Source organism: Seriola dumerili, unplaced genomic scaffold, assembly GCF_002260705.1.
Source record: "Seriola dumerili isolate Sdu_G_001 unplaced genomic scaffold, Sdu_1.0 BDQW01000043.1, whole genome shotgun sequence".
NCBI classification, from domain to species: domain Eukaryota; kingdom Metazoa; phylum Chordata; class Actinopteri; order Carangiformes; family Carangidae; genus Seriola; species Seriola dumerili.
In genome coordinates, this window is record NW_019174298.1 from 647,777 (window position 1) to 719,865 (window position 72,089).

The 72,089-nt window shown below is 39.8% G+C and overlaps 3 protein-coding genes across 3 annotated transcripts; 1 reads left to right on the forward strand and 2 right to left on the reverse strand.

The window, feature by feature from the left end:
* Positions 1 to 21,534: 21,534 nt before the first annotated feature.
* On the reverse strand, positions 21,535 to 37,650 carry col9a3 (collagen type IX alpha 3 chain). Its single transcript, XM_022739271.1, has 32 exons — positions 37,507 to 37,650; positions 36,495 to 36,563; positions 35,000 to 35,035; positions 34,220 to 34,291; positions 33,976 to 34,029; positions 31,404 to 31,439; positions 31,007 to 31,030; positions 30,735 to 30,788; positions 29,839 to 29,892; positions 29,611 to 29,652; positions 29,447 to 29,503; positions 29,225 to 29,278; positions 28,997 to 29,050; positions 28,760 to 28,813; positions 28,587 to 28,640; positions 28,410 to 28,463; positions 28,270 to 28,323; positions 28,132 to 28,185; positions 27,972 to 28,025; positions 27,632 to 27,676; positions 27,492 to 27,545; positions 27,299 to 27,352; positions 26,489 to 26,542; positions 26,311 to 26,382; positions 25,495 to 25,530; positions 25,178 to 25,222; positions 24,613 to 24,645; positions 23,590 to 23,736; positions 23,411 to 23,465; positions 23,133 to 23,315; positions 22,493 to 22,570; positions 21,535 to 22,080 (listed from the first exon to the last, which is right to left on the reverse strand). Exons 1-32 carry the CDS (start codon positions 37,570 to 37,572, stop codon positions 21,896 to 21,898), a joined length of 2,037 nt encoding a protein of 678 aa, XP_022594992.1. The 5' UTR covers positions 37,573 to 37,650; the 3' UTR covers positions 21,535 to 21,895.
* A 2,078-nt stretch (positions 37,651 to 39,728) lies between these two features.
* Positions 39,729 to 45,959, reverse strand: LOC111217413 (opioid growth factor receptor-like protein 1). The gene is made up of 7 exons (XM_022739272.1): positions 45,659 to 45,959; positions 45,051 to 45,116; positions 44,883 to 44,964; positions 44,716 to 44,794; positions 44,316 to 44,382; positions 42,316 to 42,464; positions 39,729 to 42,226 (listed from the first exon to the last, which is right to left on the reverse strand). Exons 1-7 carry the CDS (start codon positions 45,782 to 45,784, stop codon positions 41,125 to 41,127), a joined length of 1,671 nt encoding a protein of 556 aa, XP_022594993.1. The 5' UTR covers positions 45,785 to 45,959; the 3' UTR covers positions 39,729 to 41,124.
* A 9,701-nt stretch (positions 45,960 to 55,660) lies between these two features.
* On the forward strand, positions 55,661 to 57,253 carry LOC111217414 (potassium channel subfamily K member 15-like). The gene is made up of 2 exons (XM_022739273.1): positions 55,661 to 56,017; positions 56,231 to 57,253. The coding sequence occupies exons 1-2, from the start codon at positions 55,720 to 55,722 to the stop codon at positions 57,238 to 57,240; spliced, it is 1,308 nt and encodes a 435-aa protein (XP_022594994.1). The 5' UTR covers positions 55,661 to 55,719; the 3' UTR covers positions 57,241 to 57,253.
* Positions 57,254 to 72,089: the final 14,836 nt, after the last annotated feature.

Below are 72,089 nucleotides of genomic sequence, written 5' to 3' on the forward strand. Positions count from 1 at the left end.
GATCAAAGACCCTAACAAAGAAGAAAATAAAAAATAATAAATAATAAGATAATAATAAAAATGCCTGTAGATATACAAATTACATGGGAAGACATGCAGATCATAATTATACTGCTAATGCAAAACAGTAAAATACGCAGGAGAGAGCATTAGCTATTCACAGGGGCACTGGGAGGATGCTAGTGCACAGAGCAATGTCCACTGTGTATCAGGTCTGCTGTGCAATTAGGGAGGTAATTAGTGAGACTCAGCTCAAGCACTCTATTGGCAAAATTGTAAAGCTTTCTCCATACCACTGGTTAACAGGAGGTCTGGGCTTTATCCTTTGAAACAGAATGCATTTTCTTGCTAATAGAAGAAGCTTGTTCAAAAGTTTCTGCTGGACACTTGTCAGAGAAAGCCCTTCTCCTAAAAGATACATCAGAAACAAACCAGGATCCGTTTGTATTTCCTTATCAAAACTAGACTTAAGTACTTCTGAGACTTTCTCTCAGAAATTAAACATCAGAGGGCAGCGCCAGATGTGTGTATGTAAGACCCTACCTTCTTCTTAAACTTGACACAGAGGGGAGAAATCCCAGGATAGAAAATACTAAGGGAATGGGGTGTGCCCTGCAATCTGTGAAGGATCCTGTTGTCTCTGTTAGCCCGTTTCACAGAGGGATTTTCCCTATCGACTCCACTGCATCAGACCATGCCACCCCACCCATACTCAGTCCACAGCTCCCTCCCCCATGCGCCTTTAATTCTGTCAGTGTTGAATGTGTTAAGGGACTGTAATTTTCCATAAAAGTGGGCGTTTTTCAGATGATATCTATTTCTCAGCCTGAAAAAAATCACCAATAATCCTGACCCCATGGTCATACCAGCACTGAAATATGCTCTTACACATTCCAGGGGGAAAGGTTTTGTTTTGTGTAATTTGCTGCAGTGCTGATAAGAGAGCCTTCCTTCCAGCAAACTTATTAATATATTTCCAGATTTTGATCGTGTTAATCATAATTGGACTGGACACAATTAAGTTTTGGGCTGGACACAAAACTTAATGTTATGATTTAAGATCTGAAGCAGATTGAGAATTTTAGAAAACATTAAATTTGTCTAGTGTAAATCGTGTGTGAATGCAACGTTCAGTCTTAGATTCAAGTAATCCAGGCATTTTGTGAAATATAGCATTTTATATATTATAGAGAGGTAGTCATTGAATAACTCAAAGAAAGACACACAGCTATTAATGAATGTTCATAAAGTTGTGTTGTAGTAAAATTAAATTAAAATTGGCAAGAAAAAGGACAGTTATGTTTCCACTGGTTATTGTAGAGGAGTCATTTGACAACATTGAATAAAATCTAATTATTTCATTTATATACCAATTATCTACGTAAACTTTATGAGCACATCTGTGTGACTGCATGTTTGTTGTCCCACCTAATAATTAGTCATCCAGTTTATGCCTATTGCACCATGTAGTAATTTTACAGCATTAAAGGCATGATTCCTATTTTTCTGACCATATTAATTACAGGTTTATTCACATGCATGTTCACAGAGTTTGATTTATAGATTAGATATCTGCATTTTGTTAATATCTCAAATGAGAAATTCCCAATACAAATATTAAGAAATATTTCTGATATAAACAACAGCAATAAGCATCCATAACTTATATTTAATTGTCATCCAGTGTTGGTCCTACGTCTTTTTAGATGGAAAAAACAGATTTGTTTATATTTATGAATAGCAGATTAGATCAATAAGAAACTTTAATTACTTATTTGGTTTCTAACTCTACTGATTTACATATCCTGTGGCATGTTGTCACAGTTCACAGATAGTTATATTACTTCCTATTCACAAAATGCCTTGCTGTTCTTTTTTTCTAACAGCTCAAAGGGACAGTAAACAGGTAGAGGCTGACTGTGAGGATGTAACTCCTTCAACACATACTCCAGAGGAAGACTCTACAGATGCTGTTCCCCCTTCCCAGCCCATCACTGAGCCAGACACACCACAAATAGACTCTTCAGAAAAGGCAAAGGAGCCATTAAACAGTGGTGTATCTAAGCAACAATCTGCAGAATCGGATCCCTCAATACCACCCACCCTGGCAAAATCTAGTCCACCTCCAGCCACACAATCCTCAACCACCTCAGCACCCAGACATCATGAAACAGGGGCCCTTATTGTCACTAAGACTGCATACGTCATACCAAAGAAGCAGTCCGGACCTCAGCCTCCGTCTGTGTCAGCCTCAGCATCATGCAAGAAATCTTCTTCTGCCCCCACACTGCTGAATGAAACCCGTAACCTGCCGGTGCCTCCTGCGCCCAGTGCTCCCTCCTCCAGACCCTCTCAACCCAACAACCAGGTCAGACAGAGCATCCAGCGCTCCCTCACCAGCATCCTCTTCAAAAGGTGAGAACTATGTTACAGGTTTGTCTGAGAACCTTACTCTGGAATTCTTTGATAATATAAAAAAGCATAAGTATAATCTGAAGTATAGTGATGGCTCTAGGAGCCAAACCTACAACCTACAGCATCTAAGGGGCGCAGATACACCATAAAATGATCCACCATTCTTTTCAGTACCAGGTTTTTATTGTTATATTTTGTATTTACTCACCAGATTACATACCTGTCAGTCATCTACATTTCAGTAGCAAGTATGCACAGTTTGTAAATAATATGACTCACATATCATTGTTTGACAAAAACAGATTATTTTCATCACATTGCATACTCCAGGAACATATCATTTGAGGCTTTTACGATTTTGCAACAATTATTGTGTAAAAATTGCTTCTCAATCTGTTACAATGCACAACAAATTTGATGACTAACAGCTTTTTTGGTTGTTAAGGGTATCTGATTGTGAGGACTTGGAAATGTCTGAGAGCGACGCTGCAAAGCTTGTCGCAAATATCGAAATGGAGATGTTCGACATATTCCGCAACACAGACAGCAAATACATGAACAAGTACAGAACTATAATGTTCAACATAAAAGACCCAAGAAACAAGGTTTGTTCTGAGCTGATAGCCCATTTCTGTTTTGTGATCTTTGTTTTACATTCGAATAGAACCCTAATATTGCAGAAGTCTCTATAGTGAGGTTTTTATAGTGATTTTTTTAGCAAACTGATAATCCAGTTATGGGTTCCCTCTAGGGCTTGTTGTATCGGGTTGTACGTGGAGAAATCAGTCCCTTCAGACTGGCCAGGATGAGCCAGAAGGATATGCAGGCCACCAAGGCACCGGAACCAAGTCCGAAAGAAACACCAGAGGTAAAATGTAGTGCACAAAAACTAAAACAAAATCAGATATTACACTTGCACTTGTTCAGAAAGGTCAAACTGTGTTTTTTGTCAGAAGTGATTATGTTCTTCCATTGCTTGTGTCAATCTAGGTTAAAGATGCAGCTGCTAAAGCAACAAGTTTGCTGCAGAAACCTGAAGCAGTAAAGGTTGATTTGCCCAGTTTGAATCCTGCTAGACCTGATAGAAGATCCAACAAAAGACCTGATAGCACAGTGTGTATCTACTCATTTTTTATGCGTTCATTATACTGTGCCTCCTGCTCCATATAAACATTTCTCATGAAAGGCCAAGCATGTCTTTTTGGATTAAGTCTCATTGTTTGTGTGTTTGTGTCGGTATAGGTTGCTTCCCTTGAACAGAAGAGAAGTCTTCCTGCTCCTGCTCTCAAGACCAGAGCACTCTCAAGCCAGAGCAGTGCTACACCAGATATTTTAACGTGTATGCTTAAGGACACAACATCAGAGCACAAAGCTCACCTCTTTGACCTGAAATGCAAGATATGCACAGGTGAATTAAAAAGATGTTTGACAATAGCTATGCCATACCTAGTAGATATTAAATGACTACCTGTTGTTCCTTTTACTATACAAGATTTTTATTCCTTCCAAAAGGCCAGATACTACCTGTGGAAGAAGAGGAACCCGCCAAGAAAAAATCCAAGGTTTCTGAAACAAGAGATAAGCATGAACCCTTCTGGAGAAAGTCTGCAGGAGATGACTCCCCTCTGCGCGTACCACCTGACTCACCTGACATGGATTCTCCAACATCTCCCTTAATGGATCCCTCATCCCGCCTTATCATCGACTCTCCAGCACTGACAATAGTAGAATCCCCTGCTTCCCCCATAATGGATTCTCCAGCCTCCCCTACTTTAGAATCTCCTGCTTCCCCGGTCACAGAGTCACCTGCTTCCCCAACTCCAGACACCCCTAAAGCTACTATACCAAAGAGAGCATATACACCAGTTGTGATCCCAGCAGTCTCCACCGTAAGCATCACAAGACGAGATCCCCGCACTGCAGCAAGCAGGTTCTCTGCCTCATCCAGTAGCACCTCAGGTCCCAGTAACACAACCCATAACCAATCAGCCCCTTATGCCCCTCTTAAAGAGACTAGCTCTGCCTCGCCCTCTGCACCAGCATCCTCACTGCCACCAACAAAAACTTTACCTAAATCTATCTTAATGAAGCCGTCTTCCTCAGCAGATCCCAGACTCTATGGCACATCCTCAAGGTATGTAAAGAACTGTGCAAATACAAACCTAATTAAGTGTTTCCTATTTTATTCAGTTATAGGTAGTATTAATTGGACCAAAATCAGCATAATATGTGGATATAATTGTTATTGTGCTGCTGTGGCTTGTATTTTAGGACCGTGATCTCTGAATCCCCATCTGATGGTGAGACGGCTCAGTTCCTGGCTAAGCAAGAGATACTGTGGAAAGGCTTCCTAAACATGCTCACAGTAGCCAAGTTTGTCACCAAGGGATATCTGGTTTCAGGATCTGCTGAAAACCTTAAAGCGGTATAGTGCTGCACAATGATAACTTTTAATCACAGATATTTATCAAACAAATCTGTCATTGTCACCAGAACTTACTGTATGTTTTTTTTTTCATGTGTGTAGGATCTACCTGATACCATACAAATCGGAGGACGAATCATGCCTCAAACAGTGTGGGACTATGTTGCAAAACTAAAGACATCTGTTACTAAGGTAAGCTGTATATATAGTATTTTTTTCTGTGCTGTATATAATAGTGAAAATATATCAGTATCTATATTACTTATTTTTTTTGCTTATTAGGAGTTATGTGTGATCCGGTTTCAACCTGCAACAGAGGAGGAAGAGGTAGCCTATGTCTCCCTGTTTTCATACTTCAGCAGCAGAGGTCGTTTTGGTGTTGTAGCCAATGGCAGTCGTTCCATCAAGGATGTATACCTTGTCCCACTCAGTGCAAAGGAATCAATACCATCAATACTACAACCTTTTGAAGGACCAGGTGAGATAATTCCTTGACTACAGCTTGTTTAATGAACATTTGCATTATTTGGCTTGGACAAGCACCCACATATATTGACAATATCAACAGTAACACCTTGTATTCAGCTACAGTATCTCACCAAATTAATCATCTGCTGTTGTTTTTCCATTTTAATTACATTGTTTATGGGGTCAAATTGAGAGGATGACAGGTCTTGTTGTTCCATCTACTGAATGAATTGACAAAATGTTATCCAGTGAAACACTATCTCTCACTTCTCTCACATCTCTTATGATTAAGTAACCAACTTACTTCTAAGGGATGTAATGTCAAAATTTGACTATGACTATGCAAATATTTTATTTGTGTTTTTTTTATCATATAGGCCTGAGCTGCCCAGAATGGCCACATTCATTGAATAGGCCAAATCGGTTTGAGTGCAGAAGTCTAAACCACCACAGGGCCATGAGAACTTGATATATAATATTGCCATTCCTGTCTTGCAGTGATCTTGACTTATGAATCTGTCTTTGTGACCTGTAAAGCAATGAAATCTGAATATTTAATGTGCACTTAATACTTTCAAACAAATTTCTGCTGTATATTAAAATTAAGATTGTTTGGTCATATTTTTTATTTACAAACTGCATTATTTGAGCATAATGATAAAATGTTTTTTACTTGAGGGAACTTTCTTGAGAATACAAACAACAGCTGTCAGAGGTGTTTACCAGGAAACTATCATTTTGTAAATCACTTTTAAGTCACTTTTAAGGTTCTATTGTGATTTTGATTTCATCTTGCAATTTTTGGTGTCAGCCCAGGATGTAGAATGTATGTTATTTTTATCATTGGTATTGTTATTATTATCATTGTTTTATTGATAAATCAGTTACTGGTCATAGCCCTAATGAGACCTACATTGACACCCATTTATGTCTGTTTTGTAAATCTGAATAATTATTTAACCTTTCTGACCAACATTTGTTCTAATGATGAATTTTTTGGTTTTCTTTATTTGACAGGGCTTGAAAAAAAACGGCCCAATCTTCTTCTGGGTCTGGCAATCATCCAGAAGACAAAACGTCCAGGAAGCTTGCCTCAGGAAATTGAAGAGAAGAGACCCAAAGTTCATATGTCCAAAGATCCTATGTGGATCCCAAAACCTCCGGTCCTCTATGGGTCTGACAAATTGGAAATATTCCAACCCTATGATCCAGAGACTCCTACTAGTACCACCCCTCCTGGTTCACCATCTTGCCCTGGCTCACCATCAGATTCTTCGTCTTCTGGCTCAGTTACTGTGCCATCTCTTTTGACTTCCATGAGAGCGAATCCTACTGTTTCTACCTCAGCTGTTGCTGCTGTCACTCAGTCCACCTCCAGTAGCATCTCTGACAAGAATCCCACTACAGCATCCAGTAATAAGACACCATTACAGACTATCTTGAAAACTTTGTTTGGCAATAAGAAAGACTCTCCTGATGAAGGTTCTGCAACAACAACAACAACAGTAAGTGCTAAGAAGAATCCAGTGTTTTCTCAGGTGTCCGCAGCAATGGTGGATCCAATTGTCCAACAATACGGGCAGAAATCAAAAGTAAAAGAGATAGAAGAGGAAAATGACTTTGACAGACCATATGACCCAGAGGACGAGTATGATCCAGCCATGGGATTTGGAATGGTTGCTTCACAGAACATAGAAAAAATTGAGAGAGATGACCCTGCATTATCAGGCTTTGTAGATGATGATGTAGCCTATGATCCAGAGGATGAGACTATCTTTGAAGATATGCAGAGTGATACTGTTATAACAAAGGCCCCTGTTCCAACACAAACATCAGATTCTTCAACATGCCCAACGCCGCTTTCCACCCAAGTTGTAACACCAGCTGCCACTGCTACTGCAGTGCAAACTTCTACCCCAGCTGCAGTAATGACAAACCTTCCTACAGGCACTGTGGTTGTTTCAGCTGCAACACTGACTGAACAACAGCGTATGCTTGAGGAGCTTAATAAGCAGATTGAAGAGCAAAAACGGCAGTTGAAAGAGCAGGAAGAGGCACTACGTCAACAGAGAGAGGCTGTGGGTATGTTCATGGCTCACTTTTCTGTTTCTGATTCCCTGATGTCTCCACCAACAAAATCTTTGCCCCTCAGTCAACTGTCATCTCTGCAGAGTGGCATAATGCAAACAGAGTCAAGGCCTTCAGAAACAACAGATAAGACCAGCAACCCTACAGAGACTCTGAACAAATCAGATGTGGATTCACAGTCTGTTAAGCAAGAAAACAACACTGCTATCCCTACTTTAAAAAATAAAGACACAGATACTGTTGCAGAGCAAGATGAAACACAGGAAAATGGTGAGGATAGTGACAAGTATTCCTCTGCTGGAGAGATTGAAGATTCTGATGTAGCTTATGACCCCGAGGATGAATCACTTTTTAATGAAATTCAAGACGATGTATTTCAAGGAAGTAGTGTAAAGACTCGTGATTCATCAGGGCATAGTTCCAGCCGCAAGGGTGCGCCTTCAAATTCATACCACAGCAGAAAGCGAAGGCTGTCACCAAAGAAACGAAGTCATCGTGAAAGGGACCATAGAAGTCCTTCAAGAAGATCACAGCGGCGTTCTCCCTCACATTCCCGGAGACGTAGAGAAAGGGATAGACACAGAAGAAGTGAAAGGGACAGGTCAAAGCATAGAGCTAGAAGCCAGACTGAACGCCAGGGTCGCCATCATAAGGAGCATTCTACACGCCGACATTCTCGTGGCCGTAAAAGATCCCCATCATCTCCCAGAAAAAAAGATTCTGTGTCCCTTTCACCAAAACAGCACAGGGGACCTTCCCCTCAAGTCCTTGAGAAATCTAAACATGCAAGAGTTCCATGTAATGCTCCAGAGTCTGTTGTTGGACAATTTGTAGAGAGTTACACAACATCATCTATCCCGGTTACTATTAAAAATGACCCTGGTGGACATCAGTTAAAATGTAATCTTGCTGAGAGCCCTGACTCCTCTCCCCATTCACATGAACTTCTTCACAATGTGAAGCTTGAGAATTCAGAACCACCAGAATCCCATGATCTTCAAAATAATTCAGTCAGTGGTTCTTCTACACAGGTGGAGAAACCCTCTCAAGATGAAACCTTGCTTAAAAACAAACTTGAAAGCCCAGTTCCTCTTAGAGAAATTGACCCACCCATTCGAGATTCTCCTCAGAGCCCAGATCCGGAACCACAGTTCTTGAAACCTAGCAGCATAGAAGAGAAAGACTCTGTTAAGACTGAGGAAATCAGAGATCCTGAGATACATACCAGTGCCTCAATGCCATTTGTTAAAGTTGAAAATAATTTTCTGTCTATTGGTGGTCAAGCAACAGTTTCCAATATACAGGGGACAATATCAAATGTTAGAAATTCAAATTATGGTCCTCTACATCTACAGGGCCCAGGTGTCAGAAATCAATGTATGATAGGGGTAGACAAACAGTTACGGGAAAGTCCAGGCTTAAAGCATCCAGAAATTATGGTTCAAGGCTCGGGACCTGAATTAGACTCTACAACAAATCATCCAAGGAATCCAGGACTAGATATGAAAGAACCTGGACATAGTGGACAACAGATAGGGCCTGATATGAGACGTCTAGACATGCAAGGCCTGAGCCCCAACATTTGGGGTTCTGGATCACAGATAAAGGACCCAAGGGCAGGGATGCAGAGTTCAGAGCCAAATATAAGAGAACCAAGTATTCAGCATCTCAGTACTGATAGAATTGGTCCAGGTCCAGTCATGAGCGGTAGGAATGCGGGAGGAATGAGGAGTACAATGCAAGATAATTCAAATATGGGAGAGTCAGGGCTACACAGTGAGAGGAGAGATCCAATCATGAAGGGCCCTTCACCAGATATATGTGGGCTTGACATAAGTGGCTCAAGGGACCCTTCTTCAGCTATGTATCATCCAAGGGGTCCACAGATAGAAGTTAGGGCTCCAGATATTATAGGAAGAGGTAGAACCCAAAAAGACGGAGGTGAAAGTCCACACACTGGGGGTGTGAAATCTGCTATGATGAGAGATCTGAGTCCAGATATTAGAAGTCCAGGTTCATCTTTCAGGGACTCAAGAAGAGTTCAAAGGCAATCAAGACATGATGGCAGTCCAGTTTTAGAAGAAAGAGGCCACCAGAAAGGGAGTTTTCAGCCACAGGGAAGAAATACAGACTTTAGTAGGGTGGGTCAAGAAAGGAGTTTTGATTCAAATGCATCTACAGGTTCACAGGGTAGAGTTCAAAGAACAGATATACTATCCCCATCAATGACAGTTGGGAGGCAGGTCCCACATATAGGGCAAGATGTACTCATAAGAGGACCAAGGTCAAACATAAATTATGAAAGTGGTGGGTCTAACATTTCCTGCATTGGACAAGACAGTAGTGGGCCTGGAGGACATTTCAAGGAGCCAAAGACAGATATTAGGACTGAAAGGAGTGTGCATGGCCTGGACATGAGAGAATCAGACACTATACATGAACCAAGAAAGCAAGATATGACAGGAGGAATTTATATGGGGCCTGGTCAGGATATGGACAGTATGGTTGGCTCAGATACAAGGGGTGATAGACGTGAGTCACATGCAAGGAGTTTAAGCAGAGACATTGGAGAAACAGGTCCAAATAGGAGGGATGCAGACATGCAAGGAAGAAATCCAGTTCCAGGGCTAGAGAGGAGAAATGATCAAATGGGTCAAGAAGACAGACGTCCCATGCCAAACATTACAAATCCAGATTTGAGAGGTCCAGGACCAAGTGGTGTTGGCCCTGATATCAGGGGTCCTAGGTCTCAAAATAAAAGCCTGGGTCCATATGCAAAGGATTCAGATTGGAGTGGCCCAGGATCAGATATAAGAGATGATTGGAGAGGCCCAGAGAGGAGAGGTTCAGTTAAAGGAAGGCCATTCATTCAAGATGAATGGGGAGTCCATCCGTCTGATAGGAGAGGCCCAAACATGGAGAGTCAGGAGCCTGACAGAGGACCAGTGGGTTTGGATTTCATGCCACCAGCATCTGAAAGGAGAGGACCTTGTATGGATGTCCCACTGCAAGACAGGAGAGGACCAGGAGGTCCAGATTTCAGGAAACCAGAGTCTGAAAGGAGAGGTCCAACTATGGACAATCTAGGACCTGGCATGAGGGGACCAGGGGTTGACAGGAGAGGTCTAGCTTTGGACGGTCCTGGAACTGAAAGGAGGGGACCTGGAGGTCCACAGTTTAGGGGGCTAGGACCTGAGATGAAAGGCCCACCTATGGAAGGTCAGGGACCTGAAATGAGAGGACCAGCAGGTACAGACTTCAGGGGCACATGGTCTGAAAGGAGAGGTCCTGATATGGTTGGTCCAGGGCCTGACAGGAGAGGACCAGGAGATCAGGATGTCTGGGGACCAGGCCCTCAAAGGAGAGGTCCTGATATGGTTGGTCCAGGGCCTAACAGGAGAGAACCAGGAGATCAAGATGTCTGGGGACCAGGGCCTGAAAGGAGAGGTGCAGCTATGGAGGGTCCTGGAAATGACAGGAGAGGACCTGTAGGTCCAGATTTCAGGGGACCAGGGCCTGAAAACAGAAACATATCCATGGCAGGTCCTAGACCTGGCAGAGCAGGGCCTGGAGGTCCAGATTTCCGAGGGCCAGGGCCTGAGAGGAGAAGTTTATCTATGGAGAGTCCTGGGCCTGACAGTAGAGGACCTGGAGGTCCAGATTTCCGAGGGCCAGGACCTGAAAGGAGAGGTCCAGCTATAGAGACTATAGGACCTAACAGAAGAGGATCAGGAGGTCCAGATTTCAGTAGACCAGGGCCTGACAGGAGAAGTCCTGCTATGGTTGGTCACGGGCCTGACAGGAGAGAATTAGGAGTTACCAATTTTACTGGGCAAGGACATGAAAGAAGAGGTCCCTTTATGGACAGTCAAGAGCCTGACAAGAGAGGATCAGGAGGTCCAGATTTCCGGGGACAAGGCTCTGAATCAAGAGGACCAGGAGGTTCAAACTTAAGAGGGCCAGGATGTGAAAGAAGAGGTCCCTTTATGGAGGGTCAAGGGCCTGACAGGAGAGGACCAGGAGATCAAAATGCTGGTGGTCCTGATAAGAGGGGACCTCATATGCGGGGTCCTGGACCTGACTTCATAGGACTGGGGTCTGAAAGAACTGGTTCATATATGGAAGGTCCAGGGCCTCACAGTCAAGCACTGGGAGAAGCATACTTCAGGGGTCATGGGCCTGAAAGGAGTCATCCAAATATGGAGGGCCCAGGGCCTGACAGGAGAGGACCAGGAGGTCAAAACATGAGGCGACCAGGGCTTCATCTTTCATGTCCAAACATAGAGGACACAGAACCTAACAATAGACATACAGAAGGTCCAATTTTCAGGGGACCTGGGCCAGAAAGAAGACCTCCAGATATGGAGGGAACAGAAAACAGCAGGAACTTTCAAGGAGGCCCACAGTTCAGGGGGGGTCCTGAGCCAGAAAAAAGACCTTCCGATATGAAGGGCCCAGAGTTTGACAAGGGAGGTCCACACTTTAGAAGAGGGGGGCCTGAAAGAGCTGTTATGGAGGGTCAAGGGAAAGGTCCAAGAGGTCCAGATTTTAGAGCACCGGGTTGTGAATTTAGAGGTCCAGATGCAGAGAGCCCACGGCCAGACAGGAGAGAATTGGGGGGCTCAGGCTTCGGAGAACCTGGGCCTGAGTGGAGAGGTCCAAATATGGAGGGCCCAGGACCTGAGTGGAGAAGATCAGGTGGTCCAAACTTAAGAGGCACAGGAATCAGGCAGAGAGGTCCAAATACAGATGGTTTAAGACATGACAGAAGAGATGACTGGGGAGGGGCTGACTTTGGAGGGTCAGATCCGATCCAAGAAAGCCGAGATATAGAGGGCCCAGGACCTGATAGAACAGAACAAAACTTGAGGGGTCCAAGGCCTATGAGGAGAAACTTTAGAGGACCAGGGCCAGAGATGAACAGTCTAAATCGGGGTGACAGATGGAAAGGGACAGACACAGAACCATGGTTAGATGAAAGAGGGACCAATATGGAGGCTGTCGTAAATGAAAGAGAATTTTCAGGAGATCATTGGGAAAGACACGGCAACAGTGGTCCACCACCTATCCACGAGGGTCCAGATGAACAGTGCCAAGAACATAGTATGCAAGGTCCTCATAGTGAATGGAGATGCCCTGGAGGTAGGGGGCCAACATCTATGCAGGAAAGACCAAATATCCTACTTCCAGGACCCATGAGGGGTGCAGGAGATGATTGGAGTGGTCCTGGTTGTAGGGGCCCAGGGCCTACACCAGATGATCCAGATATGATCTGCCTAGGGCCAGGGCCAAGGGGAGGACCTGGAAATGAATGGAGAGTGCCTGGTAGAGGGGGTGCTGGGCCAAACAGAAGGGGAGGGGGGGCATTTTTCAGAGGAGAAAGGGGTCCACATATTAGAGGACTAGGCCATGATAGAAGAGGTCAAGGCATTAGAGGACCAGGATCTGAGGGGGGTCCAGATATTAGAAATGACTGGAGGCAGCCAGACTTCAGGGGGAATATAAGAGGGCCAAACATGGAAGGACCTGATGCCCATAGGGGAGGCCCAGACTTGATGAATTCATGCCCAAACAGGAAAGGACTTGAGATGGAAGGTCTTAATAGAATAGACCCAGGAGGTCATGATTTAAGACGCCCAGGAAACAGAAGTTCAAACATTGAGGGTCCAGGGACTGATGGGAGGTTTTCAGATTGTGGGGGGCAAGGATCTGAAAGACGAGGTGCAGACATGGAAAACCATGGACCAGGTAGACAAGGATTTGAGCATGATTTTAGAAGGGAAAGGAGAGGTCCAGGCATGAGAAGGCCAGGACCTGATAAAAGTTCAGATGTGAGACATGGGCCTGGGAGGTGGGATACAAACACTGAGGTTCCTGGCTCTGACAGAAGAGGTCCAGACATGATAGGCGTAGGTTTAGAATCAAGGGGATCTGAGCCAGCCATGAAGAATGATATGCAAGCTATGAGGTATTCAGATAAAACTGCATTACTTAATTTCAATAGTCCTCATCAGGTTACCAGATTCCAGGGTCCTAATGATCCACATTCTGCAGGTCCAGCTCCAAACAGTGGAGGAAAATTATGCCCAGATTTTGACAGCCCACAAAATCAGCAATCAGTTAAACCCCAGAGACACAGAGCTGCCTTACTTCCCACTCCGACAGAAGGTCTCATACGCTTCCCAAATCATAAGATCAACAATCCTGATTTCTTCAGCCCAAAACAATCACAAGTGGGTTTCTCTACAGATAGGGAGTGGGGTAGAGGTAGACAACTGAGTCAAAAAAAAGTGTTAGTCCATGGGCATAGAGAGGAGCAGGAGAAAAGTCCTGCTGGTAAAATAAGCACATCTGTAGATGCAAACACAGGTGTTGGAATGGGCAATGTAACTGATAAACAGGGGAATTTGGATGCATCTGTAGAAACTAAAACTAATCAAAGTGGTAATAGTGATGGAAATAAAAGCAATGTCGAGCCAAGTTAGAGGCAGGCAAGAAACCATGGGCCCCTCAGGACAGTAAGGCTGCTGAACTAGATCTGCAAAAATAGTACCATCACATTGGATAGAAATACTACACTATAACACACACTGAATGTATTTTTCTCAAGGACAGTGGTTGTCCATGTCTCATGTACAGTCAAAGCCATGCAAGATCAGATATTGTAGCATATGGAAATGCTTCATTATGTTCTAGTTCTGTCTTGTTGTGTTCAAAGTAAATGCATTTATTTTTGTTATGTGATTAGGACTCAATTCCTCTTGAACTTAATTGATAACCTGTGCATTCAACTCAATGTGTATTTCTATTTGGAAATAATCAGAAATGTTTTGTACAGAAAATGTACAGTTTTTGTTTCTTTGTTTTTTTTTAACATAGCCATAGCGTCAGTGCAGTAACCTTGATCTGGCTTTTATGTTCCTCTACTGATAAAAGATAACTTGTTTCAAGTCAATAAAAGTACATACACCTTTTTAAATTTGTATTTAGTCTGATTTTATCATTGATATTTGGATTGATTGATTGCTATGCCATCAGTACCCAAACCTGTTACTTTAAAAACAGATTTTATAAAAGCACAATACCAATACTATTCTGTTTGTGGGAATAAATCAAACTTATATTTTTATAATTTTTTAGAGGTACAATTTAAGTGTCTTTTACAGAAGTCAGGGATACATTTAGTTCTATTTTGCTAGAGACTGGTGTCTCCTCAGAAGTAATATCCACAAAAGGCCTAACAGTACAGCTTGATGTTATGTCATCTTGATGCAAGGCAAGAACCTCCAAGATGAATATAGACATAAAGTCTGGTTTAAACAAAATATAAACACTGAAGAACTTCAATATAGTATTTGAATAAATGTATTTTTTTTACATTCCATCACTGAATTCATCCATTTCAATGGGAAGTCTTTTAAGACACAGAACACACACATGTATTGTTATAGGAGACCCTCCATACTCCCAATGCATCAGAGAAATATTGACCATTGACACAATTTATTGGGTTTTACCTGCCATGGTTCAAAGCAGCACCAGACAGACTTAAACTGTTTTGACACACATCATGACATGATCTCTATTCCAGGGAAATGGTTTTGGCATGTTGTTTATTCTTGTGTATCATGTAGATTGCTGGGAAATACAATTTTGAATCATAAAAGGGCAATGTGCAGGTTTGTCTTGAATTGGAATCAAATTGGAATTGGATCTATGCTGATAAGAGGACTGAGTCAGCTTGTAGCCATATCGTCCATAATCCTCCACCTGCAGAGCTCATGTTTTACCAAAGGGGGGCGACAGCATTCAGTTATATCTCAAGTCTTCGATCAATTGAAATTGATCTAGCTTTGGTAATTGCAATAGTGAAATGTTACTGAATATGTGTACTCCAACTCCAGTTATTAAGTACAAGCTTGATGTACTAGTACTTAACTTGAGTATTTCCACATTATGTTACTTTTTATGTGTTTACTCCTCTACTTTTCGGAGGGGAATATTGTACTTTTGACTACACTGCATTTATCTGACAGCTGTAGCTCCTGGTTACTTTATAGATAACGATTTTACATTAAATAACACAAACTAAAAAAAATAATGAGCTTAAGAAATTAAACACACTGTTAAAGTTTTTGTTTTTTAATTTCTAAAAAAAAAAAAAAAAAGTAATTTAGTTGTGGGCTCGGTTGCCACTTGATTACAACCCCTCACATTTATCTTGTGACCCTTTGGAGGGGCTTGGCCCTTAGGAACAACTGCACTAAACTGCCTAACAGTATATGAAGTAGTTCAAACTAGTTCCACCTTGACTATGCAGTAGCTACAACAGTAAAATGATACTTACACTTACTTACACACCAATGCAGGTTCATTTGCTCCAGTAAACTGACATAATAAACACAATAATTCCATTTTATACTAAAATACTACTGTACCTCAATTTCAGATATAATCATTGTACTTTATACACCACTACATTTAATTAAAGCTTTAATTACTATTTACTTGATTTAAATTATTTATACTAAATACAGTCAATAGATAGCCTCGCTTGTGATGTATTATCAAAGATTAAAGTAGCTAGGATAATTAAAATTAGCCCCATCTTGACTACTTTACTTGATTTTGAAAGCCTACTGATACTTTTGCTGAGTACTTCCCATGAACTGTAAAACAATGCAAACAAGCCTCTTACTTATGCTAAGGTTAAAACACTTCAGTAAATGTACTTAGTTCCATCACTTTCTATTAAAAATAAAGTTGTTTACAGTATTTCAGATATTGTAACACTCTGTACAAAATATAATAGATTTCTATAATCAGCCAAAGTCTAACGACGACCGGGAGTTGGACACCAACGTCTGTCACCACCGCGGCCGTAAAGTAAGTAGCTGGCAGTAAAGTAAGTAGAAGACCCAACTGAAAGGGTAATAATGAAAACGTAATAATAACTGTTGCTTGGTTGATATTCAGCTTGTATAAAATGGACGACTTAATAACCGACTATTTAAAATGTTAAGGGGTTTATCATAATATTAAGGTGGAGAGCTGGTTAGCAAACCTATCCCAACGTCTACTCAAGTGTACTAGCTTAACGTTCCTCATTAGCTAACATAAATTCACGAGCTAGCTTTTGTAATTTTATAATTCTTTGTTAGTTATCTCGGAGTTACCTATATTTTCAGTATTATAAGTATTAGTTTGTTTAAGCTTAATTTTAATACGTACATAGATAGTATTTTAATGACACTATGGCTGAGTCATAGTAGTTAGTTGAAGTCTGGGTGAATTTTATTTAATGGGTTGTTCTGGTGGAAATGTAAAACAAGTAAAAATGTACTTGATCTCTGTCCCATCTTTAGAGTCAAAGATGTCAGCCTTTTCCTCGGCTTGTAAAACTATCCCTGTTTCACCTTCATCCAGAGAACACACCTGTGACTCTGTTGGGCTGATCTTGAGCCAAGGTGGTTGTTTGTCACATGATCAGGGGCAGATGTTGGGAACTGAGCTCAGTTTGATGGAGATGACAGAGGTTGAATACACACACCTTCAGCACCTTATCCAGGCACAGGTGGAGGCACAAGCCGGGTCTCCAGATGGGCCAGATGCCAGAGGTCACCCTGCTACAGTGACGGTTAAAGACGCCACTGGATCCACAGTGATTTCTCCCTTTACAACCACTCAAGCTATTGACCTGTCAACTTCGACAGATGAACATTGTCTGGTGATGCCAGGAGAAAAGACACCAGCTTCTTATGCAGAGGTCCCAGGTTTTGTGATGGCCAGAATCAGAGGTGAAAACAGTCCAAGTGAACCACCTGCCAGCAGCAGGACATCTTCACTGAAGCGATCCAGATCAGCTGCTAGAGTTTGCTTGGAGAAAAGGTTCAACACAGTGTCTGCTGACACCCCAAGAAATGATATTCAGTCAGCAGTTCTCACCAAGTAGGCTTGACTATTATACTTTATTGCTATTTATTAGTAAATATAATGCTGATATACTCATTTTTTTATGGAATTTGCCAAATCCCTGTTGTGTTTCAGTTTTTTGACAATACTTCAGCAGTCTGCAGAGGCTCATGAGGCAGTCATACATCCACAAATGCAGAAGTGGATGAAAACTGACAGACCAAATCCTTTTGAGGTTACAAATGTAGGGGGTGTATTTAACCCTGTCACCAACATGTGTGGTCAGGTGTGGTGAAAGAAAATATACACAGGATTTTTTATCATTAAAGCTTTATAGCAGGATTCATTGTTTAATCATTTGTGTCTGTTTTTATTTCAGGTATTTGGCCATATTCCTCATATGGTTGAATCTAGCAAGCACCAGGGTTTAATCATCCCCAAGAGTTTTTCATTTAATGTTTGCCCAGAGAGGGTTGTTACCAAAGCTCACCATACCAGCAGTAGCAACCCAACAGAAGAGAAGAAGTTAGTGAACATAAAAAGTAATAGTAAGTACTTTCACCCTAACTTTTTTCAAAAACTGTAGTTATTTTGTTGTTGTCTACCATACTACACCGCAAATACACGCAAAAGTTTGTATCTAACTGAGTCTCACACACTCATATTTTTTCATAGATGATGACGTGACACCTACTGCTTCCAGGAAAAGTGGTAGTGCCCGCAGCTCTCAACCCATCAAGGCTGCAAAGGCTGCCTCAGAGTCAGCTGGAGAGACAGGGAGCAGCACAAGGAAAAGAGCTCAGTTTTGTATGTCACATAGCCAGCGCAGGGAGAGACACAACAGTAAGGAGAGGGAGCGCAGGTGAGCAGTCATTACAACAGCTAAAAGTTTCACTACAACCTCCACAATTTTTGACATGGTCTGATGAAATACCCATTACATTTCAATACTCTACTACAATACTGAAATACATTTCTTTTCTTTTTAGTCACAAATTTGGCCTCTTTCAGGACTTACATATTACTTTGGGAGTGTAACATTGTTAAATTTTAAGTGCAGTACAGGCTGTGTCCAGAATTATTCTCTTCTTTTCTCACTACACACTATTCCCTACATAAAAAACACACAGTAGTTTTGTCCAGGAGTATCCAAAGTTGCTGATGCAACACCCTTGGGTGCCTTGAGTATGAGCCAAGAGTGCTGCAACATTTAGTTCCATTTTTTACTGTTCATATTTAAGAGCTTTTCCTCACGTGAAAAACAGAGGCAACATTTACAGTCATGGGTACAGCCAAATTACTGTATTTAAAACCCTTAAATATACAGGTATGTGGCAGCTACTGTAAGACTGTTGATCTCTCAGTTTCTGGCTGTCAGTAGTATTGCAACAAATTTTTCAGGTCCACAGCTGTCAGAAATAAGGAAAGATGGAAAGATTTGTTTTTGTAAACAGGGAAAATGGAAAAAATACTATAAAAGGGTTCTGTAGTTCCATCTGTACTTCTTGAAACAGAATTTATCATCTTTTGGTTTGTGACCTAATGTGTAGTTGCTTTTTTTGTTAGATATAAGTTAATATATTTTTAATTAACCTATTTAACATATTTCCAATGTGAGAATTCCCCACTTTTCTTGATGATATTGTAGTGAACTGAATATTTTTAGTATAGACTCTTGGTCAGACAAAATAAGACAGTATTTGACGTCTACTTCGGCTCTCAGATTCTTTTGACATGCATTTGGCACTGTTTTCTGATGTTTTATATGACAGTGAAAATAATTGTTAATTGCAGCCATAGATAGATCCCATTATGTCTTACATAAGCTGATGAGACAAGGTCAAGTCAAGTCAATTCAAGTCAATTTTTATTTGAATAGCGCCAATTCACAACATACGTTATCTCAAGGTACTTTCCAAATAGAGCAGGTCTAGATAATAATATTATTTACAGAGACCCAACAATTCCCACCAAGAGCAAGCACTAGGCGACAGTGGCAAGGAAAAACTTCCTTTTAAGAGGCAGAAACCCGGAGCAGAACCAGACTCAGGGTGGGCGGCCATCTGCCTCGACCGGTTGGTTTGAGAGAGAGAGAGCGAGAGAGAGAGCAAGAGAGAGCACAGAGGAAAAGAACAAGGTCACAGGTCTGTAAAGTTAAATAGACACTCATTAACATCTGTATTGCCTGTTCTGCTGTGCAGGAGGAGGATTCGTTTGTGCTGTGATGAGCTGAACATGCTGGTGCCTTTCTGTGACTCAGATACAGACAAAGTCACCACCCTGCAGTGGACCACTGCCTTCCTCAGCTACATCAATAAAACCTACGGAGACACCTTCAAAGAGGTACGTTTGTGTGGAGTTGTTGAGTTAAAACATTGATGAAAAACATTTTGACTTGATAATCCTGCAACTGAATTATTTGAGACTCAAAACCAGGGGCTGGAAGATGAGTGCTTTATTACATTTCCTCTTGTTGAGTTATAATACTGCAGCAGACTCGATATGACTTTTGTTATTTAGAGAGTTCAAATCAAATTCCTCTTAGTTTTGAAGATTAAAATCAAATAAACTTTATCATTTTACTGTGATGGATTATCCAGTATTGCAGTTTTCAATTGATTTACGTACTGAAAAAAGATTGGCAGTGAATTAAAACAAGCCCTCATATATCCAACCACATTCTGCTAACAGTGTGCAGCACCAGCACCACCTAGAATAGAAGGGAGGGGCAGGCTAGATACGCTAAAAAAAAGTAAAATAAAACATTACTGATACAATATGTCATTAACCACAATAATTTAATATTCTCCTTCTTTACAGGAGTTTCAGACTGCATTCACCGAAGAGAAAGGACTCTTTCTGAAATCCAACCCTTCTCCAGGCCAGGACACAATCCACCGGGAGATGGATGAGACACTGAGCATTCCTCTTGCTGTAGAACAATGACACCACTCCCTCCCCAATTATCACTATTTTATCTAATAAATCAGCTGGATATTTCAGGACATTTAACTGTGAAATGAGTTGAGGTTGTCTTATGAGGTCTGGCTGTGTTGTTACATTTTAAATGACAAAGTCTTCTTTTGAGAGGAGTTCTACTTGTGACATTACAATGATTTAGAAAGTAGAAGGTTTTCAGTCTCAGACCATGTGATGCTCAAACATGGTTTGAATTGCTAGGCAAGTGTTTCAATTGCCATGCCAGCTATTCTAACCCCCTCCCCTTAGAGAGCCAGCATTGGTTACAAGAAAGTCATCAACAGGTGGCACTGTTTCCCTTTGACAAATATAAGATAGTGTTCTAATGAGTACATTTCAGATCTTCACTATCATTGACTTAGCTAATCTTACTTATATTTGCATAGTTTTAATCCTAATTCAAATTTTGTTTACTCGCGTATTTTTTAAATTGTTTACATTGGTTAAACTTGGTTCATACAGTGTGTTCAGTTTTCGTCTCTACATACATTTAGTCTCTAATCACATATTTTGCATGGAAATAAGTGTCGCTGCCTTGTGAATTAATTGGGTTACTTAACTTTCATGGTGTTAAGCATATTACTCTGAAGTAAAGACTGTTCATTTGATATGTAGAAAAGAGTAATGTTTTACTGAAAAGTGGCTTTATTTGTTCTTTCTTACAACATGTCGCTGTAGCATCTTACTGTACATACAACAGTCACCCACAAATAATAAATAGTATTTAAAGTCATGTATATTTAATAGTTACAGCACCGGTAGTACATAGTGGATGTGGTCATTGCAGATTGAAAAAAAATGAATTTTTTACTTTGCTCCTAAGATTCTTAAACTTATTTTACAATGTCTGATGTATGCATCCACAAGTTTTATTTCGTTTGTGATTCTCAAATCCAGAGAATCAGCTTCACATGTAATTAAAAAAAAACAAGCTGTAAAAAAAAAAAAGACTATCAAAAGTTTAAAAATTTTTGCATTAATCTACACAATGTCTGGGCACCTGGTTATTTCTTTTTTATTCCTTTTACAACACATACACAGCTCTTCGACAGAGGCTTTTTTGCCTCTGGCACCTATTTCCATATTTTACAATGTAAGCTTGTATGCTGAGGTAACACCTGTGATTTACATTAATGGGCCATGATACATGCACATTCACTTCAGAGACAGTCACTGTTGTTTTTAGAGTGTCATCTGCCAGAAGGATGTTAACCAAAGTAATGGGGCATGGAAACAACATGTACAAAGTTTTTATACACAAAGGACTCATCATTCATTTTCCAGCTGTTTGTAAGTCAAGTCTTGTTATGTGATAGTATTTAGAGCAATGCAGTTGTTCTCTTGCACTCTTCGGTGCCTCTGTCCACTTTATTTTTGGATGTCACCTTGATGTTTTTGTCTCTCAGTTGCTCTGGTATTCACTCCTTGGATGTTCCTCTATTCCTCTCAAAATATCACATCTGTTGATGTTACTCTTCCCATCTTGTGATACATGTATTTAAATAAAGAGGACATTTTTGTGATCACTCTCTTCTTTCATTCCTTCCTTCCCTCACTTTTCACCCTTCCTCCTTGGGGTGGATGGTGTCAGGTTGCAGGAAGTCATGTTTAATGGTTTTTGGGGTTGGAGGATTTCCCAGCGACTGATGCTCCCTGGCAGGCTGATGTATCACAGATTCCAGGAGGTCCCTGGTGCCCAGTCCTACCTACCCTCCCTGGCTCTCCAGGCTCACCTGGATCTCCTGGAGATCCATCACGCCCATCTTTGACAATTCCAGGTACTCCTGGAAGACCTGTGGGAAGTATTTTAGTTAGTTTTAAATGCACAATCGATCTGACAATTTGGCATCAAATTAAACCCTGTTGAAGAAAAATCTGAAAATCTGTTTTACTGGTTTGATGTTAATGTTAATCCTACAAATTATACCACAACAGACCTTTCACACACAGGATATTTTCACATTGTAACAGGTGTAATTAATAACATTAATGATGGCGCCCTTCCATTTGTGCCAGTAAACAATTCATGTGTCTGCCTCCCCTAGAGCTGACACACCTGAATGGATTGCAGCCTTTATTAATCTTATTAGTTACATCTATATTTACAAGTCAAACTCTCTGCCATGAGTAAGGTCTATATATACCGTATAAAGTAACTTGGTAATCGGTAGGGAACAATGTTGTAGCACGTATGGGGCCACATACCTTGATATCCTTGGTCTCCAGTTGGCCCATCAATGGCTTTGCCAATGGGTCCCTTATCGCCTGACTCACCAACATCACCTGTTGTAAAAATAAATATTTAATCAGTGGTTGAAAGTAGAAACACAAAGCTCCACAAAAGAAAGGCCCATTTTGTTCAGCTAGCGTTTGAGAGGAACTTCACCCGAAAATGCACAACTGAGTGGAAGAACACCAGTTTAGGAGATTCAGCACCAACACTCGCTGCCTGCAACTCTTCTAGAGGTAAGCCATGCGCTTTATTCTCTTTATGATGCCTTTCATGATTATTATGCAAAATGATGAATGATTTTTGTGTCTGTCTGAATTTATTTGTGTAGTTTAGTGGAGTATGTAGTTTATTTCAATTTATGCTCTAATGATGCGCACGGTGAAGTCTGTATGTGTGTGTGTGTTGTGTGAGCAAGAGAGAGAGAAAAGTGGCTTCGACATATGCTATATTTTGTAATTTGTGGGGTTGTGTTGGTTGTTGACTCACTATAAAGCATTTACATCATAGATTGATTCTCAAACGCAGTTTGTGCCATCCCCCTGCTAAAGTTACCCTAATGCCCACTGATTAGATTTGTTATGATGCAGAGCTTGCTGATTTTATTTTTCATACCTCTGGGACCAGGGTCTCCAAGTTCTCCTGGCAGGCCTCTGTACCCTGGTGGTCCACGGGAACCTGGATGCCCAATAGAGCCAGCAACTCCTGGCTTTCCTGGAGACCCAGCAGGGCCCGGGCGGCCCACCATTCCAGGGGCCAGGGGTCTTCGAAGGTTAGCGGCCAGCTGTGCAATCTGATCTGCGTGATAGAAAACACAAGAAGGTGAATTTCCAGCTTACCTTTTATTCAATACTGGAATTAATTATGAACAAAAGTTAATTCAGATCTCTCACCATCAATCATTGAGCCACACAGCTCTCTGATGTGCTGCTCACTTGCCAGTTTACCCTGAAGAGACATTTTAAAGAGTAACCTCATTCATGCAGTTTATTAGAAAACATTAACATTTAATACACTTCCATCAGTCAGAAGCTTTTTACAATTTTATACAGATTAAAAAAAAAACACTCACAGGTACACCGTTCTTTCCTGCAATTCCAGGCAGACCCTGTTCCCCCTGGAAGCCCATTGGCCCTTGTTTTCCTGGAGGCCCTCTTGCACCAAGCTCTCCTTGTGGGCCTGTCACACCCTTAGGTCCCAGTTCACCCCGTTTCCCGGGCTATAATCAACAAGAATTACTGTTAAATAACTCATTATATTTTGCAAAAATTAAAAAATCAATTTCAAACAAGAGCTAAAAACATCCATAAGCATCTGATTTGATCATTGACTAAACACCAACCAAGGAGCAAACTGGGTCTGTTGAGACAATGCGGGGGCGGATTCATATGGCGGCTCGTTGCTTGATAATTACTCCGACGAGCACAGCAAACAGTAAATGAGACTAAGAGAGTGAGCCTCATCATTACCATGTCTCTAGTTACATAAATTGTGCTGCAGCTTAATGTGACTCGTCTCTCCCTTGTGGCGATAGCAGCAAACAGGCCAATAAAGCTAAAGCAGCAATACCTATCTCTAATTAATCCTATTAAACCTGGAATGTGAGGCTGAATCATGTGCAATGACTCTGACAAGTGGGCAACAGCTCAGAGCAAGGCACCAGTTTTTAATGTTCTGTGAGGGAGCAGAGACAGAGGGAGTCTGGAACAAACTTGTGCTGCTAATTACACCCACACACAACATCTAACTGTGTTTTGTGCTCAGACATCTGCACCCAGGGGTACCTGTACCTGTACCCCTGGGTAGGAATAGGTTGCTTGGGGGTATGTGGAAAGATTATGGAGTAGCTCAACTGTTTTGAAAAAAAAAATAGAAATTACAAATTTAAATAGGAAAAAAAATTCATATCGGGTCAGTTATCGAGAAATAAATAAACCATTGAAATGGTTCGCTGAAAGTAATGGTAATATTTGGTGAAACCTGGTTTGGATGTAAAAGGTTCATGTGAGACTATGAAACTCTGAAAGTGCGAAAGGACAAAATAAATAATAATTAAAATACAAAAATTGTAAATGAAAACAACGACGCAGCTCACCTGTCCTTTTTGTCCAACTGGCCCAAAGGGACCCTGAAAAAAAGATAGGATTTTAGATCCAATCAATCAATGTCAACAAATATTAAACGTAAAACTCTGAGAAAGACCAGACAAAAAACTTGAAACATTTTAGAACATAAATACAATAAATTGAATAGTTACATAAGATTTAATAGATGGCTGAAAAACATTCTAATCAAAACACATCAGCACATTCAGCTGGTCTCAGATCTTCAGACAGACTGTGCCATAAAAACTAAATGCTGCCTCACCAAAAGCTTTAATCAGAATAACTAAGAGACTTGTGCCAGAAGACCTACGGGGCCGAATGGGTTGGTGCAAGATCATGATAAACATGTCAAAGAATTTTAAAATCATAACAGAAAGTGACTGGCAACCAGTATAAAGACTTTTTAAAAACTGTAGATGTTACAAGTTCTCTCCTTCTGGCCCTGGTCAGCAGTCAGACAGCAGAATCAACTTTACAACTCATTACTGCTGATTTACTGTGTTTGGATTCTGACTGAGGACATAAAATAAAATACATACAAAAGACAAAACTTACAGGTTCTCCGTTCTCTCCAGGTAAACCGTCACTTCCTGCCACACCCTAAAGAGACAACAGAAGATCTGAATTATTTGATTTTTTTTTTTCATGTGTGTTTTGTACATGACTGAAAATATTCTATTATTCCCTGTTGAGCTGATAAAACAGTTTCAGTGTCATTGTTAAGAAAAACGAACACAGAATTTTTTGTCTTATTTATGAAACCCATGTAACAGCATCTAAGATAATAATTTCTCAGGTATAACCTTTGAACTGGTTCAGTTGAGGTCATATTTAACCATGACTCGTTTGAACTTTGACTCTGAAGTATTTACCATGTCTCCTTTAGCTCCAGAAGCTCCAACTGGACCCTATAGGGGTTGAAGAAGGAGAGAGAAAGAGAATAAATGAGAGCCATGTAGAGACGTTTGTGGAAGACCGGCTGTGGGAGAAGGAAGGGGGGATGAAGGGAAGTGAGGTGGGCTGTTTGAGGGGAACCAGGACTGGTATAAAGACAGGCTTTGTTCTAACTTCAGATTCTGAACAGGAGGCCGCTTTGTATTTGAGCTCTCTCCTGGCTGCAGTTTGAGTTTATACCACTGACTGGGGAGGGACGACCTGGTTATTGACATACGGTACCTTCCCATGAAGACAGCTGGACAGTTACATATCTCTGCTGTGCCTGTGCAGACACTTTTGTCAAAGCTTTATATTTGAATCTTTAGGACTGGCCCTTAATGGAGATTTTTACCTGTTTTTTGTTGTCGTTTATTTATAAAATGTATTAGACCAATTAGTTGATTAGGTGATCAACAGAAAATCTGCTACTGTTTTGAGTATCGATTAATCGAGTCAAGATTTAAAAAAAAAAATTAAAAATTCTCTGGTTCCACTTTCTCAAGTTAGAATAGTAGTTTATAGTTTGAAAAGTTTTCTTGTTATCTAAAATCTTTGGGTTTTGGACTGTTGGTCGGACAAAACAAGACATTTTAGGACGTAACAATACATCTTTGCTATTTGCTGTCATTTTATAGACTAAATGCTTAATTGATTAATAGATTAATCATTAATAATCATGTGCTGTATCATGGATTACACTGGGTGGCATTAAACCCTGGGACACTTCATATTACCACACATGTCAAACTCACCCTATCACCAAACTCTCCACGGATTCCTGTTGGACCTGGAAGACCTGGATCCCCCAAGGCTCCTTTTACCCCCTGCAGCACATGATTCACACAGTTGGTAAGTTAACAAAAAATAATAAAAAAACAATAAAAAAAAAAAATTAAAAAAGATGATGATTAGCAATTTCATGCAACTGACCTGGTAGCCTTTCACTCCCTGGGGCCCAGGGTTGCCCGCTGGTCCAATACCTCCCTGTTGGAAACAGATATTGTCATGTCCTCCTACTAGGAAACGCATATCGTCCCAAAACAACTGGTTGTTATTGACATATCACTGTTGTCGAGATTTGAGAGAAAAAGAAAAGACGAGATGGACGTGATGATTGTGCGAGGTATGATTCATTATGCAGTGCAGAGTGCGATAGAAGTATGTTAATTCCTATGATGTTTTATCCTTTTACCTCGCCACAGGGGCTGATGTGAGAAACAAAGACCTCTCTGTTTATGAATTCCTCTTTTAGGAAAATCTGCTCTCATCACTGGCCCGTCATTTCTTCTCACTCCACCTCACAGAGCCACTGAATCAGCAGCAATAATCTTAGTGCCTTTGTAGCAGAATATCATTAACTTTGAAGGGCAGTAGTTTATCATCCTGCTATTCCAGTTTGATCTCATATTCATGCTGTATGCTGCTATGCATTGTGGTCTTTAAAGCTGAGTGCTTTATATTAATACCTTGTCTTTTTCAGTCATTTTGCATTCAAATATCCAGACTGGTTATTAGAGCTGTATATTGGAGACTGAATCTAAATTCTGTAAACTGGTTAAATTTAACAGATGGCCATCTGTGCAGCAGAAAGTCTCATAAATTGGCTCGTAAATGGGGCAAAGATTATTTTTAAATGTCCTGTAATAGATGCTTTTGAAGCATTTATAGCTATGCAAGCAGCGCAGCAATTTGAAAACAGACATATACATACATTAGCTTATAAAGCAACCATTAACTCACAGCCACTCCTCTGGGTCCTGCTATCCCCCTCTCTCCTGGGACGCCAATCTCACCCTGAAGGGAGCAGAGGAAAGATGTTGCAGACAAGTCAGGAAAGTTTCGAGACCAGACTCGACTTTGTTAAAGTTTCATGTGGGTAAATGTCACAAAACTGTAACCCAGTAATATCCCCAAAAGCCCATCAGATACATACAGGAATACCTGGCTCTCCAGAAGGTCCTGTCTCCCCAGCCTTCCCTTCATCACCCTGGTGTAAAAGGAGACAGAAGATAATAGTTGTCCACCATGGTCTTAATTTTAGCTTTAAGGTTGATGTCTGTTTGTAATACTCACAACTACTCCTTTAGATCCCTTTGCACCAGCCTTTCCTTGTAGACCCTGCAACAGAAAATACACAACAATGAAACTTATCAGTTTTTCAACAGAGGGTGTGTTTAGGACTATTCACTTATAATATTTTCATAATTATACTAATTTGGTTTACCTATTCAGGAGCTGAACACACCTTTTTCACAAATCACAAGCAGTGATTAGGACTGACTTTGAGAAAATGAATGTGCAGAATGGTACTGAGAGAGACTTAGAATGAAGACAATGAGATAAAGGACATTTAACTGATGTCCTTTATTATCAATTAGATAGGAAACACCCAAGTCTACTTTACAATACTTACAGGAAGGCCGTTTGGTCCTTTCTCTCCAACTACTCCATGGCGTCCAGCATCACCCTGTCAACACAAACAACGCTGTGACTGTGACATCAGTCTTGTCATAGCAGTAGACTAGCAACTACATAAAGCAAAACCTCATACAGGAAGAAAAGGTGCAACAAACCTTCTCGCCATCTAATCCTGGTGTACCATCTTTGCCGTCTCTGCCAGGAATACCCTGTAGAACACATCAAATATGATCAACGTGGTTCTTAGTGGCGACGTCAATGCAAAAGGTGTAATTTTTCAGACATGTACTTACAGGCTCGCCTTTGGGTCCTGCTCCACCTGGACCTCCTTTGGGACCAATTTTACCCTGTTCAAAGACACATTAGGGTGTCGCTTATACATCTTATATATTCTTGTGATAGTAATAGTCACAACTCAAAGTCTTTTACTTACAATTTCTCCTTTGGGTCCTCTGAATCCCTGTGGTCCTTTTTCTCCAGCGTCACCCTGGAGACATCAGATGAAACACACACAGCTATTCATTGATGGGACCAGCCGTCTATTCTAGCTGTATACTACTATCAAACACTGTTTTTATTTATAGTGTGTTACAAACAAGGAGAGACTCACTGTCTTCCCAATGATGCCGGCGATGCCAGGTTTGCCTCTGAAACCAGGCAGACCCTACAGACAGAGTATGAGGTCAATTGAAGCATACATGTTTGAACACAAGTTAAATGTCTGTATTGAGAGTGATAAGAAGATGAAGAGGGGAGGAACAGATCATGTAAAAAGTTGCTCACTCTGTCTCCTACAGCTCCCATCGGGCCCTGTAAACCTCTTAGACCACGTGGGCCCTGAAACATTAGAGCATGGTGAGGGCACATTGTAAACTCACTCTGAATATTTCATAATTCTGTAAATGCTGCTTGGATGTGGTGTAGTAAATATCCAAGTTTATGAGTAGCCAAAAGGTGAAACAACGGCAACAATAACTTAAATAATATGGCATTTCCCTGAATAATCGTTTTGTCACTCACCTGCAGACCCACAGTGCCAGGAATACCTGGTGGGCCAGGTGGTCCAGCATCACCCTAGAGACAGAACAGGATACTTAGTATAGCATCAAAACAACAAATCACAGAAATTCGAGCAGCTGTACTCAACAAAACCAATAGTTTGCACATATTAGGTTAAGTCCATCCTTATGTAACCTAATCAGCCACAGAGACAGACGCCATAATAATTATGTCCCATGATAAACTCACCTTCTCTCCATCTTTTCCAGGTTCTCCTTTGTCTCCTTTATGTCCTGTGTGACCCTACATGAGCAAAAATACACAAGGGGTAAATACAGACACGCGTGTGCATGAGGAAATGTATTGTGAGAATGCAGGGTGACATGAGTTTTATATTATCTCAAGGATATATTGAGCAGCATCAAATTCACAACAAATAAAAAAAAGAACCATGACAGGAACTATATCTACCTTGAATCCTGGCATCCCAGGAGGACCGGAGGGACCAGGGGGACAGATTGCAGGACACTGCAGTGGACAGAGACAAAAACGACTGAGGGCTCTGTATGCAGAGGTCACAGCTTCAGTTCACTGTCATTACGCTGCTTTCACTGGGTGCATGATTGAAATCTTACCAGAAGGTCACCGTTAAGATCATGAAGAGTACCAGGAAGACCCTGAGAGAGGGAGAAATGACAACACACAGCAAGAAATCAGCGCACTCCTTTCCCACCAAATGGTACAGTGCTTCTGTGAATTCATAGACGTTCAACAAGAGATCCACTGTGTGGCAGTGGAAAAATATGTGACTATGTTGTACCAGCAGCACCAGGTATAAGGTATAAAATGATGACTCCACTTACTGGGGGTCCATCAGGGCCAGGAGGTCCGGGAAGTCCTGGAAGACCCTCAGCACCCTGAGAAATAAATAGAAGAGCAGCAAGATTAGTAGCATCTTCAGCACCTCAATCTAAAGTAACTGGTGAGATTTTAGAGCCAATCTCATCATCACTTAGGGAACTTACTTCAATCTACTCCACTAACAGGTGATAAAAAAGTAGTGGTCAATGATACTTGCAATATCTCCATAGACTACAGTATCCCTGACTTTGACCAAACAACAGTCCTCAGACTGACCCAAACTATAATACTGTACAACAAACTAGGAGTGTGGAGTTTGAAAGACATGGGCAATAACTATGTAGTGAGGATCCAAACAGTTGAATTAAGTGCAGGATCCAGTGTTTTTGGACTAATAGTTTGGATATCTCAACCTCAGCTGGTTGATCATTTTTCTCCACACTGATGCTGACAATACTGTAAAGTCCTCTGACTGAGCTTTCAATCACACATAAGCTGATGAATATGAGCACTGGACAATCCTAACAAAGCGTGACCCAGCAGAAACACTAGGCCTGTCTGACGTACTGAAGTGTCCTTCCTTTTCATCGGTTATTCTCATTCTCCTATAATATATGGAAATTTAGGATCATACAACAAAAAATTACTGGATCTATGTCTGTATGAAATTGACTGTTTCTGCTACAGAGGCTCATGTAGGATTTTTTGTGCAATTCACTAATTCACTAATAAATGAACTGGATGATAAGTTAATCGAGTTTTCTGTCGCCAACTGGGTGCTGAATCAAAGATGGAATAAAATTAAATAGATAACAAGAACCTCATTCTAAATCAGTCTATAAAACTCCTTAATAAGGATGACAGGAAGCCTAATTGGGGAGATCAGAGAGACACTCACCACTGGACCCTGGGGTCCAACTCCGCCTGGCAACCCGTTGGTTCCAGGTAGTCCCTGGAAACAAAAGACACCGGATGTGTGCACAACATCAGAATACATGTGTAGATGTAGCACACAATCTGGGCTACAACATACAGGACTGTAACATGTACAAACATACGCTCTCAGGATGCAAACAAAAAATAGTAAAGTGGAAAAAATATCCAAATACATCACTCTCTCCGTCTTTCTGCACGTAAGAATGACATAGAAAGGCAGTGCTGTGTACTCACTGCAGCTCCTGGTCTCCCTCTGCCCTACGGAAGACACAGGAAGGCAAATTAAGTCACAAACACCAAGGGATGATTCGATTTTCTCACAACATCAATATCCACCTCATGATGTAATACTGCATCAAATCCACTTTGAAAGTTTGTTGCTGGTCTTTGCTGTGAGGGGAATATGGACCTGTGCAGTCCAGTTAGATCAAAGTAAACATGTGATGCTTCCTCATCATCTTAATATGAACATGTATGAGCTGTATAATGGTATATAAAGCCTCTAGGAATTAGTCTTTTTAGGCTGTTGATAATTTTTGATAGTCAAAATGAGATGGATCTGTACATGAACTGACAGTCGTGTACCTGTGTGAGGTTTCTCAGGTGGTACAGAGTATGCGGGGGTACTTACAGGAGGTCCAGGTGGCCCAGGAGGTCCAGATTCACCCTAAAGAGAGCAAAGCAAAATGTCACAATCAACCTTTCAGACAACGTATGAACCCTTTGAACATAATTTTTTTGTGTGCATAGCTGACTGATATTTGGGATTGGTAATTTATAAAAAAAATTAAGAGAAGTCTTTAAGCACAAAATTTAGTGTACTCCAAGATAGTGAGGATATGAGAAGTCTTGAGAATAATGTAATCTGATATTTTGTAGATAATTACTAATAATGTTCATGAAGTATGTGAAGTATGCACAAAAATGAAAAGCTCTGTCCTGTTTTATTTTGCACAGTACATAGAACCAGTGTACTTACCACCAGTGTGACTACTAATGGGGGTCACCTTTAATCTAACTGGTTTGGTTATTTTAATGGTGGTAACTGTAAGGTTTTCTGTGTGAATCTGTGTGGTCACATTCCAGCTCGACACAATAAGAGACAGGAAGTGTTGTGATGGGAAGTGCTGTTGCTCTATATGGCTTCATTTTATATTCTATAAATACCTTCAAATTGGTTAAAAGTGTGTCTCACTGTAAGGGAATCAGTGATGAAAATACACTTGATATCTTAGGTGTTGTTTTGCATGATTAATGACTGACAGACAGATTTATGAATGATAATATAATTAATGATTAATTAATGATTAAACACCACAAAAACAGTATTTTTTCTGCTGCCATGAGAAGGCTGAGAGTCACAAACGCTTTGAATAATTGACTAATTGTTAAAGATACTGAGAGAAGAAAGTGTCTGCATCTCAGTAATTACTGTGATTAATACAATCATTTCTCAAAATCAGTTACTCTGATTGCATGTGTTGTGTGCCAATGCCAATGTATTTGGCATTGTTAATTGTGGAGAACACAATAATAATGTTTTGCAAGTCTTCTTTTTCCTTCACTAACTTCAGTTTGTTTACAAGCTCCATCTATTATTGCTGTCAAAAAATAAATACGTAAAACTTGTTTCACGCATAAATGATCAAACTGCAGTGTCCCTTCTTCTTTCCGTTCTAACCACACCGTGTGTCATGGTTTGCCGTGACAGGCTTTATGTTTGGTCTTTTGGACTGTTTTTATTTGTTTTATTTCCTGTTTTATTTTGTAATCACTTCCCTTTTGTGTCTCATGTTAGGTCTACTTCCTGTCTTTGTCCTGTTTCCCTCCTTTGTGATTGTCTGCCCCGCCCTAATGTATTACACCTGTGTTCAATCACCCTTGCCTCGTTGTGTATTTAGTCTCTGTGCTCACTTGTCTTTGTCAGTCTCAGTTGATATCTTGTTGAAACCCTGTTTTGCTCCAGTGTTCCCTTGTTGTATCCTGATGTACTCCAGCTTAGCTCTTCGTTTTGGATTTTGAGTTCTTTGCTATTTTACCAGCTTTGTAAGTTTCCTTTTGTTTATTAAAAATACCTTCTTTTTTTCCCACCCCTTTTGTGTTAGCTGCTTTTGGGTTCTGTTTCCCCTAAACCCGACACTGTGATCGTTTCTCCTTCTCCTCCTCCTCCTCCTCCTCCTGCAACCCTTTGTTTGCCCTTCACAGCTGTATTTGTGTTGTCTGAGAGGTGAGAGGGCAAAAGACTCCAAATAAACGGGCCTGACACAGCGATGTTACAATTATGTACTGCATTCCTCAGTGTGCAAACGAGACAGCAGGCTATACTGGCACACAAATAAACTAGTAAACAATTGCCTCTGAATACAATAATAAGAAAATGTACCTAAAATTATGAAAAAAAAAACCAATCTGTATTGTGCTGTGAAAATGACCAGTTGTCATTTCTGTTAACTGATTACTGTATATCTGCTTTACTGCCATACATTGGCTTATTCTTTGTTAGACTCCTCCAGCCTGATCCTGTTTGTCTTCGCATGACTCTTCAGCACTATGAGCCAGCAATAACACTGTAGTAATCTGAGTAATTAGGGACATTGGTTGATGCAAGCTTCCTCATTACGTTGGCTAATTAGTTGAATCGCTGGGGGCGTTTATGCGTCCTGACAGTGACTTTGCAGCCTTACAGCGGAGGTCCCTAAATATTTATTCCCTCATATCTTATATTTCATGTGGAAAATAAACGCCTTCCTGTTTAATCATAAAACATAGCAGTAGTTTGGTGTCACACGTGTTGTTATTCTGTCCTCTCTTGTATCTCTCACAGGATAACACCTGTTTCCCTCCGCAACACGGCAACAGATCATCATCCCCGACAGTCTCGCAGGTTGGTGGGAAACAGTGTGCATTCCGGGCCGGATTAGGGAAGCAGCAGAAATAAATCCGATTCTGATCCCTCATTAAAAATATTCCCACCAAGAGGCTGAGCCGGCTTGATAAATCCAGGCAGACAGGGGAAACACTAGCCGCAGCAACCAATCAGCATGGGTGAGTTTGCATACATGTTTGTTCGTGTGTTTTGCAAGTGTTTGACTTCTGATTAATGAGGGGCAGTTTGAAGAGGAGAGGTCATAAAACTCAATTGGGTGAATCTTTAAGTGGATCCTCAGCATCCCACAAAGATCACAAGACTAAAACACACTTACTGCTTCCCCTGGGGGTCCGTCCTTCCCAGCAGGACCATCAGGACCTGTCAAACCCTGAAAAACAAGGTACATCATTCAGCTGAACGTCAGTGCTGTTGTTTTGAACATTGTCAATACTGAATCATTCCAGAAACTTCACTGGTTTGAGCATTGATAAAGGCAGAGGTGGTGCATTGATGTTGGTGTAAGAATTAGCTGTGTGTGTGTGTGTGTGTGTGTGTGTGTGTGTGTGTTGGACACTTACATCCACCCCTGGAAGTCCTGGCAGGCCTGGTTTTCCTGGTGATCCTGGTATTCCTGCTTTCCCTTTGGGACCCTACACAGACAGAGATTTATGAAATAGTGCACCTCTACTTTTTTAAAAATTATCTTAACGTGGTTAAAGCATTTTATTTGGAGATCATTCCTTACTCAAATCAAGAGTCTAAGAATAGAGGGGATAGAGGATTTTGTGCAATATAAGGGACTGTAAAAACTATTAGGGAGAGAGCAGGGGTCAGAAAAGGAGAAAGGGTACTGTGATTTTTCTTTTGTCTCAAATTTGAGTAGTCTGGCATTTTTGGGGGAGCAAGGAGCGGTCTTTCATTTTCTTCTTACTCTAAATTCATTATTTGTTTTAGCTTTCCTTTGCAATTACATAAACAGTAACATCAAAAACACGACTTTCCTTTGGGCCATGATGATGTGCTTTGCTATATGTTTTGTGTCTGCACCAGGTTTTTATCAATGTGAACATTAGTGGTTCACATTTGAAGTTCTATAATGAGTTTAAGGATTAAATTGAGGTGCAAGATTGAACAAACTGTACGAGCTTAACACTTCACTTCAATATCATTTTGACATGCCATGGAAAGGATTTTGCATTTGTTTTATTAGTTAGGAGAAAGGTTCAAAGAAAATATTAATAACTTTTTGGAGGGCCTTTCTTTTTTAAAAACTAAAACAAAGTTCAGATGCCTTTACCACCCCAGCAACCTTTATACAGTCCTTAAATAAAACTGGCTTGACTTATTGGAATACTTACTGCTTTCCCTGGCAGTCCAGAAGGTCCAGGTTTGCCCTGTTAATTATAAAGAACAAATAAATATCATCACCATAGACAAAAACATTCCTTTCATTCATTCTCACAGTTCATTTGTGGTACTTGAACGCTCCAGATTAATCTAGGATTATACAAATGAAGCCCCTTAAATTCCACTGCCATACAGGCCCAAAGATGTCCAGTGTCTGCAATGACTGTAGAGTCAAACTTCCTGTTTCAAATTCATCAATAACTTGTAATACCAACAACAGGAGTGGTAAAGAAACTCAAAAAGTGAGTCTCTGGTCTGCAGCCTCAGTGTATAGGATACGAAGTTTAGCTTCTGCACCAAGTGGGGAAGAACAAACACCTCTAAACCGACCCGTTGCAGTCTGGTCACATGATAAAAGCCTCCGTTTGGTTTGAACAGGGGGGGCTGAAGGTGCAGGGAGGAGGTGTGAGGTGAAACTCTAGATGGTCTCACAGGGTTGGGGAATGTATGAATGGGCCCTCTGTGTGCCTAAACCTTACAGGAGTCCCAGAAATATCAACAACTAAAAAAAAAACACAGATTTTTGGACATGGAAATACAACATCTAGAAACATTTTTTTCATTTAGCAGAAAAATTGGACAAAAATCATAAAGACATAAATATAAAGGAAGTAAAAACTTAGAGGGGTTTCCAAAGTGTGTCACCATGTTTTTCTTTTTACTTGGCTTACCCATAATCCAATTTCCTCTTATAACTTGTACAAATGAAGTGTCACTGCATCGTTTTTACTCTTATTTCTACCACAACATGATATCCTACATACAAGCACAACCCCTTACTCTGTAAAGAATCAGGGGGCTTTAATTTCAGTGGATTTTTATTGATCTGACCACATTTATTGACAAGATACACACAGGTCAGGCTGACTGATATTATACTGTATGAGTTAATGTGACCAACTAAAGAATAAGTACAGGCCATTCATATTATGAATATAATGTAATGGAGGGTGTAATAGGAAGGGATAATTAACTAGACAGTTTTTCACTCGCAGAAGTCTATAGAGTAAATACATGCCTAAACCCTGCCTCCCTGACATCCATGATTATGATTTAATACTTGTAGGTGGGGCTGTGGGCGGAGTCAGTGTGATAAAAACTAACATCTAGACACATTTTAGCCACATTTATGCACAAAGAAAACACTTTCTACCAAAGGTAACTGAATCTTGAAATACATCCTGAATAAGACGTGAAGCCACTGAGCTGTCCAGGGAACTTTCACTTTAGTGTCTCAGGCACAAATTTAAATAAATATTTGTCACATTTTTGGTAATCTTGATCTGTAATCTGACAATTGCATTGAGAATGTAAAGAAATCACAAATTACTCATAAAAAAAAAAGGAGCTGATATTTTCCTTATCTACTTACTGCAGTTGATTGACTATTAAATCTTAAACACATTAGCTTAAAGTAAAGAAACTCCTGGAGTCTGGTCAACTCACATCAGTGCCATCCCTTCCCGGTGGTCCTGGGGGTCCTGGTGGCCCAGCAGCTCCCCTGGGGCCCGGCCTCTGCAAACACAAATTTCATCAAAATCATGCATTTCTCCCAATGTAACTTTAAAGCATCCACACTTCTTTTGATGCAGCCACCTCAAGAAAAGATGTGTAGATCTGAGAAAGTGATACAAAATATTTGGTGTCAAGACAGCGGGAATTAGTAAAATGTAAACTCAAGACAATATCAACGACATGTAATAATTCGGTCTAATTATAAAGATATAATTGGAAATACATTTTTCAATACAGCTGCAACACAACATGAAAACTATGATACAAATATGAACGTGTAGAGATGCTTCACATATTCCCTTTCCACACAAGAGGAGGGCTAAACTAGATTTCTACAAAAACATAAATAAATTAGTAGTTCACGGTTCATTTAAACAAAATAAAGTTATTTCACTGAGGACTCTCTAAATGAGCTCCAGAGTGTAGCTCAGTCAGGGAGCCTGAATGAACAGAGGTGGCATTGTGCGCTGTGGCACTGATCTCCAATCGGCACATTCCTCAGGTTCAGGGAAAACATAACCCCGACTTCATCAACTGGTGCGAATGGCACAGCCACCTGCACACAATTAGACTGATATGACAGAGCATAGATAGGCCTACAGAACCGGAGAGGCAAAATACCACCTATGTTCAATCATATGATAAATATACAGGAAGAATACACTGTGTGTGACTGTACAGCTAAGAAACAATATTGAGAGAAAGCGTCAGGTTTTAGGGTGAAGAAGGATGCAGCTCAGGCCTAAAGCATCTGTGAAAGTGACTGCCATCATCAGTACCATCATCAACACGAGAGAGAGCGTTTATTATCAACAGGTGGATCCGCAGGTCACACGAACTTACTGCAAAAAGTTCAGATAGTGAATTATACGCCACCAGCAAAAAGACTAAATCAAGCTGCAGGCGGAGTGAAAAGACGGATGCGGCACTTGATAACCCTTACCTGGGCTGAGGATGATGTCAAAAGCTGGCACAGTAAGAGCACCCACAGAGCAGAGAACACCGCCATGGCTCCCCGCGCGCCCTCACAAACCCGATTTTATGTGGAAAAGGTCAAATCCCCGGTTCCCGGTCCTCTCTCACTCCCCCCCAGCGTCCGCAACGGATCCTTCCTTCACTTCACGGCGCACAGCTCCTGAATGGCTTTCTCTTTGGTTCCAGATAAACCCGAGCCTCCAGCCGAAGGGGCTGAACTCAATGTAGCGCGCTGTGCACAGGGATGAGGGGGGTGAGGAGGAGTGGGACTGGTAAATTAGGCAGTAAGAAGAGGGGAGACCATTCCGGACAGGAAGAAAGTGGGCCGAGCTAAAACTGTTAAAAATATGCAGGGGTTGGTCATTTGGCCAATTACAAACTGACCTAAAACACAAACCCCCATGTCTGCAGGGTAGAAAATGTTGAGCTCCTTAGGGGGCTCTGTAGTGTTACCATATAGTACAACAACTGAAAAAGGGAACTATATTATTTAGATTTATAGGGGAATAAATCAACTCTTCAAAAACGATGGATCCACATTTCCCATAATGCAACAGCATATTTTAATTAAAACCCCCGTATTACATTTACAAGACCAAGTTGATATAATGGCATCATTAAGGTTATTTTCTAAGATCTGCCAAAGCTGCAGAGGTACAACTGTTTTCATAGACTGACTCATGTTGAGTAAAACTGGTTTTGATATGTAAAATAAGATGGATTTCCCATTTGCCAATTAAGGTTTTAATCAGAATGAAATCTGAATCAAAAGATCTCTCTTCAAGAAGTCAAGGCTTTTCCAGTTTAATCTGATAATGTAGTTTAGTGGTTCTTTAAAGCACCATAACAGTATGTAGAACCATTTCAGCAAGAACCATTTTTGCAGCAGTGTAGAATGGTATGGGTGACAAAGTGGAAAGCTCAGGTTTCCAAACATTGTTTTTATTGATTCCCCATCTGTCACTAGACAACTACCGATTATTGTGAATTAATCTGGAGATTATTTTACTGATTAATGGATAAATAGTTTGGTTAATAACATCAGAAAAATACTGAAAAGTTTCCCAAAGCCCAAAGTGATGTCTTTAGATGCCTTGTTTTGTTTAAATTTACTCACTTAAAATATATTGAGTGAAATTAAGTAAAAATTGAGTGGAAATAAATTGATTAAATAAAATGTAGTTACATTTGTGCAATTAAATTAGATCATTTGAGTGAAATTAATCCTACCAGTTCAGTTGCAGTTACATGCATGTTTGTCCAGATGCATACATGGTTCACACACATCTTCAACTCAGCAGAACAAACAATCTATGCAATTACCACAGTTCCATGGTCGCCACCCACCATTAGTGTCACAAGTTTAGTATCCAACTAAATGTGATGGTCACAATCTCCCCATATGTTTCTGAGTTATGGCTTTCAATAATGGCCAGAAGTGTTGTTTGAAGAACATTATAATGTCACAGTGAAGTTGACCTTTGACCTTTTGGATAAAATGTCATCACTTCATCATTTTATCCTGTGTTAAATTTTGTCATAAACAGAGAATGAATTCTTGAGTTATGGCCAAAAACATGTTTGGTGAGGTCACAGTCACCTTGACCTTAGCCTACCAAAATCTACTCTGTTCATTTTGAGACCAAGTGAACGTTTGTGCCAAATCTGAAGAATGGGAGAATGGGCATTCACAAGAATGGGACAACCTGAAAACATATGCGGAGGTGTATAAAATAACTTAAAATATATAAATCCACTGTCATGGCAAACAAGCACATTCTGAGCACTATGGGATCTTAATTTACAATAATCCAACAAAATGTGTTAAGAATTTTATTTATAATATTCCAAACGGGATGGGTAGAGCTATAGTGGCTAGCATGGACAATGCAATAATGAACAGCAAGCTCAAACAGTATTTACTGTCCTAATTCACACTGATCCTGAGGTCTGAACAAGCTATGTTGCATCAATATCTCTGTTCAACATCTTTCTTCTTGTGAGTCATGCCACTTCGCTACGGCAGTCTGTTTGTTGGGGGAAAAAAAGACCAATATTTTTGACTATATGTTGCTGCAGTGTGAAATGAAAGAAGAATCTCAGGAATAGGAGTGAAAGCTGACAGTGTTATCCTGAGAACTGCAATTTAATACATCACAACAGGACTCAGACTTTGACTAAACAGATTAATGTCATAAAAGCATCAGAAAATAGTATAACTTTATTCTGCTTTGTCAACAGCCAGGTATTTACTTGGGGGAAAAAAAGTAACATATATAAAGAATTCAGCACTTTTGTAAAGTTATTAACATTTCATTATGTAAATACCATAACTTCAACAATTAATATTCAAAATGAAGTGCAAATATAGAAAGATGCATCAATATAACCACCCTGGCTTGTTAATATTCATAGTCTGCACCATCTCAAATTAACTTACAGCGGTCTTTAAATTATAGCCAAAGATTAATCAGTTCTGCCGAGAAGACATATGTATCGTACAATCAATCAGTCTCATCTCATTTTTGGCAGTTGTTCAAAAGCCTACTTCCAAAATCTGCATGAATCCATACAGATGTGCAACATTATTGAAATATAATTTAAGTGACATTCAGTCTTAAATCCATTTGAACAGCTGGATCCAGCAGAAACACAAACAAGTACAGAAGTAGTTTTTACTTACATAAAAAAACAGCTCAAAAAGGGGAAAAAAAGCTCTTCCAATTAATCATTTTTCAGTGCAAAACAAAACGGTTCGATTGTGAAAGTAGTACGGTGTTAAAAATGCTGAAATCATCATTTCATTGACATACATTAATAATAGTGCCTTATGTATTCTGTAGAGATATTTCATATCAGTTGCTGACAGTCTTAGTCATTACTACCTTAAAAGGATAAGTCTGGTAATATTGTATATTTTTCTTATTGTCAAGAAATCCAAGAAGACCAAAACCAAGAATGAATTTAACCTACTCACACATTATAGTTTATTCCTCTGCCCCCTCTTCCAATGTTAAATTATCCAGTGTTGCACTTGGTGACACATTTCTTCATTACAATAAACACAGGCACTGTAGTTTAAGTCAATCCCACATACACCATCGTGCTGCTATAAACACTGTAGTCCCAATACTGAAAACAAAACACAGTTTACTCCTGTGGCGAAACCAGCTGTAAAACTATATAGCCTTTGAAAAATAAGACTAGATATTCTTGACCTGTTTAAAGATTCATTTCTTTTAGTAGGAACCATTGAGCATGGAGCTAAGTGCCACAGACAGGGTAGGGAAGTCGAAGTATTGAGACACCAACGCTTTTGGTCATTTCATAGGATTTTCTGAAACAAACAAACAAAAAAAAAAAGTAGAATATCACCAGCCTTATCCTCGAAAACTGAGTCACATCCAGTCTCACATTTGGTGAATTAATCAATCCATATACTCCTTCAAAGTGAAAAGAATCAATATCTAAACATCAAATATAGTAGAAATAAGGCCGAGAAAGTCTTTTTAAAGTCATACTCTGTCCCTATGTTAAGTTTCATTTAAGGTCAAATTCATGTATTTTCTCCAATCATCCAGTTTATTCATGAATTCCCCACATTTTGGTCTGAGCTTGAGGGGTTTGATGCCATATCCATATCCTCCAACTCTTTCCCATTTCTCTGTTCATCCACAGGTTTGTCGGTGCTCATCAGTGACCCATTTGTTGCTGACACATTTTCCTGCGACATGTCTCCTTCTTTTTTATCTAGCACTTGATTAAAATCAGTCCTTGGGATTTTTTCCTCCCTCCCAGAAGAAAGAGAGGGAGAGTGTTTTGAGGTCTTATGGGGTGTTTGTGCTGACGGGCTCATTTGACCAGTGGCTTTATGAGCACCAGCTTTTTCCTCCAACTGCCCACTGGCTGAGTCCCAAGCAGAGCCGTTGCTTGGCAACACCTTGTTATCTTCTCTCTTCTTCTTCGGTGGTTTTTCAGTGTCTATGTCCCCATCTGTTTGCATACTGTTGTCTGGCTCCTGGATGGTATCCTTTGAGTTGTTGGTCAATTTGTGGTCACTGTCCTCACTGGGCTCAGTTTTTGCCACCACAGTGTCAGGACTGGGTGACTGATCCATTTCATCAACATCATCTGTAGAGTCATTTCCATTCCCTAGAATTTCCTTATTAGGCTCAGCTTCTGTTTTTCCATTTCCAACAGTCTCAGCTTCTTGTTTTGGCTCAGGGGATGCCTCTGACAGTTTGTTTTTGTCTTTATTTGCTGTTTTATCAGTTCCTTTCTGAGTCTTTGTAACATTATCCAATCCATCCTCTTTTTGTTGCACAACTGCCTCTCCATCTTTGCTTTTACCCCGTGAATACACTTCATCTTTTCCATCTCCATTCCCAATGGCATCAGATCTTTTCTCTGCCTTCCGGAATTGTTTCTGAATCTTTCTGGGACACCACACAAACTTATCCTTTGGCTCAAAGTGAAGGTAGGCAAAGCGCACAAGCTCCTGACGTTTCTGCTTGTCCAGCACAGCAAACAAGAAATAGTCAAGCACGCTGCGTTTAACACTGCTAAGGGTCTTCTTGACCAGAGTCTCTTCAAGAAAGAAGCGCACAAGTGGGGCCTGATAGCGCTCAAATCCCAGCTCCCCAAGGCTTTTCAGGATGCGAGTGATGCGCAGGTTGTTGTGCATATTCCTGCAAGAAGTCAGACGGTTGAAGCTGAAATTACAAACAAAAACGTACATATCTCAGAAGTTGCTTAAGTGACAATATCTAATACTTACCGTTCCAGGTTGCCAAAGCGCTCCTTCCAATTTTCTGCACGTTTCACTTCCCCTGTCTCTTTGTTGACCAAACGGATGCCATAGAAGCCCAACATGAGTTCATAAGACTCAACTAGTCTCCTTTTGGCATCCTCATTCTTCTTAAAAGCCTAAGGAGCATATACAGTGGAGATAATATAAATTTGAAAAAATTGTGTGACATTTCTACAGCTTTTATGATCATGTAATGACAGTAACATGGGTCAAAACATTTGAATAAATAAATGAAAATCATTATGTTAAGCAGATATGCAGTTTCCCAAAGCAGTAGTTAAGAGCAAGTGCATGTGCATGCCATTGAGTTTCTGAACGTTAGCCATCTCTGGTACTTAAGTTGATGCTGAATATATTTTAAAGTAACTTTGCTTATTGAACTGTCTGTAAGCTGTGCTATGTATTAAAAACATCCATCATAAGCAAAAGCGTAGAAAAGGAGATGTTTTATACTTGGAAGTGTTCATTTGAAAATGAAGCTTAATGTGCAGCAAAAGGTCTACAGCTTTCTGCCCTCTATACTTCATGTTACTGTGAGGAAATGTAAGAAGGAAAACTCTGATTTAGCTGCTTCTCAAGGCAGACATTATTCTCTTAAACACGCATCTAACCTAAAATGAGGCAGGGGTGGTTCTTGTAAATTTCATGAATATGCTCTAATCTATTGTGAATTTCTGTATAAACACCTTTAAAAAATAAATAAATAAAAAGAAGAAAAAGAAGATATGGAACCTGAAAATTTAACATCAGGTAAATGTCAGCTCAGCCAGAAGAGAATATATTAGGCAGGAAGGAGTGGGGAACGATACAATAGAAACTATCAGATCAGTTTTCGCAAATCAATCATTGAATTAGTGCTTGCTTTTGTTATTTTCCAATCTAAACACAGTCGAATAAAAACTTCAATAAATCATGCAGATTTTGTTTCCTCCTGCAGACTCTGAGGATTCTTAAAATGCTGTTTGTCTTCTACAGGTCAGAAAGAGGCATTTGTTAATCTGCAATCATTTCCAAGAGCATCTTCAGTTACAATGCTTTTCATAAACACTTCTTAAGCTTAAAGAAGGTTCATAAGATCGATTATACAATGATGACACCCTGAAGGTTTCTCAGACAAACATTTTCTTTACAATGTTAATAAATGGCAGTGTGTGCTTAATAGCTCATGAGCTTACTTGCGTCTAACAATGTGAGAAATAATGTTTGGGAGGGTTTGTGAGAGGGAGTGAAAAGTAGGTCAGACTGATGGGGTGAACCCCTGTGTCCCTCTGCTCCTGATGGCAAGAAATCTTCTGCTTTGACTCTTTTTTTAAAAACATTACTCTCCACGATGACTCGACATGACTAATCTAGTAGAGGTTTTTATTAAAACTACAGAACTGCAACCAAATTTTGTGCTAATGAAGTTGGAAAAACTATTTAATACCACAATGCAATATTTCTAATACACAATTTTACCAGACATGCAGGTTTCAACTTCTACAGTAGTTTTGGGGGCTTTTTGCCTTTATTTTGATAATTGACAGTAGAAAGGTGATGGAAAACAAGTGAACAGAGATGAGCGATGATGTGCAAAAAAAGGTGCAAGTGTCTTAAAGGCATGAGTGTTGTCGCGGTCTAAGGGTTTAACTTATGTAGCTTGTTCTGGAAAGAATTTATCACTCAAACAATGACCGAAATTATTTTACAAAAACTATTGCAGCTTCTCAATTCTCTGGCTGACTGAATATAGCATTTGGAGCTTTTATGATATGACATCTCTAGCCAAAGCATCAGAAATTCATGATGCTTTGGCTCACTGGCTTTGTGCTCATCAGATATTTGCAGCATCAACATAACTGGTCAAATAAATTTGTTGTGTTGCTTTATGTTGAGCCAAAAATTGCAAGTCACAGCTGACAGCCAAATTCTGCAGAATAAACTGTTTGGCGGAGCATTCATTTAAAGGACTTGTTGTTTCCTCTTACCTCAATTTCCTTCTTGGTGAGTTCTGAAGCCATGTAATTAACCCCCGGTTCTCGCAGTGGAAACAACCTGCCAATGGCAGACGATTCAGGAGAGAAACAACACAAAACCAATTAACATCTAATGAAACTGTACTCTAATTTAATGATGATATTCTTGGTGATTCATCCTTGAAAAACATCAAATACAACTCTGAAGCCATGTAAAGCCACAAAAGACATCCTTTAATAAACTGTTTAGAAACAGCAAACAAAAGTAAACACTAACAGCATTACAACCCTCTGAATATCACCGTAATAATATGTAAACTTTAGCACTGTTTCTCTTTTGGCAAGCTCAAGTGACAGGTAAGACTAGAAAACTGTTGACTAGAAAAGAGGCAAATGGTTGAATAATACATACCACTGAATGTAGGAGTGAACTCTCTCCAGTCTTTTGTAGTCATTTTTCCATTCTTTAAGAAATGACTCAATGAAGACATCTGTTCCAAATGAGAAAAAACAAAGTAACTACAAACAGAACTTTACGAGACACTGAAAATACCATGTAACAATGTATAAATAAATTACCATCAGGAGCAGAGGGAAATTTATTGAGATAAAACTGCAAATTATTCATTTTGTCTTCTGAGCACTCATCATCTGTAAGATTCTGTAAAAACAAACAAACAAAAACATAATTTCATCACTCTTCGTTGTTATAGACAAGCTGTTATGTATTATTTTGCCGTTACTTACTGGGTATCCTCTTCTGTAGTTCTGCATGTCCTTTGCTGCCCTCATGTTTCTGGGCGTAGGATGCCACTGCAAGTAAAAGTGAAAGTAAAATAACTACATCAAATGTTTCACTGTTGTATAAATGCATCCTAATCCATGGCAACGATGACACGTCGTGTTTTCATTGCTAATGATGGCATATCATGTAATGTCTCTAATACCATAAAAACCTGGCATAACGTTATACAAGTTGATGTATTTAAGGCCAAGCTAATCAATTCCCCAATCCCGCAAGGATTTTCACAATTCTAACTTTTAAAAATTTTTATCTGTGAATTACCACCTATGGATAGTTATCGCTGTAAGTAGCCCAACATAATCATATAAACGTAACGCCAGCGATTTTATAATCCCTCAAAAGTGAGCTAACATCAGTGGCTACTGGCTAGCTAGGCTAGTTAGCAAGCCTGCAGCAGTCAGGCATAAAGCTAACATTAGCTTTCCAGTCTTGGCAATAATACAAACGCCTGGCAGGGTGGGAAAGCAACGATTCAGAAGTCAACATATTCCACGATATGACAGCTTCTAGGTGAGTTACGGGTTGGCTTGGTAATAATGAAAGCACGTACTAAAGTCCAACCGGATTTGTTTTTGTCTTGACTTGACCGACGGGTTTGGCTCTCTCCGGCCGGGTCGTCTCCATCACTCTCTGTGTCCCAGGTCGAGTCGTACTCACAAACACAGTCGTCCTCCATTATTAACAACACAGTTATATAACTTGCTAAAGATAAGTAAACGTTTAACCTGGTTTAGCACTACAAATGGACATGAATCAAGTTACAGTTGCATGTTCAGGTTAGACGGGGACGGCCCTGACCATCCGTCTTTCCAGTCTACCATCGTCAGACAGCGGCACTGTTGGCGGCTGCAGTGCTGATGCTGCCTTCAAGTACGCCCCGTAAGTAGCAAATCTAACTTCACACAACTTGACACACGTTTGCGTTCGCCATTACTTTAATCGGAAACGGAATTAAAAACACAGTTTTTGTGGCATTTTATGCTACAGAGTATAAAACCCTACACATGTATTGTTGATTTGCTGCCTCACGGGATGAACATATAGCTACAGTTTAAATTATGGAGAGTTCATCACTAGTTAACCTCAGGAAGGTATTTATTCCTTTTTGGCCTAAACGCCCTCTCCTGACACTGCAGTTATTTGGCACTTATTTATGTGTTATTAATGAGCCTTCGAATGAACATTTCAATTTTCCCGAGACAGTTGAAGGCGGCACACTTGCAGTGTTGGTTGATGGTGATAAAAACTGCAAACCAGCTGATGAGTCAGGCAGCCTATCTTAAGTACAGGAAAACTCTTTCACTTGACTGTTATATAACAAAAAGCAACAGTCAGGCTATGATAGTGTTGCAGATAACTAATAAACTGACAAATTAGAAACTAATAACAATATGTAAAGTAACATGAGAACTAGGCCTATTTTTATTAACCCCTTAACCTTTAGTATCGCCTTATTAACGTTGAATTTTGGACGTTGGTCATTACTATCACATAAGACGAAGTAAAGCAACAAATCCACTCATTGGACAAGGTGGAACAAGGCATGTTTGGTGTTCCTGCTTGAAAATTATGTCAACTTATTATTAAGATAGTTGATGTATTTTTTGTGGATTGACAAGTGGATTAATTGATTAATCGTTTCAGCTATATTTAAGACTAGTGTGCCAATGGTGATGGGGCTGGAAAAATATATACACTGGGAGTTATTCACAGTATCTATATATGGAAGACCAGTATTCATGTTAAATTATGTTTTGACCTATAGCAAAGCCGTGCTGGGGCTGGGTATCAGGCTGTACCATCATAAATCTACTGGGTACCATGACAGGTGGCACCATTCTCTAGCCCATGACCCAACTTTTTAAGTGCCTTTAATTCACCACGCACAGAGCAGATACTGGGCAGCTTGACCCGGTCTTAAATCTACATTGTGTCCTCTTAGGCTAAACTAACTGAACTAAAACCCCACTGGCCTTATGGGCAGTATCTGCCATGGCCCAGCCTTCAGCTCGACTTCTCTAGCTCCACTAGGACAAATTATGAGACAGTGTAGAAGGCCCCGTGTCCTCTCCTACATAAAAGCAAGACCTACGAGTCACAAGTCGTTTTGTGTCTCTATAGCTGTTTTGCATCTCTTTGTAGTCATTTTTCGTCATACTCGTTTGGTGTCTCTTTTTTGTTCATTTGTGTCTATTTTTACCCATTTTGTGTTGCTTTTTGGTCATTCTGCATCTCTTTGCAGTAATTTTGTGTCAAGTCACACTCAATTTGTGTCTTTTTATGGTTGTTTTGCACTTCTTTGTACTTATCTTAATCTCTCTATTTGTCGGCATCTCTTTGTACTCATTTTGATTGTCTTTGTAGCTGCTTTGTGTCTATTTTTACTTGTTTTGTGTCTCTCTGTAGTCATTTGATTGACTTTCCGACAAGAAATGTTAACAGTCCATTCAGAGGCTCTGGTCCATTGGGCTACCTAATCCCATGTTTCCTGCAGGCCTGTACCATCAAGGTTTGTTCTGTAATCCATCCATGGTTATATCAGGAACCTTTTCACACCATTTTCCAACCTAGAGCGCCATTAAAGCAATCCTTGCTCAGGCAGACAGCACACCCTGACCTTATATCTTCATCGCATCTGTTTGGGTTAAACTACAGTGGCTGGTCCGAATGGCTGGATAGGTGACTTGATCTGAGTGCCACTGGCTGGTAAGTTGTCCATCCACCATCACTTTATATCTGGTTCCACTAGTCTAACCCTTTAATTAGCCCCTCCAGTGAGAGAAACTTTTTGGAAAGTTAGATTTAAAATGACTTAACTTGGGGCGCCTTGATGACTCACCTGGTAGAGCGCGTACTACACGGATTTAGTCCTAACCACAGCGGCCAAGGGTTCGAATTCAACTCATGGCCCTTTGCTGCATGTCATGCCCTCAGTCTCTCTCCCTGACTTTCCTGTCTATCTCACTGTACTATCAAAAATAAAGGCAAAAATGCCCAAAAATATAACTTAATAAAATGACTTAATTTTGCCCTAAAACTTAATACCCAAAATGATCAATTTTGACTTCTTTTGTTGAGGTTGTCAAAAAGAAAAGGGACCATGTTTGAAGATCATATTCAGCGATGTACAGTTTGTAACATGGTGACAAGAAAGCCTGTTTATTTTCATGGAAGATGGAGGCGTTTCTATGTTACGAGCTTTAGAAAGCACTGCAGCCCTTCACACACAACCTCAGATGCTCTCATGCTCTCTCGCTTACACCCTGCACCCGCACACACACAAACACAAACACAAAGTCCAATTTATCTAGTGATCCAGTCTCATTGGAAGTGTCTTAGATGTGTCTAATATCTTCAGTATAACTGTATCACACTGTATCATTAGTTTTCATACTATAAGAACCCACAGCACAAAGAGGGACTGAGAGGTGTGAACATATAATTGGACCATGATGTCCATCTTTTGACAGTAACCTGACGGATGCATTTATGCATCTTCACCATTAGAAGGTATAAATAGAATAGTGTATTATCACAGGGGATTCAGTGTTGAATGGCCGCTGGTGTGGGTTTCTATTTTTGTCCCTAGTTACTGTGGAAACCAGAGGGCTCTGCAGGCATCCAGTATTTGCTGTTGCTATTTAGTGCCTCTGCTTCATAAAATGGATTCTCTGATGCTGTACTCTCAGTGAGATCAATACAGATGGAAAGATTTGTTAATATACACAGAGATTATAATGATTATGTAAACCCATACTGGCTGTATTTGTAGGGGCCCTGACAAGAATTCAGTGACTTTAAAACCAGTTTACTAATCTAATCCCCATTTTAACTGAGTATACCGCTTCCTATAGTTTATCCCCGCAGGAACTGGGTGGGTGGAGTCGAGGGTGATCTGGGGGAATTCTGCTCGGAAGGATTGTTGCACCAGCTATTTGTAGATTCATGGCTAAGTTTGTGTGTAAAGTCCTGCCAACATTCTTATTAACTACTAGCTGGTTTCAAGCTGATTTACTAAACTGGATTGCACCTTTAAAACTTAAGGAACAGCATTAAAACTTGCAGAATGTTTTAGCCAATAAAGACTTCAGAGAGTGCAAATTGGTAAAAAGGAACATATGTAGTGCTGTTCAATCAAAAGCAATCAACAGTGTAAACAGAAAGTCTCTGTAGCATCACAAGCTGTACCATAACTCCCCAGAATAACAGTTTTAGGGAGCCAAACAATATATCAAACTTAACTACCAATTCTTTGTGAATGTAAGAATGACTTTGTTTTATTTATGTACACACAGATCTGTGGCACGGATTGAGAAATATGTTTGTTTCAGAGTTAGTAGAATGGTGAATATGATTATACCAAATTTCTTGTGGAAATTAACTACAGAGTACATTTAGTTAAATACTTAGTTAAGTACAATTTGAAGTACTTGTATTTCACTGTAGTATTGTTATTTTTTTTACTACTTTGTAGTTCTACTCCCCTACAATTCAGATTAAGATATTGCCTTTTTATTTCACTAGGCCAACATTTATTTGATAACCAGTTACCATGCATGCTCTAAACGCTGAGATAGCAAATTCATTATTGACACTGAAAACACAATAGCTGACAAAACAATCCCTCAGAAACAATCAAAGTCCATTTAGTAGCTGTTCTGGAGCTTTAGTGATTCTTTATTGCTGAAAAATTTGTCCAGAGCAATGTTTAAGGAAAGTGAACTTGTCCACCTTCTATTTTAAAACCTTGTAATCCCCTTTTCTCTTCTTACACATTTCTATATCATGCCTGGTTTGAGAAGGTCTGTGGCATATTTTCTTGCCTCTTCTTTACAGCTGCCACATAAAGGCATTGTGTTCTATTGTATCATAACACATAAGCCTCCTCATCCCTGTTATCCTCCAGTTGTCTTTTTTTTTGTTTTTGTTGTTGCTTCTATTACGTTTATGTATTGTGGCTCAATATAATTTCAGTCATCCTTCTAATTTACAACCAGAACTGCTCAAAAGAGTTCAGGTGTTAACTGTGATCAAGTTTGAGTTGAGTATGAATATAACAAAAGGTATCTACATTTTCAACTATGGCTGTATCCTGTAGTTGGCAGAGACTCTGATAACACTGTTAAGTAATCTTTGTACAGGCTCATAATCTACAAATTTAATGGGATAGACAAAGTAATGTGATAATAACTAACGGCATCGCAGAGATTTTCATCGTTGCCAAATGGGGTAATAAACAGAACAAAATTAGGTTTTTGGGAAGACTTTAATCAGTGATTGATCAGTAACTGATGTTTTTTTTTCTTTTCCTTGACAGTTTTCAGCATTTCAGCCCATTCTCCCGTGAACTGCAAATTCAAATTCTGATGCATTATATGTACTGACTAATCAAATCTGTGAGTCAAAGGAAGTCAGCAGATCATTATCTTGATCTGCTGCAGTTAAATTCACATCTGTCCGTATCTTGGTGTCTTCACATCCTCTTCCTCTTTTCTCTGACTGACAACAGGTTTGTCTGCACACGAATCTTCTCTGTGTGTCAAGCTGCTTCCTAATCTTGCACTCCTCTATTGTCCCCATCTGTAATTGTCTCCTATCCTTGTCAAAGTACAGCTGGTGTTCCCTGCTAAAGACCCCCTTTCCATTCTTAAAGTTTGGCTTTTACAGAGGAGCTTAATTTTTATAAGCCTCCCTCTAGGATTTTGCCAAATTTGCATTTTTGTTGTTGCAGAATTGGCAGATGGGTTTTATTTAGTAGAGAAATGCGCCTTAAGGCACAAGGTCCTCTTTTCTCTGCGTGATGCCATGTGCATCTTCAAAATGGTTTTGTACCATCTGCATATTCTCAGCATCACCACAGACACTGAGGTTGTCTTTTTGATTTTGAGATTAAAAAAACATTTTTATATTACTGTATCTTTACAATTTTCTGCTAAAGAAATGCTTTTTCTAACCATCCATCATTCAGCAAACCTCACCAAGATGATAATAATGGAGTGAATGTGGGCAGTAACATGATATAAACAACAGAAGCAGGCTTGTGAAAACATATAATTTGATTTTAATTATCTTTGCTGTCTTTATTTGCCAGAATTTAATATGATAATATACAGTATTTAAAGTGAGAATGTACTGATTTTGATTTAGAATTGTTTGTTGATTGCTTTATTTGAGATAATATGATAGAATTTGATCTGTATGTACGCTTTCTTTCATTTGTAGAAATATAACCATTTAACTGGAACCACTCAGACCTGACTGACTGCAAGCAAAAGATTAAATACCTTTAAATGAAATCTGTTGACTGCTTCTCCTGCTTTGCCCATATTCATTAAGTAAGGTCCAGTTTAATCCTAGAACACATACATGTGTAAAACATTACATTTTCATTTTCAAGTTTACATGATCATTTTAATAAAGTCCCCTATAGGCTTCTATAATCACTTTCATATTTATGATTTTATTATCTGTTATTTTTCTGCACCAGAAGCTTTGAGGATGGAAGACTATATTATCATGATCATGGATTGTGCTTTTAAAGGAGAATCCAACCATTTTTAAGAATTCACTTTTTTTTCCTGTGCCCCAGTTTGGTCAATATTTGTGAACATGCAGCACTCTCCTCTAAAGTTAGAAACCAAAGGGAGAACCGTAAAATGTGCGATGCCGCCCCGGTTTGCTTGTTAACAATACAGGCTCTGATGCTGTGAACCAGAGCAGAGTACAGCTACTTACGCACACAGGGATTGGACAGTGGTTGCCGCCATTTTAACTCTAAATATGGACGACAAGAAAACATATGGCTGCAGTGAACCAATACCTGGCTCTGTACTGTCCGCGGTCACTAAGTCAAATACTCGGACTTCCTCTTCATCACGCTGGAGAGGGCGGACTCAGCAAAAGAGTGGTGGGGGAGAAGGTGGAGCCGTAGAGGAGTGACAGATGGATCTAACCTGAGAACCGAGGACCCACATCATGCCCACCTACACCGGCAACATGGCCGCACCAGACTCTTGGCCACGCCATGATAAGTCGCTGCCAACAAAGTTAGCTAACTCTATAGCTAGGTGTTAAAATAATCTTAGTGACTAATTGCATACATGTCCACATTTGGCGAATATCACATATATGAGGAGTAACCTTGTAATGTTATTTTAGTGTCTGCAAGCTAGTGACAACGGATTGTCATTGTAGTTAAGTCATGGTTACAAAACGCTAATGTTAGCCTACTACAGTTAACTGTTCGCGTCTTAACGTGCTGTTACTCCAAGAACAAGCAGATCGGCCGATGTGTGAGTGTGCATTGATGTTAAGTTTGGTGAAGTGTTTGCAGTCTACTCTCTTGCAGGTCCTGTTCATTTAATTGTAGATGACAGAGTCAGAATTTCTTTTGGAATGATTATTTCTCTCTCTTTCAGAAAAAGTAACATCACTGAGAGAACCACCGTGACATGAGCACCCACACAATGCCACTGAAGTGAGTATTACTTTTCTATTGCTATTCAACGCGAAACACTACAGCAGACCTTTTTCTTTACAACCAAACTGAGGGAATGATGTATTTTCGAATAAGTGTGTGTAGTTCATCTAATCAGAGTGCAATTGACTTTCCTTTTTCTCTATAGCGGACACTATGATACATTTCTCACTATTACAATGTTTTTTCTGTTACAATTTTTTCCATCCAGCCATGGTTTTGATCATGGGGGACAGCTTCAACCTTCGCAACAATGAAGGGGGACCTGCATCACCTTGACCTGCAGTATCCACACATGAATATCATCTCTGGCATCACCCAGACGTGCAGGTGGATGCTGATGTGAATCCGGGGACGATTGACAGGGCCCACAGGTTTGTGAACAGTGTTATGGCTTCATGTGTTCATTGTTTAGGTGGCAGCTTTGTTCATCAACCTCACATAAGATCCAACACTCCTGCGCTATTTTTGCATGATGGAGTTCATTTCTCCACTAGGGGAAATTACATTTTAAACAGTTTTGCCGAGTCCATTAAAACCCAACTTCAACAACAGTGAAATGTTCATGTGTGACAGTTTGTTTGCTGTTGAAGCTGCATCCCCAGGGAGCTATCTTGCAGCTCAGCGCCGGCCCGAGAGGGGGGTCAAGCTAGTTAACTCCCCTAGCAGTTAGCTTGCAGCTCGGCGGTCAACTAGCAACTTTTTGTTCTTTTTCTGAAAACCCAATTTTGATATTTTTGAGGTGAGATCCTGTATTGTACATGGCTCTAAAAAGCCCTATGATGTATGAGTATTGACGTTAGAAAGGCTTTGTCATTTAAATTTGAAAATACTTTTGAAACAGTGGATGAGTGTTGCACATTCAATTGTTGTTTTGCCATTTTTTGTTACACCACTCCATCACTCCACACTCCATCAAACTTTCCAGACACATATGACAATGTTGTTGCGTTTATTCTTTTCTTCGCCACCCACAGTGTTGGTGTTCTTCCTGGATCTTGTCGCTGATTTCACAATAGTCCAGTCAGGGTATTCACATGCTTTAAGTGTTGAGAGTCAAGGAGTTGGTACTGGTCTGTGTGGGAGACTTTCCGGTATACTCCAATGTGGAGGCTTCTGTCGTCTTCAATGTGTACGGCACAGTTTGAAAAAAGGCAAGCTGTTGTTTCTGACATCCTCTCGTGTGAATTTGATGTTTCTGTCCATTAAGTTGATGTGTTATGTGAAGGCTTGCACCTCCTGGGCTTTAATTTTGCACCTCCACCCCCCTGCTTCTACGACAGTTTGCATTATTCTTCCCTTTTTCCCTTTTTTTTTCATCTCTTCATACTACTCTTCTTCAGCTCGTGCAGGGGCCAGCAATCCTAGTTTTTAGTTTTCATTGTTCCTTGTAAATTACATGGTAATATGTGTGTGTGTGTGATAATGAAATGTACCTGAGAGTAGAGAATAGAGAGAGCAAAACTAAATCAATGAAGCATCTCTTTGAGTCAAAATACTCATCCTCAAGCCCAGTGCCAATGTGGATTGATGGGCCTCCTCACTTTGTTCCAGGTCCTTGGGCTTTGAAAAGGATGGGAATACAAGCTGTGTGGATTGATGGGCGGCTATTAGGGCTTCAGGTTCCTCTCTTATCAGCTGAGATGTAATTGATTTATGGAGAGCTGGTTTGAATCACAACAGGGATATAAGTGTGCTGATTTAGCCACTTAACACGAAAGCAGGGCCACCAAGAGCAGGTTGCTCTTTTTGAGAGGAACAAAAGACCACACAATAATCCACCTGCAATACCCTGTTGGTGCTGCTAATACGCTCTGTGACACAATGAGGATGCTTCTATTCAATTTGTATCTGATACAAATTCATCTACATGTTTGACCAGAAAAGTCCAGCCTGAATAATCATACCTGTTCACATATTGTGATGCAGTGACAACAGGATTCACTGAACGAGGGCCTGGATTATTGCGCTTACATATTAGCTTCAACCTCACTGACAGTCCAAGTCTGTGCTTCTGGTATAAGTAACCATGGCAACCAGCATGATCTACAGTAGGTTTCCAGAAGGATCTAGTGTAGCAATTTTGTTCATTTAGCCACTGTACATGCATGAATCAGTTCTCTAATGTGACACAAACATACTGTATATCTATACATGTATCTATCATCATCGATACATGATTTAAACAAAGTCATAAAGCCAGTGAAACAGACCAGTAAATGTGTGTCTATTTTGCTGTTAGGACACTACTAACAAAATCAATTAATTAAAAAAAAAAATCAAAAGGCTTTCTGATTATTTAATTTGAACTCACTATGCATGTATATATGCATGTGTACATTTACATGTAGCTTACATTTGAGTATTCATATGTATGTTGGTTGGTTAGGTTGGTATATTATTCATTACAAGGTCTCAAAAACTTAACGTCACAACTAAATTTGTCATCACCCATCATCACCCATTTCACAGACAGGCTTTTTTTTAAACAAAATTTCACATTTTAGGAAAGCCTTGTGCTGATGTGTTGTAAAGAAAAAACTTAATTTATACAACACATATAATTCCAGGGGAGATAGCTCTGTACTTCTGCACTGCCTAAACCCTGGTTTTCCATGTCTCTCAAACTCTGGATGTCTACAGCTCAGGATGCGCAGATACAAGACCAGCTTAAATGTAAGATCCCACTGGTCGCTGTCCATGGTAACCCCCCCCCCCAGGTTAGATTGGTATCTGCCGGGTCGAGTCGGGACTTGACTTGTTGCACACAGGTGTGATAAGACCGAACACTGGTGCCAAAGCTTACTATGTGTCCTATACATATATTACATTACAGACAGCTTTTTACTGGTGACTGGTTTGCGCATGCGAAGAGGCAAGCTGAGGCCACTTTGTTTAACAGATGACCGTGTCGAGAGCATCTATCGCTCTCGATGCGCCCCGCAGAATATGAGCGTTTTTACATTGACAAGATATTTAAACCCGGTAAGATACATTTCCAGGTTTTATTTCTCTGCACGCCTCTCGTAATAGGCTACTACGTTTCACGCAACAGGCTGCAACACCAATGTGGAGTCTGTACGCTGAAGAACGGTACCACCACCTGTAACTGTGCCAATCTGCTCCCGACTTTCATGCCGACGCCGAGGATGAAGAAGCAAAACGTCCGGACCCTGTCGCTCATCCTCTGCATGTTTTCCTACTTGCTGGTCGGCGCCGCGGTGTTTGACGCGCTGGAGTCCGAGTCGGAGAGCTCCCGCAGGCGCATCTTGGAGCAGAAGCGCAACGAGATGAAGAAGAAGTACCGCTTCTCCGAGGACGACTACCGCGAAATCGAGCGAGTGGTGCTGCAAGCTGAGCCCCATCGCGCCGGGAGACAGTGGAAATTTGCTGGCTCTTTTTACTTTGCCATAACAGTCATCACCACCATTGGTAAGTTAATGTAATGCATCCATCTTTGTTTTTTTTTTCATGCTGCTTTACTCAGTTGCTGTAGTATTTACAGTGTAGCATTTTAAATGCATCTGCGTGACTGGAACATTTTAGGCTTGTTTCAACTACTACATAAACAATTAGTTCGTGTTTTACCATCCATGCCTTGCTACAGTATGAGTCACAGTCTAATTTTCGTCTCTCTGCATTAAGGTTATGGACATGCAGCACCAGGCACAGATGCAGGAAAGGTCTTCTGCATGTTCTATGCTGTACTGGGCATTCCTCTCACTTTGGTCATGTTCCAGAGCCTGGGAGAAAGGATGAACACATTTGTCCGCTACCTCCTCCATAAGGCAAAGCAGTGCATGGGCTTTCGACGCACTGAAGTGTCCATGGAGAACATGGTCCTGGTAGGCTTCCTGTCCTGCATTGGGACACTGTGTGTGGGAGCTGCAGCTTTCTCCCACTTTGAGGGATGGAGCTTCTTCCACGCTTACTACTACTGCTTCATCACACTCACCACGATTGGCTTCGGGGACTTTGTGGCCCTGCAGAAAAAGGAGGACCTCCAGGAGAAAACCCCCTATGTGGCGTTCAGTTTCATGTACATTCTGGTGGGGCTAACTGTTATTGGGGCCTTCCTTAATTTGGTAGTGCTTCGCTTCCTCACCATGAACACTGAGGATGAGAGGAGAGATGCTCAAGAGAGGGCATCACTGAAGAGGGACAGAGGCCTTTTGGATGGGGCTGTGGGTCTCCATGTTGTAGGTGAACAGAGCAGAGGCAGTCACAGGGAGAGGAACAGGAGCAATGCAGTGCACAACCGCAGCCACAGTACGCTCTTCCTCCCGATGGAGGAGGGAACCAGCCGCACCAACCTCATCGCTTCCCCAGCAGAGGATCAGGAGAGGCAAAGGAGCCCCTGCAAAAACAGGCTGCATTTTCAGATCAAGGCAGGAAGACACAGGCCGGGGTCGAGCCTCAGCTCCCTCTGCTCCTGCGTGTGCTACCGCTTAGGGATTTGTGATAGTCCTCTCATGTCCCACAGTGAACACCACGGCTGCCATATCAATTCTGTTTATTACAACTCGGTCTCCTATAGGATCCAGGGCTGCTCGCCAGGTTCCAGGGACAACACTGGACTCTCATCCCCGGGAAGCACGCTCTCACCTGGGCATAGCTTCCGGGAGTTCCCTCGTTCAAGGAGAAAGTCAGTGTAAAGAGCACTATAGTGCGGCGAAAGACTGTAAACAGTATTTTCAATGACACTGTATTTTGTGTTGCACCTCTTTTGTGCATGTCAGAAGACAATGATTCTGTTAACTGAATAGGTTGTCTGTTGTGGCTATTTAAAATCATTTTATTTGTAAAGCAAAGATGAGATTTAATTTCCTCTTTTACCATGCAATTATTTATGTTATTTAAGCTGTTTTCCTCGCATGTAAGCCAAAGTGCAGTGCATGCTAAAGAGAATGTATAGCACACAATGTGAATGCATGAGTGCTATGTAAAGATGTAAAAGGTTGGGCTTTTTAACAAAAGTATTTTGTATATAGTGCTTATTAATGACTGTATAACTATTCGGTGAAGGTATGTGAATGATCCTAAGTGGACTCTGCTCCTGCTTTAGACAAAATCCTACATTTTTCATGCCATACCTAGAAGATGTCATTATACTTTTATATTAAAAAAGCCTTAAAGAACTTTGACCAAGCACATAAGATATGTGGCTTCTTAGCTCAGTGAATTTAATAAATCCCTTTATTACTAATCATTGCGGGGTTAGAATAACTTTTCTGTGCATCGTTGAGCACTGATACTCTCTAAAGAGATTCTGCTTGTTACATGACTGATTCAAATTCAATGGATGTAGCACAAAACAGATATGTAGCAGGTTACGAGTGAACTTCCCACAGTCCTGGAAAAGTTGTCATTTTCCAGCCAGGGAGGTGTTGTTTCCTAGTCGACTCGGTTTGTAGTCACATTCGATGTGAGTCTCTTAAAGTATTGTTTTATTAAACCAAAGGAAAGGACCGTTAAATGTGTGAGTGTATTTATTTTAATCAAATTTTATTAACTGATTAAGATGACTGATTTAAGAAATCAAATCACATTAGTGTGATGTTGTTCAGTCTTTATGTTCATTTGTCTTCCTCTCTTCTGTTTTAAACTACCAGGACTTTATTTTTGATTAAAAAAGAGGAGTCAAGGGCCTCTACTCTTCTTCCTTCCTTTTCTACTGCAAGTCTTACACCACAGGAGTGGTACAGAGGAAAAGTGTGTAAATAAAATTGCGTGAATAATGCTACTTTTAGGGATAACAGGAATTATGGTGACTAACTGACTTAGCATTCATTTGGTTATTTTCAGGTCAAAAGACTTTGTTGAGGTTTATTGAACCAAAAAAAAAAGGTGGAAAAGGATGGTTATAGTCATTAAAATGGTGTTTAAACATTAGTTAGTAGCCTTATATGTAACCTTGAAAAAAAATCCCTTTTTTCACAACCTAATGTTTGAAATTTTTGATCTGCAAGTTACAGAACAAAGTAAATTTACTCAAGTAGGCTATTGTGCTTAGGCACTTATACTGTACCTTACTTACCATTTCATGCTAGTTCATACTTCTACTTCAATTCAGAGGCAAATGTTGTTCTTTACACTTTATCTGAAAGTTGTAGGTACTTGTTACTGTATGGATTAAGATTTTGTAAATCATATGATTACTATATCTTATTTTATCATAAACAAGATGATACACTGTTATAGATTAAATTACTATTGTATATATGTATGCATATATGTGGGTATGTATATGTGTGTGTATATATGTGTGTCCTGGGCTTGACTAAGGTGTACACTTTGGTCTGGGTTTCTAACTCTCCATCCCTGTCTGTTTGAAATATGAAGTAAACAATAAAACAGCCATAAACAACAACAGAAGAAAAATACCTCCACTCCAACTGCAGTAGCCAAGCCAATATTTCAAGTCATTGAAAAACCACACCTTGTCAACTGTGATGAGATAAAATCACATCATGTGTCTTAACATCTGCACATTGCCTCCTTTTGCTATTTTTAAAACCTGTTTTCAGTTTGGAATGAGGAATAGACATCATGAAAGTCTTTACATAAGTGTCCCCAAGCATACATTTCAAGCCATCTGTTGATCTGCTGGAAAAGTAGGCTACTTTACATATAAATGTAAAACTGATTGGGCAATAGAATCTGAAATGGTGATTGGTTATGAAATGCCATCTGTTCTGACTGCTTGGGGGTAGAAATAGGGACATTTACTCTCTTCCTTACACTGTCACATCACATACTCCAATTATGAACCTTTCTTTATTGTGTGCAACAAGTCAGATTGTACAATGTGTTGGTCTCGTATTTCTAAATATGGAGGAGAGGTTTTGATCATTCTGTGTGATCTTACGACAGAGAAAAAGGAGGTGAATTAAGATACATTAACTTTGACAAGGGGGCCCTCTGCAGGGGAGAGTGCTTTGGGGATGTTTGAAGAAAGTCATATAGAAAAATGGGAAAGATTAAGCCACTAGAGGGCAGTATATGTCCATGTGGCAGCAGTGAGCTGGCTGATGTTCATCCCTGTGTTCATCTGTGAAGGTGTAGTTTGATTTAACTCAGACGCAATGAACAGTATCACAGCAACATTCACTGGACAAAGTCAAAATAACACTTATAGTGCCATTGTTGTTTTATTAATTTTACAGAAATCAGGTTTTAGTTTCCAACCCTCTGTGCACAGGTTGATCTGAAGGCATGAAGGGGTTCACAAAAGTCTAAACCTGGGACCTTGTGGTGTCAGGGGCTTCTTGATCTGTTGTCCAGGTCATTGCCAAACTAGTTCACAAATGTAGAATTAGAAACATATATGTCAAGACATTCTTATTTATACAGCCCAACATCACAAATCAAAAATTTGCCTCAAGGGGCTTTCTAATCTGCACAGCATACGACACCTCCATCCTCAGACCCTCGATTCACATCAAAGAGACAGAAATTAATCTAACTGTCCAAAGTGATGCTTGTATGAAGATGAAAGCAGAAAGCAGGGGTAGGTGAAACCATAAAATTATGCTAGATCTAATACCAAGTAATGCCAGGACCAGAGTCACTAGCACCAATACTTATACTGGTATGTTTTTTAAAATTAAATTTCACTAAAATGCTGTCGTATCATATTCTGTGAGATGAGGTGAATTCTTTATTACAGGCTACCTCTGAACATTTTCATCATCACTGAGTAATTTTCCAAACTTTAAACAATTTCAAACAATTAATTTCTGTTATCGCCTAGTTACTTCATCGTGTATACATGCATGTTAAACATAAGGAATTTGTAATAACAAATGTTTGCCGTGTGAACTAAAGAGTTGATCACTCCATGCGTGCCCACATTCAACAGCAGCAGTGAAATGAGAGTGTGTTCATGTGTCCAGGGTGTGATCTAACATGAGACTGATCAGCTTCTCCTTTTGGCACTATTACTTGAACACTGAGATACTGTAACTGAGTCTGAAATGTTATCTCATTGGCCCTCAGTGGCAGAGGACCCACATCCTCTTAACTGTCAAGTATCACTGTTTCAAACAGAGAGTTAAAGTAATATACAAATATAAGGTTTTGGATGATTTCTCCAAGGGCACTGCTGCACTGGATGCTTATATTACCCACAGACCCTTTTCTCATTGACTGGCCTTGTTGCCATAATTTCATTAGACAATCGATATCTGTCAAATCAACATTTGTAGCTATCATTTCTAATACAAATTAGGCTACATTGTTTGTACTGAATACATCGATTGAAACATTAATTTTCCGGGAACCAGTTATTAAACCAACTGGCTGAGTGGTACGAAGAACATATTGGCACAAAACCAGAACACAATTCGTTTTAGATTGATGGATTACAGCAAAGATGCTCGAACTTTTAATAACACAGAAGCTAAAACGGTTACAAATTACATGGCATGGTGCACTGTGGATGGCCACTTCACATGCTACTCTCACTTGGATGTCCTTGGATAAGAGGTTTGGGTTAAAAAGGATGAGTTTCAGAGTATAAAAATCAGAGTATATCCTGCTGCTAATTCAATTTTTTTGCACTGTACAGTTCAGTTGTCATTGCAGCATTTTCCACTTATTTCTTCCCTAATACATTAGCATATCATAAAGAAAATTCCCCCTGGTGACAAAGGTTTTCCTTCATCTTATGTAGCCATTTTATTATCCGCCCAAACAATTTTAGGTTTTGTGAGGATTGTGAGGACATGGATCAAAGTAAGGTGTTAGATCTTAGAGGGGATAATCAAATAGAGATTCATCACAATGGGATGGTGGTGTTAGTAATCTTTGGAGAGATAACTATAGTCTTCTGAGGGTTTTTGCAAATTAATCATAAATATAAAAATGTGGTCTAGTTTGAAGTAACATTATGTTTCCTGTTGTTCACCTTAAGTCTCCTATTATTATTTTTATCCATGTAAAAGGGAAAATATAGCAATTCCCATGCGGATGTCGGTGTCACTTTTCTGTGAGGTTGTTTATTTTTCCCATATGTAGCATATGTCTCGAGATGAGGTTGGCAGTCTTGCCAAAAGACATCTTGCATGACACAGATAACTGGTCAATTTTAAATTATCTGTTCCATTTAACAACTGATGACTATAAGAAAGCTTGCATTGGACACTTTAAACCAAATCTTTATTGCCTTCGCTCTACAATCCCCTGTCCGATCTCTTTATTGTGAGATATGACACTGATGATTGTGAACGTGTGCTGCATACAGCCCATGGCCTGTGTTTATCAAACTGCAAATGTTCCCTAAGAGACACGTTTTGATGGATTGAACAAAGTATTATTGGCTATGATGAATATTATTTTTAATTTGATTTAAACCTTTGATAGGACATTACGCCACGTTTTCTTCTTTTGAATTTATCAGGGATGCAAACGACAAAAATAAAGCAGATTTTAATTTTGTTTGCAGTCACTTTCCATTCATCTTCATTGCCTTCACTTGTCAGTGTGGTGCTAAATTCTCCATATTATATTTCCTCTGATGTACCTTGCCTAGCAGCAGTGGAATTTATTTCCTGCAGTCTGGTTTCCCTTTTCTTCCCATTTCATTCAGGATTTCTAGTTTTTAATCCAATTACATATTATTAGTTGGACTTTTTTGGTATTTGCAAGAAAAGATAAAAAGCATTTTATACAAATAAAATAAAAAAAGACATCAAATATTATTTGAAGAATACTGGCAGAGTAAAACTTTTAAAGACCAACAATACATCAGATGTAGCTAAATGCTTTAAAGAAATTTACCATTCCTTACATGTGCTTAATGACGTGATCACTTGAAAGTTGCTTGTAAAGTTTCTCTGCTGTAGTAATAGAAGTAAGTTGCTTGATTTAATGTGTCCTATTCTTCTCTGTCATGACCTGGCATTGAGCCATGATGAAAGAGGAGACATGATGCGACTCAGCAAAGAAACATTTTTACTCCTAATAGTCTCTCATGTGCAATCTCAAGTTTGATAAAAACTAGCCCAAGTCTATGCTTTTGCTTTTTCCACTGTCAATGACAACTACTCCACTCCTCTTCTTGAATCATCCTATACTTCACATAAGTCACAGAGTCAGAGAAACTAAGAATGAGTTGAGGGTTGGTGAAAGACGCATCGGCCGTGCAGCTTTAGCAGTTGCCGCTGGGAGGCAGTGACACACCAGTTGGCTTACACAATGTGCCTCCTATGTTTGCCCAGCTGTAGCTTGTGTGCCGTCACCATCTCCCCACCACCCCCTCGCAAAACTCCCCACCGCCCCACCTCCCCATCCTCTTTACTCCCCACCTCCCCATCCTCTTTACTCCTGCCACGACTGATCTGAGTATGAGATGGAGGTAAGTGATGATGAATAACAATTAGGATCTTTCTGAATGGAAACCAAAGAAGAGGCCAACACCAATATGAGATTTTCGATCGTTCATTTCACTACAAATGTTGACAGAGCTCGTTGTAGCGCAGCTCAAACGACACAATAATTTAACACTTACTTCAAACTGATATGTGAGCAAATAAATTGGACGTCGACCCACACATAAAAAAAAAAGGACAAAATAATCACATCCACTGCGCTGAATTCTCTGCAGGAAAGTCATTAATGGTTTTAAATGAGGATGAGCTGCCACTGATACAACTGATCTGTGTGTGAAATGGAATTAGGTGGCTGAGGATGACAAGAAGAATCTTTTATAGCCAATACTCATTGCTCATTGTGGCAGTGTAAATTATGCTTTTTTGTCTACTGCTCTGTGGTTAAAAAATGACACTGACACCTCACATTTTCTGCTTCCCATTGACATATAATCACTTTAAATGATATAATCATCTATATAATCACTGATACAATATAATCTAATCTCGATTGTTATCTAGAAGAGGCAGCCACAGTATCCGCAGGTAGACAGTAACTCAGGTGCTACAATAGTTGTACTTTACTTCTATTCAACTAGATTTCAGAGGAAAATATTGTACTTGCCATTTATTGTACTGTATGAGATGTAATTCCAAACTGATTTCACCTAAGTACATTTTTTGATGCAGGGCTTTTACTTGTAATGGAGTCTATCAACAGTGTGATATTACTACTCTTACATTAATTGAGGAGTACTAATGACTTAGGTACGACATTTAAGTACAATTTGCTACATTGATTTTTACCAGAGAATTCTATCTTTTTTCTATTTTCTATTTCTATTTCTATTTTTATTTTTTTATTTTTTTATTTTTTCTGTGTGTGTTGTTGTGTTTCTGGCCACCTGGTGAATTTCAGCCCAATATTCACTCTCTTTTAGCTCTGTTTTTGGTCTCCACCAACTCCTGAGGGAAATATCTCCCTCTTTAGCTTCTAAGTGCTCTACTATGTTCACCAGCCAGCTGCTAACTGTGTCTCCTGCAGCCGAAAATGACACTGAAGAAAGTGGTGAGAGTGAACCAAAGTAAAGTTGCGGGCCAGAAAACCAAAACAATGAGCTGGAAGAAACATAAAAAAAAATTCTACAGCATAGAGTGATTTGTCACTATAAGCAACACCTTTCACATCACACATCTGATCCATTGTTAATATATAAAATTAAAATATGTGTAAAAATGTAAAACATTGATCAAACTAGCTTTAGGTACATTCTGCAGATATAAGGCTTTTACTGAAGACAGATTTCAAATGCAGGACTTGTGTGCAGTGTATCTTTACACTGTTAGTGCTACTTTTACTTATGTTAAGGATCTGAATACTTCTACTGTGAATATCTGATGGCTGTCTGATCTGAACTGGATCATCCCTGTGGGCCATATGTTTCTTCCCCCCACCCCTATCCCCACCACCACCACGCACATATATCACCAGAACTTCTTACAATCGATCAGAGCTGCTGATGCTCCTCATCCCAGCGCCTTATGTTCGTCTCTGAGCAATTAGCCTGCTTGCGTCCCAGCGAGTACACAGCACTATGTGGCTAATCTCACTCCCTTTTCACTCCCTCTCTTTCCTTTATCGATTCTGTTATCTCCCATTGGACATGTTTCCTTTTTTTTTCCTCAGAGTTTGACTGTCCGACACATATAACTGGAGGTGTGACAGGTTTTACAGCTCTTACACTAATACCCTTTATTTGCCTGTAAAAGGCTATTATTGGGAGGTCAGTAATGGATGTGTGCGTCTGAGGCTGTCAAGTCTTTGTCTATGTGCGATTGTGTAGGTATGTACGTGGTGTGTGCATGTGGTTTGTGTAGGTATGTGTCACTAAAGATGTTTCTTTCACAGTGCTGTCGTAAAAAATAGACATTCATCACCCCAGAGAGAGGATCAGGTCATTTCTGTTTCACAGACAAAAAGGTTTCTCTACTCTAGATTACGGTTTTATGTGGGAATACAGTGTAGAGCTATATACAGTATATAGTACATTTAGTAATGTGAGCTTCTTTGTATTTTATCAGAAAAATAGAAACTCCTGTAAAGTGTAATACAATACAGCTCAACAGCCCTTTAATAAATACACAGTTTATGGTCATTTCAGAGCTTGGAGTTTCTTTGGTTGTACTGGATTATTTTGTATTGACAGGTGTTTGTGTTTGTATTTGTGTTTGTTTTTATCCCCCAAATTGGTGGACGAAATATTGGAAACACCTCTCTGACAGTGTTAACAGCAAACGGAAATTACACATTTCCCAAACCACAGTGTTTCCCTAAACCTAACCGAGTTGTGCTTGTGTCTAAAACTAACCAAATCTTTACCATAGCATTGTCACATCAGAGCTGAAACTATTAGGCAATCGACTGAAAATCAATCTACAGCTACTTTTGATAATGATTAGTCGTTTATATTAATTTTCAAGCAATAATGTATAGCTCTGGCTTCTTGTCCTTGTAAATTTAATATCTTTGGGTTTTGAGCTTGAGATTAGTAATGACAATGATGTTTTAGTTGCAGTTTGTGTTTGCATGCTGCTAAGCTCCAGAGAGAGATGAATCTGTTAAGTGAAAGCTTTAGCCATGTGGGTAGATGTCCATTCTTTAAATTATATAAATAAGGCCGCAGGAAGCTTTAGTCACAATATAACTTAATGAATTGAAAAGAGCTGAAGATGGACTGCATCTAGTTAAAAAAAACTTAGCACAAAGTAATCAATGCATCTTGTTTTTACTTTATTTTTTTCTTTTTAACTCGCAGCCAAAAGACTAATGGCATAGTCGCCATCCAGCAGTAGAGTAAACACAACTGAAGCTCCCTGCAGGCTGCTGCATGCGGTGACCTGGGAATGAAGGAGCACAGTCGTGCTGACTCGGTGGATCTGAACACCACAGAGGCTGGCTTGTCACAGTGCCAACCATTCGATTTTGTTTAGAGACACAATATGGCCATCTTGGCTGTGTGCTGGAAAAGATGCCAGGGGAGCCAGCACTTGCCAGCCAACTTTCTCTTGTTGCTCTTTCTCTTATTTTTCACTGTGCAACCACACTCTGCGGGGAGCATTTGAAGAAGGAAATACGCTTTCATGGGATATTCAAAGCTGTGATCAAACATGCAGTGTTCTCTGAAATAATTCAACATTTTGACACTTTCATTGTCTTCTGCTTGATTTATGGCTTTCAGCTTCATAATATATTCATGTTACTGTTTTTTTTTTTTTTTTTTTACAGTTCTCTAAAATATTCTTATACATATTATTTTACTCTTTGGTGCAAAATATCTTAATGAGTAAGATTCTAACAAATAAACCTGTTTGAATTATTTGTGCTATGACAAATAAAAGCCATTATCATTTTTGCATAATGACTGTATTAATCGCTCTGATAACAGTATTATCATTAGCTTGATCTGTCACCCTCCTCTTCCCTGCAACAATAGCTGCTAATAGCAACTGTCAGAAGAATACAACCTTCACATCCATGTAGCGGTGATAATTCAGCTCCATCGAAACTTAGATTTTCCACATTTTAAGTGTTTCTCACTGCACAGCAAAAGAAATTAAAGAAACATTGAAGCACTTATGATAAGTAAGTGTTGATTTAGGGTCAACAAATCCCTTTTTGACTTCTGTTCTGCCTTTCCTGCACTGTTTGTCTCTTGGCTCCAAGCCCTGTCTTTTCCACTGACGATAAGTCTTTAAAAACAGGAAATAAATGGTTTCATTTAAAAAACACTGCATAATTTCCTAAAATAGCTGTGCACTGTTTTAAGCAAACCTTACTCAAACAGAAGTAAATCATGTATCTGTTAAAGACCATGCTTTTAGCCACGGATTAATACACTTTTGGTGCTTTACTGAGTATTTACAGCAGCAGTTTGGCTCATTTATGCGTTTCTTAACCTTTCATACAGCAAGACATTTAACTTTCAAGCTTTCTCCTCATGCACAGTGGCACATTGTATTTCCCATTAGCGTGAAAGGATCAGTACACTTATATCATAAATTATGTACTGTATTTCACCAGCTTCCCTTATGGGTATCTAGCCATGCCTCAACTTAATCTTTCACTGGGGCTGTCTCCCACTGAAGATATATAGCTACAGTAGGACAAACATGTCAACAGAGTTGTCTACAGATAATCCAGAGGACCTGGAACATTGCTTCTGGAAGGACACACTGCTGTTGAGTTTTGCAAATGTTATTTTGTAATACTTTGAGCACCACAAACCAAATTTCACCCACCTCCACATATTGGAGTGGTGACAAAAGTCTCAGCAGAGGATATCTCAAAACTACCTGGTGGGATAGATACTGCCAGCGGTAAGTGGGAAAAATACTGTATATTTTTTTATTCATTTATTTTTGTGATTTAGATAAACAGACCCTTTAGTCTTGCACAGAAGAGATCTGTCAGGGGATTCTCTGCAGGCTCTACCGTTTTTTAAAGGTGTAATGTTTAGTTAATAAAATATTGCAAATAATAGTAATTCTAATGTTATTGTTAAAATCATTTTTTTGTGTTTTATATTTGTATTTGTGTATTGTGACTTGTAATGTTTTTTGTTTTTTGTTACCTGCACAGGGACTATGGATGTAATTGAAATAAACAAATTAATACATTGATTTGTATGGTATTGAAATTTTTCATTTAAAAATCGTTTTGGGTCGATTTCAGTTATCATAACCGTCACCGCTCCTTAGAGCTGGAACCAATAAGCTAAGGTACTTCCTCTGCTGCGAGGCACGTGATGCTACTATGCTATCTTGCTAACTTTCCACTGTCTGGAACCGACAGGAATGGCGCCTACCGATGAAATTGACTGTGCATGATTTGCTTCGGAATACATTTTTCCAGAGGAAGTTTACAAGATAATAACAGAGATATATCTAAGGGAGAGGCCAAGACCTTGAGGACCTCGAAGTGTTCGTCAAGCACGCACTTTACTAATGCTAGCTATGGCCGATACTCTTCCGCTAGTTAACGGAAAGTGCTGAAAAAATGAACTATTTTGGTGGCCATGTTTGCTCTTCAACACTGAACACCTTAACTACGACAGTCAACAAACACCAAAGCTCTGAACGACATGTAAGGGCTAACTCGGTTAAAGACCTTTGGGGACTAAAGAGTGGACTTGCAGCTGGATGAGCAGAGGAAGAGAAAGACAGGTGTGCACAATGAGGAGGTGGGGAAGAATTGGGACATATAGAGGCGTCTCATGGACTCTGTGGTGTTTTGGGGACAGCAGGAATGGCCCTTTCGGAGACGCATCGTATTCGTTGAATTGTGGAAATTACTTTCGGAGCTACATTCGTTTTTTTTTGTCAGAATATGATGCTAACCTGCGTTAAAACTTGGTCGCGGCTACTAGAACGACCTCATCAGTGTAGTTACCGATGTACCGAACGGTTTTCTTCAGCTGAAGACAGCGACTGCAGGAGGAGGTGATCGATGTCTCACTGGAAAGGAAATGAAGGATGGATTATGTTCACAAGTGACTGGTGAGTCCTGCTGCATTAATGATCTATAGAGTTGATTAAGATTGTTGTTGGCGATGCTCGAACTTGCTCCTGTGACATATATGGCCTAATTTCTTTCTTCTCTTAATTGTTGACTGATCATTGAGCAACACGGGCGCACGGTTGGCAGTTTTACTAATGCCTTGTCTTTGTGGGAGAAATAAATAAGTTTGCATAGTTTTAGCTTGTTGAACCGGTGTTTTGAGCACGTGTGTGTGTGCGTATGCGTGTGTGACGGGGTCGTAAATCTGACCATTGGTTCCCTACTCTGGCACGTGGTTCAGACGTATCCCCACATCTGATTGTGGTGTATATTTAATACTGTTATGCATTAGCAGTCATAATGAGAACTGATTACACAGTCATTATTAAATGCAGCCCAAGGTGTCAGTGACTATTATTAGAGCTAATTAAGTCAAATTTGACAATAGATTGAATAGATCCATTTTTAAAATGGAAGTGAAACCTTTGTGTGTCCGTCCATATGATGGAAAAGTACAAAACCAGCATCAGAAAGATGATATATCATCTCAATCACCAGGTTAGTCTTACATGGGGCCTTTTGAAATGTTATGTATATGAGGCGTATACATCATCTGTATTCATAAGTGTAACTTATCAAAGTGACAGTGTATCCTTTCATATTTCTGCTATTGTTATATGGATGTAAGCAGTGGCAGAAAGTAACTCGTACATTTACTCAAGGCTTCAATCAAGTGCAATTTTGAAATACTTGTATTTGAGTATTTTGATTTTCTGCTACTTTATACTTCTTTGTACTTCACTGCATTTATCTGGCAATTTAACAGATTATGAATCACTCCACGAAAGAGTGGTTTTCCCCTTTTAAACCTTTCTATTCAACTGTTTCATGCTGAAAAAATATTTTACAAAAAGCAAAGATTAGAGAAAACTCTAGTGTGACTCTTGGGAAGGGGCATGGCTCCTGTTGGAAAACACTGATATAAACTTCCAGTTTAAAAAATAAGCTCTATTGTACAGCAGCAAAATACTCTTTATGTAGTGCTGCATCTGTGTTAACAATCTAATAATATCATATACGATCATCTAAAGATTATATTAGATTATACAGTATGTTTTTCTGTAAAATATATACATCTTTGGGAGAATATTTGTGATTTCCTCTTAAAAGAAGTATATAGATTGGGTCTATGTGTTGACTGGCAAAATATAAAACATTAACTACAAATTTTAGAAAAGCAAGGAAGATTTTTTTGTTTGAATTTTTTATTGCGGTGGAATAAAAATCAATTGATTTTTAAGATGGACTGTTCTGTCTTTCTGTAAAAACATGCTTGAGGTCAAAATATTGTAGCGCATTTGCAGGGATGTTATCTAATCAACTACGAGGGGCATGATGATCGTTCAGTTCGGAAGTGTTTTTGTCATTTCAGTCCTTTCTTTCATGTTCTTGCCAACTAGTCCAATTTCATCTGATGAAACCTGAAGCAAGTGCTGTGGTCTTCCACTTGGGAGGCAGACTGGAATCTGGGGACAGAAATGTACGGGAAGTGGAGAAAAGAAACAATAAATCCAAATGTGGGAAACGAAAGAACTCTGTTTATCAGAAGTGTGTTCTGCTAGAAAAATTGCCAGGGAGAGAGACGTGAAAAGGTGTGTCAAGTGTGACCTAATTAGCTACATCAGAGACTTCAACTGCTCTCAAGTGAAATTGCAATCGAAGGGAATGCAGAGCTGAACTACCTGTAGAGTCAATGGAGAAAAAACATGCGGCTTCTCCATTTATTCTGTAGTTTTAAAATATTGTGCTGGTAAAATGCATTAACAGAGATCATAATGACATTATGGATCTCAGGGAGATAAATGGCAAGTCGGGTTAATGGGGCACAGTTGATCGATACAATTAGAAGCCAGCTTTACTGTTGGTTACACTGATGTCAGCTTGCTTGTTCCCACTTTTTTCACTATTTTATTTCTTGCAGCTCATCATAATCTGCTTTAATTTATTTGTTTGCACTCATCTCATCTTTAATAGTATCATTAAAATGTCATGCTCGTTCTCCTGTTGTCTTGGCAGTGAGGTTGAAGCTTTTCCCCTGTAATGGGCTTGCTATTGAACATTCACTGGTAACTGAACAGTAATGAACTGTTCCATGACCTGTGGTGTGTGAGTAATTGATTCTGAAAGTGGTGTTTGTGGGCACAATGTGTGTCTACAGGGTGAGCAGGGACTGTGTAAAAGGCAGCTGTTGTTACAGCTCTGGAGCGTGTTGTTGCCTCTCTGGCCCATAGATGGTGATGCTGCACTTCCTGTTGTTGAGTTAAAACACCATGATTTCACTTTGCTTGGGGTTTGGTGAATAGCCGTCCTCAAAACAAAGAGATAGCTGTGGTCAAAAGTTGCAGGTGTACGCCTATTTTGGAGTAAGGTTTGTTTTGTTGTGTTTGGGAGTCATGTTACCTTGATTTTTATTTTCTATTTTAGTTGTTTTTATTTGTCTCCAGCATCAAGGCTCATTCCTTTTTCATTGCTCTCTTCCAGTATCTCTTAATTATTCTATCAATTAATGGTGATTAACGGTGGTAATTTAATTCCTCTTGAATACTCTGGCCAGTCAAAGGTTTAAAAGGTTTGTCCAATCATATCTTAAGTAACCATAGAGGCATGGCAGGTCTGTTAAGCTTTTGACATGTTGAAGTGGTGTGCAGGAAGCTGTTGTAAGAGTGATAAGCCTAAACACTTTGGAGGGTGGTGTCTTCTGTGTGCTCTAATGTAAGCTGCAAATGTTAGCTTGCATGGCTAAGTAGCTTATTACCAACAGTGCCCACTGTTATTTCCAAAGGCAACAGGCATGTCAGTAGCTAACTGCATTATAGGGTCACAGGTTATGGTGGAAAAATACCTGTTCAGGACTTGAACATTCACTACATGGGAACCAAAGTGCCTCTGTATCGGTATTTATAGTAACAATAGCAGCTCAGGCCTGCTCTTTGTTTGGTTTGAGGAGGTTTACACTCCAGCTATCTGAGCCAAACCTAAGTTAGATAATGTTATCTTTGCCAACACCCAGTTATTCTTCATCCTTTTCTCTTGAAAAAGTGAAACATACTGTTTTAAATTTTTAACAACTGTGTTGTTGTCCAAGTATCTTGTTCTATATTAAGCTTTTAACCTTTCACGGTTTAAGTTTGAACAGTTTCAACTACATCTGCTGGTGAGGATGCTTCAGCCTCAGTCTTTTAGCATTATACTATGCGCAAAGCTACCATGTGCACATTTAAAGCGGGGGTAGTGTATGGACTTTGCCCAATTTTAGCCCAGAACGGGTCACTGCTGACTAATTTTAGAATCAGGCCAAATTTCTGTCAATTCAGTTGTGGTTTGACGTCCAGTCTGAAATGGGTCTGATTAATTGCCTGAATGATCATTGATTTGGTTCTCGGGTGATTGGTTTGATTTCTGGCATACCAGAAATATTGGTTGGCTGTTTTTAGGTAGGTTAGTTTGAGCAGGTCCATGTTCCAATTTCCCACATGACTGCTGTCTAAAAAATCCATTATAAACTGTAGTGAGCATT

Coding starts and splice junctions, on each gene's coding strand:
- col9a3 (XM_022739271.1), bottom strand. CDS start 37,572: ATGGCGGTGTTCTCTGCTCTGTGGGTGCTCTTACTGTGCCAGCTTTTG. Junction 34,292..34,999: donor CTGGACTGCCAGGGAAAGCA/GTAAGTATTCCA, acceptor CTGTCTGTGTAG/GGTCCCAAAGGGAAAGCAGG. Junction 26,383..26,488: donor AGGGAGTGAAAGGCTACCAG/GTCAGTTGCATG, acceptor CATGTGCTGCAG/GGGGTAAAAGGAGCCTTGGG.
- LOC111217414 (XM_022739273.1), top strand. CDS start 55,720: ATGCCGACGCCGAGGATGAAGAAGCAAAACGTCCGGACCCTGTCGCTC. Junction 56,018..56,230: donor AACAGTCATCACCACCATTG/GTAAGTTAATGT, acceptor CTCTGCATTAAG/GTTATGGACATGCAGCACCA.
- LOC111217413 (XM_022739272.1), bottom strand. CDS start 45,784: ATGGAGGACGACTGTGTTTGTGAGTACGACTCGACCTGGGACACAGAG. Junction 44,383..44,715: donor GTTCACTCCTACATTCAGTG/GTATGTATTATT, acceptor TGCCATTGGCAG/GTTGTTTCCACTGCGAGAAC. Junction 42,465..44,315: donor TCACCAAGAAGGAAATTGAG/GTAAGAGGAAAC, acceptor TATGCTCCTTAG/GCTTTTAAGAAGAATGAGGA.